This window comes from Lynx rufus, unplaced genomic scaffold (genome assembly GCF_022079265.1).
Source record: "Lynx rufus isolate CCGP_SWC_20201006 ecotype Redwood Valley unplaced genomic scaffold, mLynRuf1.p SCAF_21, whole genome shotgun sequence".
Lineage (NCBI taxonomy): Eukaryota > Metazoa > Chordata > Mammalia > Carnivora > Felidae > Lynx > Lynx rufus.
This window is the reverse complement of record NW_025814836.1, coordinates 8,588,837-8,660,925: the sequence shown is the minus strand read 5'-3', so window position 1 is coordinate 8,660,925 and position 72,089 is coordinate 8,588,837. Positions and strand designations below refer to the sequence as shown.

At 38.0% G+C, this 72,089-nt stretch overlaps 1 pseudogene; it reads left to right on the top strand.

Annotated features, from left to right (window-relative positions):
- Positions 1-43,865: 43,865 nt before the first annotated feature.
- LOC124517429 (cAMP-regulated phosphoprotein 19-like) lies at positions 43,866-44,197 on the top strand (annotated as a pseudogene).
- The last annotated feature ends 27,892 nt before the right edge of the window (positions 44,198-72,089 follow it).

Below are 72,089 nucleotides of genomic sequence, written 5' to 3'. Positions count from 1 at the left end.
TCAAATGAAAATGAGTTTAAATATTAGGACTTTCTAGACTTTTAGAATGCTATCTGTCCCTGTTCTCAGAGTTAGTTTGAATAATAAGAACCATGTGCTCCTCAAAAGGCCAAAAGAATTCCCCCAAAACACTGCCTAAATCTGGGGCCTGATTTAGGATGAGACTCTGACTACATCTTCAATTTTTGCAATGGAACCATCAAGGATTTAGGTCTTCTGACTCTGTAGTTAATTTTAACGTGTTTTTTTTAAACATTTATTTTTGAGAGACAGAGCAAGACAGAGAATGAGTGAAGAAGGGGAAGGGGGGGTGTGGGGGGACACAGAATCCAAAGCAGGCTCCAGGCTCTGAGCTGTCAGCACAGAGCCTGATGCAGGGCTTGAACTCATGGACTTCAAGATGATGACCTGAGCCAAAGTTGGACACCTAACCGACTGAGCCACCCAGGTGCCCCCTCTGTAGTTAATTTTAATAATTAATTCTTGAAAGCCTCTTCTCCATTGGTAGTGATTTTTCTCATTCTTTTTTTTTTTTTTGGATCAAGGCTGCTAATGTTTGCCATTGTATTTCTTATTAGTATTAGTTTTCAAAGAATTTAATTTTGGTCTTATCAAAGTTCATTGTTTGCCCATTTCACGAATTTCTGCTTTTATCTGTTAAATTTTCTTTTTCTTTTTTCTTTCTTTCTTTCTTTCTTTCTTTCTTCTTTCTTTCTTTCTTTTTTTTTTAATTTGAAGCATTTGCTAGCTTTTGGACTTCATTTCCTTTCCCCTTGTTTTCTCAGTAACACAAAGTCCTTGTCCAAGTAGAAACTACTGGCAGGTGCCAAGCATGACTTTCCACTTTACCCAAGAGTGACAGAATGCCACTCTGTTTTGCTTTGATCTCCAAGGCCATATAACTTTTTCTTCTTTTTTTTTTTGAGTGGGATATTATTCTCTGTGTTACTTAAAGTTTTTATGTCAATTGCAGTCAGTTAACATACAGTGTAATATTAGTCTCAGGTGTATAACATGGTGATTCAATGCTTCCATACATTCTGTGTCATTCCTAATCTCTGGTTTTATTACACTGTCATTAGAAAATTAGCCTGAGTGCCTACTACTTTTTGAAATTGATTGAGACTTTTTTGTTTAAGATGATATCAATTTTTGTAGATATTCCATGTGTGCTTACAAAAATGTGTATTTGCTATTGGGTTCAAAATTCTGTAGGTTACTATTGAAATCAAGCTTGTGATTTCAATACTTAAAAGCCTATGTCATTTATTTTTGTCTATTTAATCAATTATCTTAGAAATTTGCCAGATTCTCTCATTTTGACTATTCTCACTTTGATTCAATACATTTTTCTTTATATATTTTGGTAACATTTGATACCGTGTTGTTCAGGCATAAAGGCTCATTGCTGTTGTTTTCAGTTTTTTTTTTTAATTTTTTTTTTCAACGTTTATTTATTTTTGGGACAGAGAGAGACAGAGCATGAACGGGGGAGGGGCAGAGAGAGAGGGAGACACAGAATCGGAAACAGGCTCCAGGCTCTGAGCCATCAGCCCAGAGCCTGACACGGGGCTCGAACTCACGGACCGCGAGATCGTGACCTGGCTGAAGTCGGACGCTTAACCGACTGCGCCACCCAGGTGCCCCACAGTTTTTTATTATAAATATAAACTGTGTCCTATTTAATTCTTTTTGACATAGAATTCTATTTTTATGATTTCATGTTTTTTTGTCTTCTGTTGTTTTGGAAGCATACAACTACCTTTGTCATCATTACTTTTGAACATTTCTGCATTTTTAAATTTTAGACATATCTTCGTACACGGCATGTGGTAGCATATTTATTTTTCATGTATCTGATGGTCTATTAATATTAATAATGATAGAAACTTAACTAAGAATTGAGTCCTACTCTTTTCAGGCCCTTTTTGAGCACATTACCTGTTATTTTATATAATGCTCAAACCTATTATATACTGTAGTTCCTCTGGTTTTCCCTTATTCACAGCTGAGAAAACTGAGAGATTGAATGCTGATGTGACTTATCCAAGATCAGAGAGCTAATAAAAGATTGGGCAGGATTTGAACTCAATTACTGTGTGAGCCACTACACATGAATAGCATTCATAATACTTGCCTTCAGTTTTATCCCTGACATCTTGATTTGCAGTGCATTCTGGGAGAATTCCTCTGTTGAGTCTTTCACCTCCTGATTAGACCTTGAATCAGGCCCATTGTATATGAAGCACATCTGCTCAGGTTTTCACTTAAAGTTTATTTATTTATTTTGAGAGAGATAGAGATAGAGCAGGAGTGAGGAGGGGCAGAGAGAGAGGGAGAGATAGGATCCAAGCAGGCTCCATGGTGTCAGCACAGAGCCCAATGTGGGTCTTGAACTCACCAACAGTGAGATCATGACCTGAACTGAAACCAAGAGTCGGACACTTAATCAACTGAGCCACCCAGGCGCCCTGCTCAGGTTTTCACTTAAGAACTTACTTCTAATTTTCCAGAACTGATTACTTTTGGACATAACAACTTGCTGATTTTAGCAGGACATGTGACTAGACAGGCTGACATTTAGGTTCTGAGGGTCACTTGACTTGTTAGCATGGGTTCTTCTTGTCCCTCAAAGCAGCTGACAGCTCAGGGCACTGAGCCTTTATTTCTGCCCCAATATCCACTCTGGACACTACCTGTAGCACAATTTCTTCTTTTACTCAAGAGTAATGTTAGAATATTGATCTGGAGACAAATTCTAGAGTTGCCACCAAACTGATTCCATTTGCTTCAGATCTTTGAGAAAATTTTTGTGTGTCTTCTCATCTCTTAAAAGCGTCCTTCCCAGATTTCTGATGCTACTATAGACTTACTCTTTTGTGTTTCTTTGGTTGTTGCAATCAGACTCTCAGGGAGAAAAGGGGTAAATTCATGTGTTTGGTGGGTCATCTTCAACTAGAAAATCTTTCCATTTTTATTATTCACTAGTTAGAACCATTGTTACCTAAGACATCAAAAGGGAATTGTTTTGTTTCCCCAGCCATTCCTCGGGACTATATCAGGCAAATATTACCTCAGCCTAGGAAGCCAAAACCCACAGTCTTGTCACATGATGGACAGAGCCATGACACTTGCCCACAGTACAAGTGGTACTGATCTCCAAAAGAGATCGGACTGCAGGTGGAGTCTCTCATACATGTGTGAGCTATGAGCTGACTCTGCTCCAGGTAAGATGCTTGTCCGTGAAGGGGTTACATGACCATTGATGCTGAAAGGTAGGTTGTAAGTGCCCAAACTCTAAATGTTAACTATTTTTCATTTTTTACACATATATATTCACTTGGTTCAAAATTCAAGGGGTTCAAAGTGACATATGGTGAAAATTCTCGCCTCCCCCACCCCCATCCAGTTCCCTTTCCGTGAACAGCCATGATGACCAGATTTTTAGACTTCATTCCAGAGATATTCTGTGCATGTAAAAGCTACATACATACATTTTACTCTTTAAAATAAAAACATACAAATAGTAGTACAGTCTAGTGCACACGTGTTCTACAACTTGCCTTTTTCACTCAACAAGATACATGGGCGATAAATCCATGTCTGTTCTTGAACTTCTTCATTCTTTGGTACAGTTATGGTATATTTTATTGTGTGGCTGTACTGTTATTTAGGCAATCCCTTATTGGCTGATGTTGGGGAGGAAGACCTTCTGCTGCCCTTTGAGGTCCTTCCAGCTGGACTTAGAATCAAACTGACATGAGACAGAATAACAGGAAAAAATAAAATTTAATTACGTATGTAGGAGGAATCCATGTGGACGTGGAAGTTCCATAGACAGTGAGGCACATGAAGCTTATATGAACTAAGAAGAGTGGTAAGGCCTGAGGTTATGAATGGAGGTTATGAATGCTTCCATTAGCGAGAAGGTGGAAAGAGATGTTTTGAAAAACAGAGTTGCCCTATTATTCAGATACGTTTCTTAGGTAAAAAGGGACTCTCTGCTAATTGTCTCTTTCTAGTACACACTCTCCTTTCCAATATAAACTTAGGCAGTTGAGGACCAGGAAGAGAGTTTACCTCCATCTGCTGTGTTTTGATTACTTTTAACTCAAAATACTATTCATGCCAAAGTGGCCCATCTTGACCTCTACACTGACACCTAGCTCATCTCGTCTCTACTGTTACAGTGTTGCCAGGCTGTGCTCATATCCTTTCACTTACCTGCAAATATGGAGAAATTCCTAAAGGAGAGATTGCTGGTTCAAAGGGCATTTGCATAGATGTTGTCAAATCGTGCTCTCTAAGGATTGTAGTAATTTACACAGCCACGAGTAATTTATGACAGTGCTCATTTCCTGTATCCTCAATAATACAGTGTGCTATCAAGCTCTGGGAACTTTGCCAGTGTCTGGTAGGTGAAAAGTGATGTCACCTTGTAGTTTAAATGTGAAATGACTTACTGTGAGTGAGATTGAACATCATTTTATCTTTTAAGGTCTATATATGCTTCCTTTTCTTTCATTTCATATCATTTGCATGTATTCTTGTGAAGTTATTTGCTCTTTTTCTTGCAGAGGAAAATTATTCCTTAGACACGAATTGAGTTGAAATACTTTTGTAGTTTATTATTTGTTCTCTGACTTTGCTTATGGGAGATTTTCATGCGTAGATTTTTCCTCTTTACCTTTATTTTTTTATTTTATTTTTTTCAATGAACTAAGGTCAATTTACTTGGATGATATAACAGTTTTAAAAATGTATGCACACAATAACATACATTTAAAACAAAGTAAACAATGAAAAGTGAAACAAAAAGATCCACAATCATAGGAAAAAACATGAATAAACCACTCAATAATTGACAAGCAGAAATAATAGACCGATTTTATGAAAAACACAATAAAGCAATCTACTAGAACTTATAGAACATTGTATTGAACAATGATACAAGATTTTTTCAGAAAAATGCAAAACTCAAAAAAAAATGTCCCATAGAGTGAGTCATAAATCTCATCTTAACCCTTTACCTTTAAATAATGGAATGTACCAATATCTGTTTTGATGGCTGCTAGGTTTTACATCATATCCAGAAAAGGCCTCCCTAGTATTTAATTCTAAACAATTATCAGTATTTATTCTAGTGTTATGGTATCATGTTTGCATTTAATTATTTGATCAACTAGAATTTATCCTGGAGTCATGTGCAAGATCTGAATTTAACTTTATTTTTCTTTAGAATTTTCCTTTCCATAGTCACTTTGGAATGAGATTTTTTAATTCTCTCCTCAAAAAATAATATCCTGTTGGTATATCTATGGGGATGGCATCACCTTCATAATTAATACGCTCTCCACTGCGGATACTGTTCTGACCATGAATCTTCTTTTCCAAGAATATAGATTTCCATTTGTTCTTTGTGTCCCTAGGAGTGCTCTAAATGTTTCTTCAGATGAATTGTGCACCTAAGAAATGTTTACTCCACTGAGGGCTGATGCAATTTAAAAAGAAGAAAGAAACTAAAGGAAGGAAGGAAGGAAGGAAGGAAGGAAGGAAGGAAGGAAGGGAGGAAGGGAAGAAGGAAGGAAGGAAGGAAGGAAGGAAGGAAGGAAGGAAGGAAGGAAGGAAGGGAGAAACCCTGACAACTTAGATTAGCTCAACAATGTTTGCTTCCTACTCTTATAAAGGCAGGTTAGCAGGTGCCTCTCCATTCTGTGATGCAGGCATCCAGGTTCTCTCCATCCTGAGGTGGTGCTTTTAAACATATGTCCTCCAAAGCTCCTGTGGCAAGGAGACAGCACAGAGGAGTCCCCAAACTCTCAATTCCCTGCACCTGGAAGTGATATACTTCTTCCATCACATTTCACTGGCTGAATTCATCACACACCACCTAACTGCAAAGGATCTAGAAGAGTAGTTCCCTTGTGTACCTAGGAGATGGAGGAGGACATTGGGAGTCTCTCTCTCCTTCCAGCAAAACTACTAAGCAGGCATGAAGGTAAACTAAAGAAATACTCTGGTAATACAAAGGCTCAGAACAGAACATTTAATTCCAATACATCTTCTCCCAGGAAGCTACCAGAGGGGATGCGCTACCAAAATGAAGAAGTAAACCGAGGAAGATGGTAACATAGGATGAGGAAACAAAGACTCTAACCCATGGCTGAGTCAAAGGGTATTGCCAGGAAGATGGTGAACATCCCAGGTGAGCAGCTGGCCTTTATCTGAAAGTGTGTAACCTAAAGCTACCACTCTGAGGGAAGACTCATCAGAGAAGGAACCAGCACAGAGGAAGCTATCCACGAGGCAGGGTGGCACCTGGGCCTGGGGATGTGGGCAAACAGCCTGCATCCACCTCTGCCTGAAGCTGTACCTGTTCTTAGAGAATTCAGTCACACGAACCAACTTTTCCTTGTGCTCTAGCTGGTTAGGGTCCGATTTTCTGTCACTTGTAATAAAAACAAAAAACAAAACAAAACAAAAAATCTTCAGACTGAGGCCAGGAAACAACAAAAACAGAAGAAATAAATCTTGTCCTCAAGGAATTTTAAATATTTTGGGGGAAATTTTTATCCAGCATCAACTATTAGGTATTGCCTCTGCCTCTAGACTCTAATCTGCAAGGACTATGTACTTTTAGCTAATTTCCTTGCATTCAGTGGGTCTTAGGAACTGGACTGTTTCAGAAATGAGAACTTCCTTGTCTTGATGTTGGTACTCTTTTACAAAAGAATTCGCTATTTAAACATTGTAACATTTATTCACTTTTATGAAAAATTTTTCTATTTCTTTATCCAAAGAAAAGAAACACAGATGTTTCCAAAGGTTTATTACAGGTACAAATACTGGGAACAACATTGCAGAGATCATTAAGAAAACTGTTATATACCTATACAATAGAACCCTAAATTATTTTAAATAATTTCATTAAAAATGTGTTTCTGGCACTTACTTAACTTATTTAACTTATGAAATTGATTCATAATTTACTATTAGGTGAAAGAAGTCAGGTGACCAACCAGTTTCCTAGTTTTTAAAAATGGGCAAAACATTTTAAGTTGTTTTCTGAGTGTTGAGATTTCAAGGGAAGTTTCTTTTTTTTTCTTTTTTTAATATGAAATTTATTGTCAAATTGGTTTCCATACAACACCTAGTGCTCATCCCAACAGGTGTCCTCCTCAATATCCATCACCCACCTACCCCTCCCTCCCACCCCCCATCAACCCTCAGATTGTTTTCAGTTTGTAAGAGTCTCTTATGGTTTGGCTCCCTCCCTCTCTAACTTTTTTTTTGATTCCTTGTTTTCTTAATTTTCTGCAATCAATATGGATTAGTTTTACAACAAGAAAAAGGTATTTATAAGATTGTGAGTTCAAACAAAGGTATTTTGTCAGCATTAAACAGGAGAGTAAACTGCAGAAATATTTTTAGCTGGATCTCGCTACTCTTTTACAAAAGCATGTACTATTTAGACACTGTAACATGTCCTCAACTTTTCAAAGAAGTTACAATTGAATGTAAGAAATTTTCTCACATTCTATAAAACATATCACGATGTGGCATAAAACATATCACCATCATATGCAGGAAGGTGTTCTTCAAAGAACTGTTAATTCAGTAAGCTAAATAAAATAGATATGTTATGAATTTTTAAAAATAATTCTAGGCCTAGATGTTAACATTTATTCTTCAGGCCCTTTGTTGTTGAGATACGACTGCCAGGAGATTAAATTATGTGGGTTCCCCATGCCAAACAAATCAATGCCACTTTAATAAAGCAACATTTGAAGTAAGAAAAAAAAATGACAGGCTCATACTGAATCTTACCTGTCTGTGTTTAAATTAGAATTAGACCTATAAGTCTGAAAATGTACTGATAATTACAAATATTGTTAAGATGAGTATAAATGCCTTTTTATATCTGAATTTGATCTAAAACTACCTGTAATTTGATCCAAATTACCCGTAATGGTTTTCATTATGACCTCAGGTCTTCATAAGAGAAAATATCCCTTAAAAAATTATTTTCTCCATCCTCCATAAATCTCATGAAATAAAGATAACTGTGTTCCAGCAACATCTACCATATTCAAAGTGTTTGCTTTCAGGATCGTTTTTACCAGAAGACATGTACAACCTATGGCTGTTCAGAGTAAGAAAATACAAAGCAGCACTTAGTATCCTACGGTATAACCCCAAATTTCCCTAATTATCGTAAAAAAAAAAAGTAACCACAGTACCTTTTCAGTATCCTAAAACACAATTTAGTGAGAATTCATATCAAACATATCTGAGATCTAGGAACATCTTTAAATGTACCTTTAATTAATTAATTAACTAATTAATTAATTTATATCTTTACCTCTAACATGGGGCTCGAACTGACGACCTTGAGATCAAGTGTTGCATGCTCTTCCAACTGAGCCTGCCAGGTACTCCAGAACATCTTTAAATTAAATAACATGGCATATGAGTTGCTAATACTTTGCTTACTTTATATTAATTCATTTTACCCTCTTAAATACATTTTGATGATAAAAGATACCTTTTTCCTTGCACACTTTTAATAGTTTACAGTCATCAAGTGTGTAATTGACTATTGACCTGGAGTTGCTAGTTTCAGGCTAGGATAAACTACAATCCTCATTTAACACGAGGATGGAGATATATCACCACTAGATGGTAGTATGAAGTAGTCATTAACTTCCATGTTGTTTAAACTTGGTGTTGACAGCGATATTTCTCTTCAAGGAATAAATCACTCCGAAGGCATCCTTGTCACTCCCATTAGCTCTATCTACTCCTCTCCTAACTTTAATTTGCTAAATCACTCCCCCCTCCCCGGGATGAAGGAATGACAGCCTCTGATTCATAATGAAATCTGTTACGTAAAGTTCTCTGGGTTAAACAAAATGAGGGCTTCTGAGGAGTGATATTAATTCCCTGTGTTCTTTCACAGTTACTTTAAAGCTCTAAAAGATATTGAAAAAGAATGCAAATAATAGTTTTCATAGCCAACTAAGCAGAAAAACCAAAATAGCATTAACAACAAACAAAACTTCACCATTCTCCATGATATATGTAGTTGACAAGCTAAAGCTTTTGTTTATTTTCATTGCTAAGTCTTGCATGGAAAGAATGTTTCTGGTAGATAGGGTGAATTTTGTTTTTATCAGTGTGGTTCAAGCAATCAGGCTCTGGTTAATACCCTATTTAATCAAAGCATTGCAGTTCCCGGCAGTTCTCTGATGGACATTACTAGTGGGCTCAGTCTCCCAGGAGAACACAATGGTTTCACTCCAGACAGCATTTGCCAACTTCACTCTGTGCTGCTGAATTTTTCCATTATTGATTGAAAAAAAAAAGAATTCTACATTATTTACGCGTGAAGGTCACTCTGGTGCTAATATGTAATATGTAGATATAGCTCCTCTCTCATTTGGGGTCAACTGGTAAGAATGACTCCATTCTTAGGGTGCCTAGCTGGCTCAGTTGGTGGAGTTCTTGATCTCAGGGTTGTAGGTTCAAGCCCCATGTTCAGTGTAGAGATTACTTAAAAATAAAATCTAAAAAAAAAAAAAAGGATGATTCCATTCTCCAAGGCCTGAATCATTTCAGTTCAATTCTTAGTAACTCCGTTAGAACCAATGTTTCAATTCTATCCCCCCCCAAAAAAACCCAAAAATCAAACTCACACACACACACACACACACACACACACACACACAACAAATGTTTCCCCTACAACCAACTCAGCACTGGAATGATTTGCATGAGTTCGGATAGGAAAGATAGTATAGATAGAAATCTGTTAAATAAGAAATAACACTGAATTGGTAAATACCAAAATTAAATAACTAAAAAGTTATGTCTACATTTATACTTATTTTTATACTTCCTTCATGAAAGAACACATCCCAGTAATGATCTTTTAGTTCAGTACCTTGAGAAAAAATTCTTAGTATATTTATAAATGTATAAATAAGTCTTATTCCTTTTGGGTTGTTATAACAAAATGCCACAGTCTGTGTGGCTTATAACAAGAAACCTTTATTTCTCACAGTCCTGGAGGCTGAGAAGTCCAAGTTAAGGGTGTCAACAGATATGATGTTTACTGAGGGCTTCCTGGTTCATAGATGGTCATCTTTATCTCTTCACATGGCAGAAGGGGCAAGGAGCTCTCTGGGGTCTCTTTTATAAAGGCATTTAGGCTCCACCCTCATGACGTAATCACCTCCTAAAGGTCCCACTTCCAAATACCCTCACATTGGGAGTTAGGATTTCAGCATATGAATTTAGGGGGGGGATATGAACATTGAGACCATAAGACTATATATATGTGTGTGTGTGTGTGTATGTGTGTGTGTGTGTGAATATATGACAGAGAGAGAGAGAGAGAGAGATAAAGAATACAGCCAATTTTTAATAAGAAAATATTCCATTATTTTCTCAATAACAATCTGAAAAATTGTTTACTGACCACCATAGTTCTAAGTGTTGTGAGGAAAGCAAAGAAGCAGAAGATGGAACCTACCCTCAAGAATACATATCCACACATTCTTATTGAAGAAACTAAGCATGAATTCTTTAAAACAGTACAAGGCCTCATGTAACTAGATGGCAGATTGAAAGCCACACTGAGGGATCAGAGAAAAGAAAGTCCTCTTGAGCCAGCACAGAGAGATATGCCTCCCTGGAAGGGAAGTGACTTAAGCACTTCATGTGCTTCACATAATGTCTTGTGAGGTTCATCCATTCAATGAATATGTTTTAGAGCAAAGCATTCTGGTATAGAAAGTGGTGGGTGCAGGGGCGCCTGGGTGGCTCAGTGGGTTGAGTGGCCAACTTCGGCTCAGGTCATGATCTCACGGTCAGTGAGTTGAAGCCCCGCGTCGGGCTCTGTGCTGACAGCTCAGAGTCTGGAGCCTGTTTCACATTCTGTGTCTCCCTCTCTCTCTGCCCCTCCCCCATTCATGCTCTGTCTCTCTCTGTCTCAAAAATAAATAAACGTTAAAAAAATTAAAAAAAAAAAAGAAAGTGGTGGGTGCAGAGGGTTCACGATGAGGAACAGATTGGGCAACCAGGTTGGCATCAGCCAATGGCAGACAGTTCTTGAAAGCCAGGAAAAGGAACTTTTACTCAATTTTCCTGGCTCCAAGTCAACAGACTGCTTCATAATTGCTGGGAGGGCCTGGGAGCTGATTCTGTGCCTCCACATTCCACTCCCCACTGTTTTCATGAGTCACCACTGTGCCACTGAGTGGCGGGGCCCATTGCCAAACTCTATGTGGGACTGGTACATCCATATCTCCCCTGAAGAGCTGGTACATTGACAAGTCCCATCCCACACCCCCTGGAAAGATAGCAAACTCAGAAGTTGGCACACGCCTTAGTTCACGCCTCTTTAAGGTGGTGGAGCTGAGAAGGTCAGAGTTACAGAAAGCTTAAGAAGAACATTCAGGTGGCTAGGGACCAGGGCTGAGCAGTGGGAGCTAGACAGTCTTGATTTGGTAACTCAGGACCTGGTCTTCTATAGTTGGGGGAGAGGATTGAACCCACAGAGCTGCCAGGTGGTTTTGATTTGTGTGGGTGCAATACAAGGTCAGGAATGACAGAAACCAACTACCAAATGCAGCAGCAATAAAAGATCTGCTGACCAAGCAAGGCTCAGAAACACAGCAATCAGGCTGTGGAATTGGTGAGGGATGCAGAAAAATACAGTCTGGTCCCAAGCCAAGTTTTTGGACATAGAAAGTCCAAGGAAGAAGAGGGAGGAAATTGTTTTTTCGTTTGTTCGTTTTTTGTTTTTTGTTTTTTCCCAGTGAACAGCTGGGGAAGGGTTAGACTGGAGAAACAATAGTCCAAACCGAGGAAAAAGTGCTTGGAGACACCATTTATTGAGTGATCTCTTCCTACCTAAGAAGTACATTACTTACATCAAATGCCAAAAAAAGTATAAATTTAGGCGTCTTAGAAAGGGCAGGAGAACTGTTGGTGGAATGAAAACTCATACAGCCACTCTGGAAAGCAGTGTGGATGTTCCTCCACGGTTAAAAATAGAACTACCCTACAACCCAGCAATTGCACTACTAGGTACTTACCCAAAGGATATAAAAATACTGATTTGAAGGGGCACATGCTCCTCAATGTTTATAGCAGCACCATCAATAATTGTCAAATTATGGAAAAAGCCCAAATGTCCATCGACTGATGAATGCATAAAGAACATGTGGTATAGGTATATGTACATATAATGTAATATTACTCAGCCATCAAAAAGAACAAAACCTTGCCATTTGCAACAATGTGGATGGAACTAGAGTGTATTATATAATAAGTGAAATAAGTCAGAGGAAGACAAATATCATATGATTTCACTCATATGTGGAATTTAAGAAACAAAAGAGATAAACATAGGGGAAAGGAAGGAAAAATAAAATAAGATAAAAATAAAATCTGTTTTTACAGAGATGGAGGCAAACCATAAGAGACTCTTAACTATAGAGAACAAACTGATGGTTGTTGGAGGGGAGATCAGTGGGAGGATGGGCTAAATAAGTAATAGGTATTAAGGAGGGCATTCATTGGGATGAACACTGGGTGTTATATGGAAGTGATGAACCACTAAATTCTTTTTTAAAGATTATTTCTTTATTTTGAGAGAGATGGAGAGAGAGAGAAACAGAGAGTGTTTGTGGGTGGAAGGGTAGAGAGAGAGGGAGTGAGAGAGAATCCCAAGCAGCCTCCATACTGCCAGCACAGAGCCTGATGTGCTGCTTGAACTCACAAACCATGAGATCATGGCCTGAGCCAAAATCAAGAGTCAGATGGTTAACTGACTCAGCCACCCAGGTGCTCTTGAATCACTAAATTCTACTCTTGAAAACAATACTACACTATATCTTAACTAACATAAATTTAAATTAAAAAAAAAGAAAGAAGGGGCAGGAGAACATCTAGGTGCCATATTGTAATTGATAGGAGCAAAGATAACTCTAAGTATTGGAATGTAATACTAATGTATTACTAATTGTATATACTAATGTAATACTAATGTATTACTAATTGTATATACTAATGTAATACTAATGTATTAGTTATCTATTGCTGCATAACAAATTACTCTCAAAACTTAGTGCCTTAAAAAACACATTTATTTTCTCAGCATGTGTGGGTCAGAAATCTGGGCATAGTTTAGTTGAATTACCCAGCTCAGCATTTCTTTTTTTTCTTTTTTTAGGATATAATTTATTGTCAAATTGGTTTCCATACAACACCCAGTGTTCATCCCAACAAGTGCCCTCCTCAATGCCCATCACCCACTTTCCCTTCTCCCCCACCCCCTATCAACCCTCAGTTTGTTCTCAGTATCCAAGAGTCTCTTATGGTTTGCCTCCGTCCCTCTCTGTAACTGTTTTTTCCCCCTTCTCCTCCCACATGGTCTACTGTTAAGTTTCTCAAGATCTACATATGAGTGAAAACATGGTATCTATCTTTCTCTGACTGACTTATTTCACTTCAGCTCAGCGTTTCTTACAAGATTGCAATCAAACTGTCAGGCAGGGCGATGGTCTCATCTGAAGGTTCAGTTGGAGAGGATCCACTTCCAAGGTCACTCACATGGTTGTTGGCAGGATTCCTTGTGAGCTGGTAGGATAAGGTCTTGATTTCTCACTGGCAGGTGGTCAGAGCTGCCCTCAGTTTCTTGCCATGTGAGCTTCAGCAGCTTGCTTTATCAGATTAAACATGCAAAGAGTCAGAAAGAGACAATGTACAAAAAAGATGGAAAATAACCTAATCTAAAAAGTGGCATCCCGTCACCTTTGTTGTATTTTATTCATTAAAATCACATCACTAGGTTCAGCTTGTATACAAAAGGGTAGGGAACTATGAGGAGTGAATACCAGGAGGCAGGGATCATTGGGAGCCCCATGGAAGTGGTCTACTACTAGGGGATTGGGAGAGTAGAAATATCATGGACCACATTTGGATAGTCAGGATGAAAGTTATTTAGGGACTCAGAAAATGAGCTGAGTTGTGTTCCTAGTGCATCACCCAGAATCACAACACACTGCCATTTGAGCCATGGAGAGCTCAAGAAGGGAGGCAAGCTGGAGACCTAGATTATGAAGCATCCCATTTTGACCATGTGCAGGACATATATACTTAATTTCATTGCACACATCTGCACAGTAAATTGGTCTTCTATCTGAACAATTAAGTCTTTTCTTGAGAACTCCAAAGGACCCCTCCTGGAATGTGCATTTTTCATCAATTTATTCCTGATTCTCAGAGAACTGACTGATGAAACTGACCTTGGTCGCAGTGTTGAACCACACGGCAAAAGAAGCCACTTAGATTTTTTTTTTTTTGAGACAGAATAAGGCCTAAAAATTGTTTTGCCTTGATTGCTGTTGTTACTTTTCTAGAAATGGTCTCTTCCTATTTTAGACAGGGATGTAACATCTGCCTGTTCTCTCAAAGCTCTTGTGGGAGCCAAATGCAATAATGTTCATAAACGCATTTTGAAAAAAAAATTTTAAGGACAAATGTCATATATTCAAACCACATACTGCTATTGTCATTGTTGTTGCTTCAAAATAAAAAAGGAACTGTTGGGGCACCTGGGTGGCACAGTTGGTTAAGCGTCTGACTCTTGATCTTGGCTCAGGTCACGATCTCACAGTTCATGAGTTCAAGCCCTGCATCAGGCTCTGCACTGATGATACAGAGCCTGCTTGGGATTCTGTCTCTCCCTCTCTCTGCCCCTCCCCTGCTTGTGCTCTGTCTCTTAAAATAAATGAATAAACTTAAAAAATTAAAAATAAATAAAAAATTTAAAAAAGAACTGTTTATCAGAAAAGATTGAAGCTTTCAAGACAGGTTTTGACTTCTTCAATTCCTTCTGTTCCTAGGATAGCTAATCCCTCCATCCCAACAGGAGACCTCTTCTTTATGACTTTGAGATCTGTACCTTCATCTCACCCTCCTGATGTCTGAATTCAAGACCTTATCTTAGGCCAAGTTCACAGACAGTCCTCATGCTTGTCTCCATGTGCTACTTACTTTTGCCAGATCTTTCTGAAACACTTCTTATCACCATGTCACTCTCTGTGTGAGGCACAGAACTCTCAACCCGCACTTGGGGTCTCTTGTCACCATGCCATTGTCCCTCACTGACTGATCCCCATCCCACCAGTCCCATGCCCCCTCTTCCCAGATCAATGGCCCTACTGAGGTCTTGCCCCTGTGTGCCATCTCACTCTGTGCATGGAAGCAGAGGACATGGGTGTATTCTCTGATGCCTTGCACCTACCATGACTGCTCACCCTCAACTTTCCTCACCACTTTTGTGCTGGATACATTGCAGCCCTCTTCCTGTCTTAAATATTGACTTGAAATCATTATTTGTCATTTAAAAAAAATCCTAGATGTCGGGGCACCTGGATGGCTCAGTCAGTTGAGTGTCCAACTTCAGCTTGGGTCATGATCTTGGGGTTCATGGTTCAAGCCCTGCATCAGGCTCTGTGCTGAGCATGGAGCCTGCTTGGTATTTTCTGTCTCTGTCTCTCTCTGCCCCTTCCCTGCTTGCATGTGCTCTCTCTTTCAAAATAAGTAAATAATCTTAAAAAAAAGCTTAAAAAAAATCCTTGATGTCACTAACTGAAGATACATTTAATCACCACAATTGCTCAACAAAGTAAATATAATAACCTTTATTTTATGATTGAGGAAACTGAGCCTGAAGGCTACACAGTTAGTAGAGGCCAGAGCCAATACCCAAACCCAGGCCCATGTGTTCTTTCTACCCAGGGTGCCCAGTGATATCTCCCCTATTAGATTGTGAGACACCCTGTTCTCTGAGTCTTTTGACTCCCCACAAGAACTGGGGATTTTGTCCCAGGGTAGAAAACAAAGTGATATGTACAAACTCCTGACAGACACAGACATTTCTGCCACGATTTATTAAATGCTGATAAATTTTAATGGATAAAAAAGGTTAACTTGTATTTTGTGGAAAAAAAAGAAATTTTAATGAAATTTTTATAATTCTGGTAACAATGCATGTCCATATGAAATATAAAGGCTGAAAATGTTCCATTTCTTGTAGGTTAAGTCTGACGTTGTCTATTAAATACCTACATTAAATGAAGTATCATACTGTCTTAAGATTTCTTCATTTACATGAAGAGACTCCAGGGTGTAACACTTTAATCTATAAAAAGTACTAACTAAAAGTAACCGTTACCATGGCAACACACTGCATGCATTAGTAGCCTTCAAAGGCAAAGCACTTTGGAAATGAGCATTTAAAGACACCCCAGACTAATCGAAACTCCAGGGAATGAATTTGAAATCACTTTTAATGCTTGGAGTTTCATTATTAGGTTCAGAAGTAGATCACAGAGCTTGCCCCATACATACACTATTTTTAAATTAAAGGGCAGTATTTCATCAGTGAGCAACTGCTGATTTTCTATATATATATTTTTTGAGGAGCACAAAAATGAATTTTAAAATGTGTCGAGATGCATAAGGTCCACAATTAGCTGTGACAATTTGTCAAGAGAAGACCTAGGGGTTGTAGGGCACTCCTCCTATGTGAAGTCATACCAATAGTCAGAGCAATAAGACAATCTCATTCTGATAGAGGAAACACAAAGAGATAAATACGGCCTACAGAAGAGCCCACAAACTACCACACATAGATCTGGGATGGGCACAGGAGAGCAGTACCACCCAGACCAGAGGGGAAAGACTGATGTCTTAGCAGCAATGATTGGGAAAACCACCTCAATAAATGGACAGGACAGAGTTTGATCCCTACCTCACACTATACAAAAAAGGCAAAGTCCTATTGGATTCAATACCTACATATAAAAAGTAAAACCATAAAACTTTACAAAAAGGTGACAAGCAATGTCTTGGACACTTTGGAGAGGAGATTATTTGGACAAGATCTTTTTAAGTTTTATTTATTTAACTAATCTCTACACCCAATGTGGGGATCAAACTTATGACCCCAAGGCAAGAGTTGCAAAATCTTCCTACTGAGTCAGCCAGGTGCCCCTTTATTTATTTATTTATTTTATTATTTTTTAATTTAATTTATTTTTTTAATTTACATCCAAATTAGTTAGCATATAGTGCAATAATTATTTCAGGAGTAGATTCCTTAATGCCCCTTACCTGTTTAGCCCATCCCCCCTCCCACAACCCCTCCAGTAACCCTCAGTTTTGTTCTCCATATTTATGAGTCTCTTATGTTTTTATCCCCTTCCTGATTTATATTACTTTTGCTTCCCTTCCCTTATGTTCATCTGTTTTGTCTCTTAATGTCCTCATATTGAGTGAAGTCATAAGATATTTGTCTTTCTCTGACTATTTCACTTAGCATAATACCCTCCAGTTCCATCCATGTAGTTGTAAATGACAAGATTTCATTCTTTTTTTTTATTGCCAAGTAATACTCCACTGTATATATATATACCACATCTTCTTTATCCATTCATCCATCGATGGACATTTGGGCTCTTTCCATATTTTGGCTATTGTTGATGGTGCTGCTATGAACATTGGGGTGCATGTGCCCCTTTGAAACAGCATACCTGTATCACTTGGATAAATACCTAGTAGTGCAATTGCTGAGTCATAGGGTAGTTCTATTTTTAGTTTTTTGAGGCACCTCCATACTGTTTTCCAGAGTGGCTGCCCCAGCTTGCATTGCCACCAACAATGCAAAAGAGATCCTCTTTCTCCGCATCCTCGCCAACATCTGTTGCTGCCTGAGTTGTTAATGTTAGCCATTCTGACAGGTGTAAGGTGGTATCTCATTGTGGTTTTGATTTGTATTTCCCTGATGATGAGTGATGTTGAGCATTTTTTCATGTGTCAGTTGGCCATCTGGATGTCTTCTTTGAAGAAGTGTCTATTCATGTCCTTTGCCCATTTCTTCACTGGATTGTTTTTTGGGTGTTGAGTTTGATAAGTTCTTTATAGATTTTGGATACTAACCCTTTATCTGATATGTCATTTGCAAATATCTTTTCCCATTCCATCAGTTGCCTTTTAGTTTTGCTGATTGTTTCCTTCATTGTGCAGAAACTTTTTATTTTGATGAGGTCCCAATAGTTCATTTTTGCTTTTGTTTCCCTTGCCTCTAGAGACATGTTGAGTAAGAAGTTGCTGCAGCCAATGTCAAAGAGGTTTTTGCCTGCTTTCTCCTCGAGGATTTTGATGACTTCCTGTCTTAAGTCTCTCATTCATTTTGAGTTTATTTTTGTGCATAGTGTAAGAAAGTCGTCCAGGTTCATTCTTCTGCATGTGGCTGTCCAGTTTTCCCAGCACCACTTGCTGAAAAGATTGTCTTTATTCCATTGGATGTTCTTTCCTGCTTTGTCAAAGTTGGCCATACATCTGTGGGTCCATTTCTGGGTTCTCTATTCTGCTCCATTGATCTGAGTGTCTGTTTTTGTGCCAGTACCATACTGTCTTGATGATTACAGCTTTGTAATACAGCTTGAAGTCCGGGATTGTGATTCCTCCTGCTTTGGTTTTCTTTTTCACAATTTCTTTGGCTATTCGGGGTCTTTTCTGCTTCCATACAAATTTTAGAATTGTTTGTTCTAGCTCTGTGAAGAATGCTGGTGTTATTTTGATAGGAATTGCATTGAATGTGTATATTGCTTTGGGTAGTATTGACATTTTAACAACATTTGTTCATATCCAGGAGCATGGAATATTTTTCCATTTTTTTGTGCCTTCTTCAATTTCTTTCATAAGATTTCTATAGTTTCACTGTATAGATTTTTCACTTCTTTGTTTAGATTTATTCCTAGGTATTTTATGTTTTTTGGTGCAAATGTAAATGGGATTGATTCCTTGATTGCTTCATTGTTGGTGTATAGGAATGCAACCAATTTCTGTGCATTGATTTTATATCCTGCCACTTTGCTGAATTCATGGATAAGTTCTAGCAGTTGTTTTGGTGGAATCTTTTGGGTTTCCATATAGAGTATCATGTCATCTGTGAAGAGTGAAAGTTTGACCTCCTTCTGGCCAATTTGGATCAGGTGCCTCTTTAAATAAGAAATTTAATGCTGAATATGATGGATAAGATCGCATAAAAACTAAACATTTCTGTTCAGTGAGGTCATCTTAGTGAAAGTTAGCAGAAACAATAACCTAGGAAAGGATATATAAAATGAATAAAATTGGCAAGGGATTAATAATAGAACAACTCTGTCTGAGAGAATCCACTGCAATGATGGAAATGTTCTAGGTCTATGCTGGCTACTAGCTACTTGTGGCTACTGAGCATGTGAAATGTGATTCACATAGCTGACTAGTGTAACTGAGCTGCTGAATTCTTAATTTTACTTAACTGTAATTAATTATAATTCTAATAGCTGCATGGGACTAATGGCTATCCTATTGGGTGGCACAGATATAGAATATACCAAGGAACCCTACCAATCAATAAGACAGAAAACTCAAAATTTAAATAAACAAAAAGAAAAAAATGACCTTACCTAAACTTTTTACCTTAATTCTCCTCCATTTACATTTCCTTGCTTATCTTATTTTCCTTTTGTTTTATGTATTTCTACAATGTGCCCCAAATCCCTTTCTGGCAATGAAATGGAACCTACATACCTAGGAACAACCCCCTTCCAGGGACCAGATACTCTGGCTGAGGCTGGGCTTACAGGGTCTTTGAGTTTCTCCGAGTTGGGCCATCACTGGCCAGTGATGAAGCTCCACACTCTCTTGTGATGTACACAGGCCCAGGTTTTGTGGAACTTGTTTATTCGAGTTCACTTTAAAGAAGAAATGAAAATATATTTATCAACTGCTTAATGAGAATCTAAGACAGTAAACAAAAGGCTCAGTGATGTTTCCAACTCCAAACAAGCTAACTTTTAAGGTGCGTGTTACATTCTTTTACTTTTTGTCATGATAAATGTACTGTTTAATCCCCTTCACCTAGTCTTTAAAAAATGTTTATTTATTTATTTTGAGAGAGATAGAGACAGTGCAAGCAGTTGAGGGGCAGAGAGAGCAGGAAAGAGAATCCCAAGCAGGCTCCGTGCTGTCAGGGCAGAGCCCAATGTTGGGCTTGATCTCATGAACTATGAGACCATGACCTGAGCTGAAAACAAAAGTCAGCCACTTAACCAATGGATCCGCCCTGGCACCCCAATCCCCTTCACCTGTTTGACCAATCCCCCCGCCCACCTCCCCTTTGGTAACCATCAGTTTGTTCTCTATATTTACAAGTCTGTTTCTTGCCTTGCCTCTCTCTCTCCTTTTTTCCCTCTTTGTTCATTTGTTTTGTTTCTTAAATTCCACATATGAGTGAAATTATATAGTATTTGTCTTTCTCTGACTGACTTATTTCACTTAGCTTTTACTTAGACTTATACTCTCTAGCTCCATCCATGTTGTTGAAATAGTAAGATTTCGGGGCGCCTGGGTGGCGCAGTCGGTTAAGCGTCCGACTTCAGCCAGGTCACGATCTCGCGGTCCGTGAGTTCGAGCCCCGCGTCGGGCTCTGGGCTGATGGCTCGGAGCCTGGAGCCTGTTTCCGATTCTGTGTCTCCCTCTCTCTCTGCCCCTCCCCTGTTCATGCTCTGTCTCTCTCTGTCCCAAAAATAAATAAACGTTGAAAAAAAAATTAAAAAAAAAAAAAGAAATAGTAAGATTTCATTCTTTTTTAATGGCTGAATTATATTCTGTGATATAACTCAACATCCAAAAAAACAAATAATCCATGTGTTGCATTATTTTTGCTGTTTACATAATTAAGAAGAAATTTTAACTTTGTGTAAAGCTTTTAGCCAAAGAGAAAAATGAAGAAAGTGTAATTTATTTCTTCAACTGAATAGGAACAATATTTCAGATTATTCTTGTTCTTTCACCATTAGAGATATATAATCCAGGTAGAATGGTCCAGAGGAAGGGAACTAGTTGCAAAAAGGATGAGGGGCTCTCCATGGGAAGCCAGGAAAGAATTTAGTCTTCCATGCTGGGAAGGTGGCATTGAAGCCATGTGGCTGTGCCATACACGTCACCCAAGAGGAAATATGGATACAACAAACATTGTTTTGCTCAGAAAAACGCTTTGAGAGAGGAACTATTTCTTCCCTGTATTATGTCACAAAAGCAGGTAGTTTACCAAGCCAGAGGTATTAAAATGAAAGATATGAAATTGTCCTTTACCCAGGACAAAAATGGCCAACAAAAATGACAACTTAAGATGGTCCAACCATTCGGCTCTCAACCGGAAAATGTATCTGAACCTCCCTGAGAGATGAAAGGAGAGGTCGCATGTTTAAGTGTTTGAGTTTCAGGGATGAACAGGACAGGCAAGCTTCAGGTCCAAAAGGGTGTGAATGGAGAGGCAAGAACCAGAGCTACAGCCAAGAGTCTGCAGAGCAATTTAGCAACGTGGAGTGAGCTGTCCTGCACAAACAGCCCTCAGGCATCAGTACTACCAAAATAAAATAAAATAAAGTAAATAAAAAGAAGCTGGAAAGTCCCAAATCTATGCTCACAATAGATACCATTGATCTTCAAAACCCCAAGCCAAGCACTGTGGCTTCAACATATTTTTCTTGAGTTGATGAACCTTTAGAGTAAGCAAAGCTGCTATGGGAACAAGCCCTAGTGTTTTTCACAGAGCCTGGAAAACGATGCTTCTCCCTGAATGTTCTCTGGGCTGAGCACACAGGCAACACCCATTGGTGGTCGTGGGTGCTCAGGGGTGAGGGGAACCCTGTAGAAGGGGGCTGCTTTGACCCAAGCATGGGAGAACTGCAGAGGCATCCAATTCTAAACTCTGGTTTGTCTGCAAAATCTTCTGTTTCATATTTTATGATGAATAAAAATGGTTCATGTTTTCTTGCATTAAAATGCATCATGAAGTTTGGGGGAAGAATAAGACAAATATACTGGGTGATTTCAAAACTAAAGCTCAGTGTCTATGGAGTTTAAAAAAATGCATCATAAAGATACATCCCATTCAGGGGCACCTGGGTGACTCGGTTAAGCATTCAACTTGGGCTCAGGGTTTGTGAGTTTGAGCCCCACATCAGGCTCTGTGCTGATAGTGCACAACCTGCTTAATATTCTGTCTCCCTCTGTCTGCCCCTCCTCTGCACTCTTTCTGTCTCTCTCTCAAAAATAAATAAACATTAAAAAAAAAGAACTATCCCATTCAGTTCTGAAATATCATGAAGTGATTTAATAACTGTAGTAAAAATGATTTAAGTGTTCAAAATAAGACTGCCTATATAAAACCTTTTGTGCAGTCATTTGACTGAACTTCCCAAACACGTTGGCCAGCCAACTGGTTAATATATATATATATTTTTTTGGAACTGTAAGGATCAAACCTTTGACTTAGAAATGATCTTAGTGTAATTTAAAGCTTTGAGTCAGACAAAGCTGGGTTCACATTGGCTTTAGCCAGTCAGTGAAGTGTGGGCTTCAAGCTTCTTCACTTCTACACACCTCGGTTTCCTCATGCTTTGAAAATGAAGAAAGTGGAAATATCCATGTCTCTTCTCTTCTCCTTGCAAGGGATTGGCATCCACTTGCTGTCACTTTCTTATGCTGGTCCAGAAGAGCGGGTTCTATGATGTGACCTTCAAGGACAGAGGAAGAATTCAGTCCAGAGTTGTCACCCCAGGCCCATTCCTGGGAACAAAGATCAGTCCTGATAGACTCTTCTAGGAGAGGAGCAAGGAAGGGAGGCCATAGCGCAGGCAGGCAAGGCAGTATTTCCCCTGGCCCTGCCTCACCCTGCAGCCCTCCAAAGTCCCAGCCAACTACTTCCAGGGTGTTCTTTTCCTGGAAACCCACTTTCCTCCAGAGCCCAGCTGTGATCTTCATTTTCAGGGCCTGAGTTCTAAGGCCCTGGAGAATGTGGGAGATGGGAGAATTTTGCCCCCTCTCTCTTCTGAAATACAAAAAGAGAATTATGTATTAAAGTTATTTCAGAGCAGTGTGTTTTTTGTTTTGTTTTCATTTTTTTATTGTGGTAAAATAATTTAATATAGAATTTATCATTGTAACCATTTTTCAGTGTATAGCTCAGTGGTGTTAAATACATTCATGATGTGCAGCCATCACCACCATCCACTTCCAGAACTTTTACATCTTGCAGAATTGAAATTCTGCACCCGTTAAACAGTAACTCCTCATTCCTCTCTTCTCCCATTACTTGGACCCCCATTATACTTTCTGTGTCTCTGAATTTGACTACTCTAGGAAACTCATATAAGTGGAATCATACAGTATTTGATTTTTTATGACTGGCTTATTTCACATAACACAATGTCCTCCATAAACGATAAGGTTCACCCACGTGGTAGCAGGTGTCAGGATTTCTTTCCTTTTTAAGGCTGAATAAATACATCATTGTATATATAGACCACAAATTTGCAGAGCAATGCTTTTAATATGCTCAATTTTTCTTTGCCTGTATGAAGAAAAGTTATTTTCTAAAACATCTTAGGATTTTTGCTTAGTTTGTTTACAGTAATGTCTTCTGATAAATTATTTTCTTTAGCAGACAGTACAAATAATGTCAAGGAATTTGTTGATGCTTAGATTCAATCATCCACTCATAATGTAGTAACTCCCTTCTGGTCTCTTATTTGCTTCGGGATAAAAATAGATATTTCAACCTCAGAGCAAAGAGCAGGTTATTGTATTTATTTGGTGTGTTATAATTAAAACTGTTGTGAATTCTGCAGCTTCGTTTTGCAGAGGCTGAGAAAACCTTTTTTCAGTTTGGCTCAAGTAAATTCACACTTCCTTAATTCCAGTTTGTGTCTTAAGATCTAAAAATGAACCTAGGATTGAAAACAAAATGCAACCACACCATTGTGGCATGTCTGGGCTCATGCAGGAACAAAAGTGTGTATGCAACCCCTCACACGTGCCCAAATGACACATTCATAAACCCAGCTGAAGCTCTGTGACTAAATTTGAGACCAAGGACATTATTGCTCACACATGTTTTTTTCCCCCACTTTTTTTTTTCAACGTTTATTTATTTTTGGGACAGAGAGAGACAGAGCATGAACGTTTTTCCCCCACTTTTGATTGAGGTCGGCTCTCTGACCCAATAGTCAACTGTATTCTTACCCATGGCATTGGATTCTTGTTAGATTAATTGAAGCATTATAAGAAAGAAGAAAAAAAATTTGCCAGCAAGAGGTCACTGAAGTATAATTGTATTTATCAACCGAGTTTTGGAGATGGCAAGAGCCTTAGAGTCTATGGGAACACTTGTCATTGGGGTCTCTATAACATAGCACTCCAATGTCCATGGGAATCTTCCAACAGATAAGGGGCACCAGATCCTTCTCTCCTGCCCCAGTGTAGCCTGGAGACTGGCACGTTGAGTTCTGGGATATTGAATCTTGATTGTCATGATGCAAGGAACTGGGCAGGGTCGGAGATCAGAGGTCATATTGTCATGGTGGCAGCAGCTTCAGTGACCATAATTGTATCCCATCAGGGCTCTTCCTGCCTACTTCCTACTTCACAACCTTCCAGAGCTTCCTAGTCCTGCTGCTCCAGAGGGTAGTGTGGGACCTAGTATGTATTTGCGAGCACACATACCTTGAGCCAAATCGGCGTGGAGTTCAGAGGAAAATCAGGGAAAGTAACCTTGATATGGAAATAAAGTTGGGTCAGATTCCAGATCTGCTTCTTCTAGAGCATGTGGCCTTGAACAAGCACATGGCCCTGCTATGTTTTCTTTTCTTCATTTGTGCAATGAAACAGGTGTTGCCTTGCATGGTTACTCTCAAATGAGACCTGAATGTCTCTTTAAACTGTAACACACTATACATCAGAGAGGATTTTACTATTATAAACCAAAAGCCTGCCAGCCACACAAGACTTGGATTTGAAATGGCTTTGCATTTAATATTATAGCTCCCACATCACTGCCCCTTGACCCCACCCAGGACTGCTAAAAGTGACATCACCCTTCCATTCTATGCCTGGATGGACAGCAATAGATCCAGCTTCAGGATTAGCTTAATCCAGGCATTCCAGAACTGCATTCCGGACTCGCCCGCGATGGCTACATTGCATGGGCTGCTTCCAGGCAATTCTAGTCAAGGAAGTTGACAAAGGGGACTGAAACTGCCATCTCAGATTCACAGCTTCTCTGGAGCCTGAATGTCAAAGTCCACTTGACAACATCCAGGTGCTGGTATCAGCAAAGCCATGCTTCTGTGATTAGTGTGTGAACTTTTGATAAAGGAGGCTGGGGAGATGGTGGCGTAGGAGGACACTGGGCTCACCATGTCCTGCTGATCACTTAGATTCCACCCACATCTGCCTAAATAACCCAGAAAACCGAGAGAAGACTAGCAGAATGGACACTCCGGAGCCAAGCATAGACAAGAGGCCCACAGAAGAGGGTAGGAAGGGTGGAGAGGCAATGTGCGCTACACGGACTGGCAAGAGGGAGCTGGGGCGGTGGAGTGGTACCCCCTCCACCGTAAGGCAGAGCCCCCAAGTCTGGCTTGGAAAAACGGAGGGCTGGACTGCGTGAGTTCTGACAGCCAGTGGGACTTAATATCTGGAATGTTATAAGTCAACAGCTCTGGTCTGAGGGCAGGAGGGCTAGAGGACAACGGGAGGGAGAGTTGTTGAGCCCCAGAGGACACAGCTCAGCTTGGTGGGGAGCAAAGGCGCTTGCCAGCGCCATCTCCCTTGCCCATCCCCCAGCCAAAATCCCAAAGGGAACTGGTTCCCATCAGGGAACTTGCTTGCACTGTGCAAACACCCAACGCTGTGCTTCTGTGGATCCATCCCTCCGTCGGGTCTGCCTGCCTCTCTCCTGGCGCTGCAGGGCCCCTCACAAAGCGGACCACCAAGGGCAAAGTGAGCTGAGCCTGCCCCCCCCACCCCTGTGCACCTTGTGGATACACCCCAGCTAATAAGCCAGATCCCATAGGAGCAGCACCACAAGCCTGGCAGTGTGCAAGTAGCCCGACAGGGGCCACACCACTCCACAGTGAGTCCTGCCCCTGGGAGAGGGGAAGATAAGGGCCACACCAGCCTGACTGTGGCCCCAGCGGTGGGCTGGGGGCAGACATTAGGTCTGACTGAGGCCCCACCCACCAACACAAGTTACTCCAGACAACACAGGGAAAGAGCCCTGCAATTCCGCACCACTCCAGGGACTATCCAAAATGACCAAACGGAAGAATTCTCCTCAAAAGAAACTCCAGGCAGTAGTGACAGCTAACAAATTGATCAAAAATGATTTAAACAGTATAACTGAACATGAATTTAAAATAATAGTCATAAAATTAATCGCTGGGCTTGAAAAAAGGATAGAGGACAGAAGAGAATCTATTACTACAGAGATCAAGGGACGAAGAAACAGTCAGGAGGAGCTAAAAAATGCTATAAATGACCTGCAAAATAAAATGGAGGTGACCACAGCTCAGATTGAAGAGGCAGAGGAGAGAATAGGTGAATTAGAAGATAAAATTATGGAAAAAAGGGAAGCTGAGAAAAAGAGAGATAAAAAAATCCAGGAGTATGAGGGGAGAATTAGAGAACTAAGTGATGCGATGAAACACAATAATATCCATATAATAGGGATTCCAGAGGAGGAAGAGAGAGAGAAAGGGGCTGAAGGTGTACTTGAACAAATCATAGCTGAGAACTTCCCTGATCTGGGGAAGGAAAAAGGCATTGAAATCCAAGAGGCACAGAGAACTCCCTTCAGACATAACTTGAAACAATCTTCTGCATGATACATCATAGTGAAACTGACAAAATACAAGGATAAAGAGAAAATTTTGAGAGCAGTTAGGGATAAACACGCTCTAACATATAAAGGGAGACTGATAAGACTAGTGACAGATCTATCTACTGAAACTTGGCAGGCCAGAAAGGAATGGCAGGAGATCTTCAATGTGATGAACAGAAAAACTATGCAGCCGAGAATCCTTTATCCAGCAAGTCTGTCATTTAGAATAGAAGGAGAGTTAAAGGTCTTCTCAAACAAAAACTGAAGGAATTCATCACCACTAAACCAGCCCTACAAGAGATCCTAAGGGGGATCCTGTGAGACAAAGAATCAGAGACATCGCTACAAGCATGAAACCTACAGACATCACAATGACTCTAAACCCATATCTTTCTATAATAACACTGAATGTAAATGGACTAAATCCTCCAACCAAAAGACATAGGATATCAGAATGGATAAAAAAAAAACAAGACCCATCTATTTGCTCTCTACAAGAGACTCATTTTAGACCTGATGACACCTTCAGATTGAAAGTGAGGGGATGGAGAATTATCTATCATGCTACTGGAAGTCAAAAGAAAGCTGGAGTAGCCATACTTATACCATACAAACTAGACTTTAAATTAAAGGCTATAACAAGAGATGAAGAAGGACATTATATAATAATTACAGGGTCCATCCATCAGGAAGAGCTAACAATTATAAATGTCTATGCACCAAATACGGGAGCCCCTAAATATATAAAACAATTAATCACAAACATAAGCAACCTTATTGATAAGAATGTGGTAATTGCAGGGGACTTTAATACTCCACTTACAGTAATGGGATAGATCATCTAGACACAGGATCAATAAAGAAACAAAGGCCCTGAATGATACATTGGATCAGATGGACTTGACAGATATATTTAGAACTCTGCATCCCAGAGCAACAGAATATACTTTCTTCTTGAGTGCACATGGAACATTCTCCAAGATAGATCACATACTGGGTCACAAAACAGCCCTTCATAAGTATACAAGAATTGAGATCATACCATGCATACTTTCAGACCACAATGCTATGAAGCTTGAAATCACCACAGGAAAAAGTCTGCAAAGCCTCCAAAACCATGGAGGTTAAAGAAAACCCTACTAAAGAATGAATGGGTCAACCAGGCAATTAGAGAAGAAATTAAAAAATATATGGAAACAAACAAAAATGAAAATACAATGATCCAAATGCTTTGGGATGGAGCGAAGGCAGTCCTGAGAGGAAAATACATTGCAATCCAGGCCTATCTCAAGAAACAAGAAAGATCCCAAATACAAAATCTAACAGCACACCTAAAGGAAATAGAAGCAGAACAGCAAAGACACCCCAAACCCAGCAGAAGAAGAGAAATAATAAAGATCAGAGCTGAAATAAACAATATAGAATCTAAAACATTTGCAGAGCAGATCAATGAAACAAAGAGTTGGTTTTTTGAAAAAAAAAATTCATAAACCTCTAGCCAGGCTTCTCAAAAAGAAAAGGGAGATGACCCAAATAGATAAAATCATGAATGAAAATGGAATTATTACACCCAATCCCTCAGAAATACATGCAATTATCAGGGAATACTATGAAAAATTATATGCCAACAAACTGGGCAACCTGGAAGAAATGGACAAATTCCTAAGCACCCACGCACTTCCAAAACTCAAACACGAAGAAATACAAAACTTGAACAGACCCATAACCGGTGAAGAAATGAATCAGTTATCAAAACTCTCCCAACAAATAAGAGTCCAAGACCAGATGACTTCCCAGGGTAATTCAACCAGACATTTAAAGCACAGATAATACCTATCCTTCTGAAGCTATTCAAAAAAATAGAAAGGGAAGTAAAACTTCCAGACAAATTCTATGAAGCCAGCATTACTTTGATTCTTAAACCAGACATAAACCCAGTAAAAAAGAGAAATACAGGCCAATATCCCTGATGAATATGGATGCAAAAATTCTCAATAAGATACTAGCAAATCGAATTCAACACATATAAAAAGAATTATACACCATGATCAAGTGGGATTCATTCCTGGGCTGAAGAGCTGGTTCAACATTCACAAATCAATCAATGTGATACATCACATTAATAAAACAAAAGATAAGAACCATATGATCCCGTCAATCGATGCAGAAAAAGCATTTGACAAAATTCAGCATCCTTTCTTAATAAAAACCCTCGAGAAAGTAGGGATAGAAGGAACATACTTCAATACTATAAAAGCCATTTATGAAAAGCCCACAGCTAATATCATCCTCAATGGGGAAAAACTGAGAGCTTTCTCCCTGAGATCAGGAACACGACAGGGATGCCCACTCTCACCGCTGTTGTTTAACATAGTGTTGGAAGTTCTAGCGTCAGCAATCAGACAACAAAAGGAAATCAAAGGCATCAAAATTGGCAAAGATGAAGTCAAGCTTTCACTTTTTGCAGATGACATGATATTATACATGGAAAATCCGATAGACTCCACCAAAAGTCTGCTAGAACTGATACATGAATTCAGCAAAGTTGCAGGATACAAAATCAATGTACAGAAATCGGTTGCATTCTTATAACTAACAATGAAGCAACAGAAAGACAAATAAAGAAACTGATCCCATTCACAATTGCACCAAGAAGCATAAAATACCTAGGAATAAATCTAACCAAAGATGTAAAAGATCTGTATGCTGAAAACAATAGAAAGCTTATGCAGGAAATTGAAGAAGATATAAAGAAATAGAAAAAAATTCCATGCTCGTGGATTGGAAGAATAAATATTGTTAAAATGTCAATACTACCCAAAGATATCTACACATTCAATGCAATCCCAATCAAAATTGCACCAGCATTCTTCTCGAAGCTAGAACAAGCAATCCTAAAATTTGTATGGAACCACAAAAGACCCCTAATAGCCAAAGTAATTTTGAAGAAGACCAAAGCAGGAGGCATCACAATCCCATACTTCAGCCTCTACTACAAAGCTGTAATCATCAAGACAGCATGGTATTGGCACAAAAACAGACACATAGACCAATGGAATAGAATAGAGACTCCAGAAGTGGACCCACAAAAGTATGGCCAACTAATCTTTGACAAAGCAGGAAAGAATATCCAATGGAAAAAAGACAGTCTCTTTAACAAATGGTGCTGGGAGAACTGGACAGCAACATGCAGAAGGATGAAACTAGACCACTTTCTCACACCATTCACAAAAACAAACTCAAAATGGATGAAGGACCTGAATGTGAGACAGGAAACCATGAAGACCCTAGAGGAGAAAGCAGGAAAAAAACCTCTCTGACCTCAGCCGCAGCAATTTCTTACTTGACACATCTCCAAAGGCAAGGGAATTAAAAGCAAAAATGAGCTATTGGGACCTCATCAAGATAAAAAGCTTCTGCACTGCAAAGGAAACAATCGACAAAACTAAAAGGCAACCAATGGAATGGGAAAAGATATTTGCAAATGACATATCGGACAAAGCGCTAGTATCCAAAACCTATAAAGAGCTCATCAAAGTCCACACCTGAAAAACAAATAATCCAATGAAGAAATGGGCAGAAAACATGAATAGACACTTCTCTAAGGAAGACATCCAGATGGCCAACAGACACATGAAAAGATGCTCAACATCACTCCTCATCAGGGAAATACAAATCAAAATCACACTCAGATACCACCTCATGCCAGTCAGAGTGGCTAAAATGAACAAATCAGGAGACTATAGATGCTGGAGAGGATGTGGAGAAACGGGAACCCTCTTGCACTGTTGGGAATGCAAACTGGTGCAGCCATTCTGGAAAATAGTGTGGAGGTTCCTCAAAAAATTAAAAATAGATCTACCCTATGACCCAGCAATAGCACTGCTAGGAATTTACCCAAGGGATACAGGAGTGCTGATGCATAGGGGCACTTGTACCCCAATGTTTATAGCAGCACTTTCAACAATAGCCAAATTATGGAAAGCGCCTAAATGTCCATCAATTGACAAGTGGATAAAGAAATTGTGGTTTATATACACAATGGAATACTACGTGGCAATGAGAAAGAATGAAATATGGCCATTTGTAGCCACGTGGATGGTACTGGAGAGTGTTATGCTAAGTGAAGTTACTCATACAGAGAGAGACAGATACCATATGTTTTCACTCCTATGTGGATCCTGAGAAACTTAACAGAAGTCCATGGGGTAGGGGAAGAAAAAAAAAAGAGGTTAGAGAGGGAAGAAGCCAAAGCATAAGAGACTCTTAAAAACTGAGAACAAACTGAGGGTTGATGGGGGGTGGGAGGGAGGGGAGAGTGGGTGATGGGTATTGAGGAGGGCACCTGTTGGGATCAGCACTGGGTGTTGTATGGAAATCAATTTGACAATAAATTTCGTATTAAAAAAAAAATCCAGGCACTCCTGTTCCTCCAGTGCCATGCCTAAAGTGTCTGCCTCATCTTCACTTCCTAGACAGCAGTATCCAGAGGAAGTGAGAAAGAGTCCCTTCCATAGCACTCTCAAAAGAAAAAGATCTTTTCTGGATTGCCGAACAAATTTTTCAGCTTGCTCACTAGCCTGAATTGGATCTTATGCCAATTTGTGAACTGATCTAGGGCAAGGAGAATGGGTCACTCCTTGACCAACCATATCCCAAGATTGGGGTTGGAATCCACTTGCCCTAAGGTACATGAGACTTCCGTAGGTGGAGTTTTGGGGGAAAACTGCACAAAGCTAGAGCTCTGTTAGGAAGCAGGGAGTGGTGAATGTATGCTATGTGTGCATAAAAGAGTCTGGATGAAAGTGCAGAACAGTATATCCAGTATGTTGACATTTTTTTCTTAAAAAATAGAGATAAAATTATATATATATACATATATATATATATTTCTATATACACAAAATATATTTAGAGGGATAAATAAGAAACTGTTCATGTGGCTACCTCATGGGAAGGATCTAGGTGTCCAGAGACATGGATGGGGAAAAGACTTTTCATTCTATACTCATTTATACCTTTTTAGTTTTGAGCCATATAATATATTACTGATTCAAAAAATTAATGAATTAAAAATTATTAGAAAAGTGGACTTTCAGAAGCATGAAAGTCTGATGAGACATAGGCACTTCACATGTGGACACTTTCAAGGACTTTACTCCAGATTAAGTAGGAGCTGTACCTACTTATTCATCCAAGAGCCCAGTGGATAACTGTTGGGTCAAATACACACACACACACATACACACACACACACACACACACACACATGCACACAGACACCATGAACATTAATTTTCAGAGGCAGTACAATCTGAGGTCAGATTGTTATCTGAACCTTGGCAGTTTGGTTCCAGAGCCTGAGTGCATAATAGCACCCTGTCCTGCCTGCATACACTCAAACCATCATACACTTCTACGTGCTCTTATGGGTACCATAAATTGCCAAGAGATAATGCAAAATTGTCTCCAAAAAGATTATTCTGATATATTTTCCAGTGAATAATACATGAGAGTGAGTGTTTCCCTGCATTCTCACCAACACTGGGTATAATGAATTTTTAAAATCCTATAGTCAACTCTTATTATTTCTATTTTTCATCTCTTACCTAAGAATGAGGGTATGCATCTTTTCATGTTTATATTTGCTTTTTGTATTTCTTTTCCTGTAAGAAGCTTACCTATTTTTTCTATTGGGTCATTTATTCTCTTCTTTCAGACTTATAACAGTTCTTTTTTTTACTGTGAACATTTAACCATTGCTCATATATATCAGAAATATTTTGTCCAAGTTTATCTTTTGTAGGTTTATTGTACTTTTCTTTTTCTCTGCAAAGGAACTGAATTTTTATGTTCTGAGATTTATCAGTGTTTTCCTACTTAGCTTCTTTAATCTGGTGTCATCCGTAGAAGGTTCTCCCTATTAAAGATTATAAAAAACATTTACCGCTATTTCCCTCTTGTAGATTCTCATGGTAAAACTCTAATCTTTAGTGCTTTTGAAATCTGTACACTAAATTTGCATGTGTTTGTGTATCTTAACATGGTAAGAATCAAAAATAGATCATGTATATTCTTAACATAATGCAGATTTCAGTTGAAGTCATTCTGTCTTTGGATATTTACCAAAAAGTTGACTTGAATCCCCACTGCACACCTGAAAGGAAACCTAACACCCTTTCCAAGATTTCTGTGGGCTCCAGAGGGCCAGCCTGATTCTCTGCTCTGGCTGAAGTCTCGCAATCCCATATATCCTACAACTCTCACCATATTCTGCTCTGTGATTTATCAGCCAGATGAGCAACTCAACCTCTCTTTTTCTTTGGGTTTCTTCAAAGCGACTCACACAAAGAAGAGCTTTGTATAGGGTTGGAGTGAGAGGTGAAACTTTCCTGCTGCAGCACCAACTATAAATTGGACATTAGACATATCTGTTCATAAAGTCCTTTGGTCAACTCACCAGTTGGGAATCGCTCGTTTGCAAATTTCTCCAATAGTCTTATGCTTCTACCAAGTTTGCTCAACCACACAACCCTCTTCTGCTTCCCTCCCATCTTTTTTCCCCTTCCCTGAAGTTCTGTTTCCTTTTCATGCCAAGCATTGTCACTCTTTCCTCGTTGGTCATTCCAGAACAAAGCACTCTTTCAGGGCTTTGCCTTCTAATCAAAGTGTTGTCAAAAACAGAGAGACCATTCCATCATTAAACACACCCTAGTACTACCTATTAAAATACTAAATCATTCTGCTATACTAAGGTTTGAAAGTCTTTACAGTAATGCAAATTGAATTTATTTCAAATGACTTCATAGAATTGATCAAGAGATCATAAGACTTCTATTCTTTATTAGTAATGAATGGAGTTTCTAAGTCAAAGGATTCTTTCTATTCTTAAATTCAGCCTTGCTTAGCCATATTGTATGTTTATTGTGATACACTTTATTTAAGTATATATTGGGATTTTTTCAAGTTTGTTTATTATTATTATTATTATTATTTTTTAGTAATCTCTACACCCAATGGGGGGCTCACACTCACTGCCCTGAGATCAAGAGTCACATGCTCTTCCAACTGAGCCAGTCAGGCACACTTACACAGGATATTTTCAGCTAAATCCATATGTAAGATTTAAAAATAGGGTGCTTTGTGAGTGCGCATGTGTGTGTGAGGGCCATCTGAATCAGGTTTTAGATGCCAAAATGCATTAGCTCAGGCAAATAAATTAGTAAGTTTTCTTTACTCCTTTCTTCTTTAGAACAGCTTATCAAATGGCATTGGAATAATCTTTTCTTAGAGAGGCTGTATTATATCACTAGACAGAACAAGGAAAATTACAAGAAACAAAGAAGGAAAACAAACCTTACCTATAAAGGAGCAAAGATAAGAATTACATCAAACTTCTCAGAAACCATGTAAATGAGGAAAACATGGAGTGAAATATTTAAATAGAAAGAAAACAATCTAGGATTTTGTATCAAGTGACATTACCCTTCAAAAGTAAAGTAGAAATAAAGACCACACCAAAAAAAGAAAAAAGAAAGAAAGAAAAGAAAAGAAAAAGAGGAATTTTGTTGCCAGGAAACATGCTTTGCAAGAAATGTTTTTAAAAAGATCTTTGGAGACAAGGAAATTAATATAGTCCAGAAACCTGGATCTATATAAAGAAAAGAAAGGCATTAGAGAATTAATAAATGAGAGTAAAAGAAAATTTTTTTTATTTTTCTTATTGTTAATTTAGCTCAGAGATAAGTTTGTACAAAATAATAACATGCATTATACAATAATTATATAATAATATAATCAACAATATATTTGTTGAATAGATGAAATATATAACATATTTAATAATATAATAATATATATCAATAATATATTAGATGATTAGAGTTTATGTATAAGTGAAATGAATGACAGAATGTTGTAAGGAATGGGAGGGAGGAGTTGGAAAGACTCTGTTATAAGGTACCTGCACTACCCATGAAGAAGTACAGTGCTAACTGAAAGTGGACTTAGACTAATAGTAAATGTGTATGATGAACTCTAGAATAGCCATTGAAAAATGTTTTTAAAGTATAATTGATATGCTAAGGGAGGAAAGAGAATGGAATTTATAAAATGCTTGATTAAACCAGAGAAGACAGAAAATGTGAATACAAAACACACACATTTGGGGCGCCTGGGTGGCACAGTCGGTTAAGCGTCCGACTTCAGCCAGGTCACGATCTCGCGGTCCGGGAGTTCGAGCCCCGCGTCGGGCTCTGGGCTGATGGCTCAGAGCCTGGAGCCTGTTTCCGATTCTGTGTCTCCCTCTCTCTCTGCCCCTCCCCGTTCATGCTCTGTCTCTCTCTGTCCCAAAAATAAGTAAAAACGTTGAAAAAAATTAAAAAAAAAAAAACACACACATGCACACACACACACACACACACAAAACAAAACAAAATGAAAAACAAAGAACAAAGGCAATGAATAGAAAGCAGTTATAAGTATGGTGGATATGAATCCAACTGTAATGATAATCACTTTAAATGTGAATGATCTAAATATAACAATTAAAAGAGAGTATCAGAGTAGGTAAAAAAAAACTCAGCTATATGTTGTCTATAAGACAATCACTTCAAATATAAAGATACAGATGGATTAAAAGAAAAGGGATGGGTCAACAAATGGTGCTGAAATATTGTTAATCCACAGTTAATGCACACACAAAACAATGAAGTTGCACCGTTACCACAAACTCTTAGAAGAAAACAGGAGAAAAGTTTCAGGAAATTGAATTTGACAAAAGATTTCTTGGTATGGCACCAAAGCCATAAGCAACAACAACAAAAATGAATAGACTACATCAAAATATAAAACTTGTGCATCGGGGTCCCTGAGTGGCTCAGTCAGTTAAGCGTACAATTCTTGGTTTTGGCTCAGGTCATGATCTCACAGTTTCATTGGTTCAAGCCCTGCTATTAGCACAGAGCCTGCTTGGGATTCTCTGTCTCTCTTTCTCTGCCACTCCCCCATTTGCATGTCTCTGTCTCTCTCAAAATAGATAAATAAAAAAAAATTGTGCACCAAATGATGCTATCAGAAGACTTGAAAGACAACACTCAGACTGGGAGAAAATATCTGCAAATCACATATCTGATAAGAGAATAATATCCAGAATATATGGAAAACTTTTAAAACTCAACAAAAAACCATCCAATTTAAAAGTGGGCAAAGGATTTGAATAGATATTTCTCCAAAGATGATATACAAATAGCCTACCAGAACATAAAAAGATGCTCAAATCACTGGTCACTAAAGGAATGTAAATCAAAACCACAATAAGATACTATTTCATACATATTAGAATGGCTATTATTAAAAAAAAAACCAGGAAAATGTGTGGAGACATTAGAACCCTTGTACATGGCTGGTAGGCATGTTCAGTGGTGCTGCCACTGTGGAAAACAGTATGGAGTTCCTCAAAAAATTAAGCACAATTATCATTTGATCCAGCAATTCCACTTCTAGGTATATACCTAAAAGAATTGAAAGCAAGATTCAAACAGATATTTGTATACGAATATTCATAGCATTATTCACAATAGACAAAAGATAGAAACAACCCAAACATCTATCAACAGATGAATGGATTTTTAAGAATGTGATATATACATATAATTAAATATTATTAATCCTTAAAAAGGAATGGAATTCTGATACATGGCACAACATGGAAAACTCCCAAAGTGACATAAGTCAGACAGAAGACAAATATTGTATGATTTTGCTTACATAAGTGTTTTAGTTAGGTATGACTGCTATAACAAAATACCATAATCTAGGTGGCTTGTAAACAACAGAAATGCATTTTTCATAATTTTGAAGGCTGGAAAGTCTGAGATCAGGGTGCCAGCAAGGTCAGTTTCTGGCAAGAGCCATCTTCCAGGTTGCAGGCTGCTGACTTCGCATTGTATCTTCATGTGAGAGAGAGCAGAGCAGAAGAAAGCTCTCTCACGATTCTTATAAAGGGCATTAATCTCATTCATGTGGGCTCCTCTCAAAGTCTCCACCTCCTAATACCATCACACTGGGAGGTAAGGTTTAATGTAAATTTTGAGGGAACATAAAAATTGAATCCATAACATTGAGACACCTAGAATAGGCAAATTCACAAAGACAGAAAGTATAATAAAGATTATTACAGGTTGATGGGAGGGAATAATGAGGTGTTATTGTTTAACGAGTATAGTTTCTGTGATCAATGTTTCCATGATGAAATACTTCTGGAAACAGTGGTGATAGTTGTACATTGTGAATGTATTCAATACCACTGGATTTTACATTTAAAATGGTTAAAGGTAAATTTTATGTTATGTATATTTTACCATAATAAAAAAAATTTAAATGAATGTAGAAAAACATACCATGCTAACACTAAGAAAGTTGGAGTAGCCACATTAATTTCACACAAAGCAGGTTAGAAATCAAGGAAATTTTTCAGCGATAAAAGGGATCATAATGATAAAGGGATCAATTCTCCAAAAGACCTAACAATTCTTAATGTAAATGTACCCAAAAAGAGAGCATCAAAATATATGAGGAATGATAACTAAAAGAGAGCAGGGGTGGGTATACTAATATGAAGTTAGGCCTCAAAACTAGTCTTAACAAATTCAAGAAGATTGAAATTATACCAGGTATCTTTTCCAATCACAATGGAATGGAACTAGAAACAAATAGCACAGGAAAAACTGGAAAATCCACAAATATGTGGAAGTTAAATAGCACAGTCTTCAACAACTAGTGAGTCAAAGTCACAAGGGAAATTAGAAAATATCTTGACACAAATGTTGGGGTGCCTAGGTGACTCAGTTAGTTAAATGTCCAACTCTTGATTTCGGCTCAGGCCATGATCTTACTGTCCTGAGAGCAAGCCCTGTATCAATCTCCATGCTGAGCATGGAGCCTGCTTGGGAATTCTCTCTCCCTCTCCCCCAACACTCCCCCAATCCCTTTCTCTCTTTCTCTCTCTCCTTTCTCAAAATAAATAAATGAACATCTTTTCAAAAAAGAAAAAGAAAATATCTTGAGACAAATGAAAATGAAAATACAATATACCAAAACTTAGGGGATGCAACAAAAGCAATACAAACAAGGAAATGGATAGCTAAAATGTCTATATTAAAAAAGAAGAAAGATCTCAGATAAATAACCTAACTTCACACCCAAAGAAACTATAAAAGGACAAAGTAAGCTCAAAGGTAGCAGTAGGAAAAATCAGAATGGAGATAAACAAAATAGAGAATAGAAAAGCAATAGCAAAAAAATCAATGAAACTAAGAGTTATTCTTTTTATCAGCAAAACTGACAAACCCTTAACTAGATTAACTAAGGAAAAAAATACTAAAAAACTTAAATCAGAAATGAAAGAAGAGACATTACAATTGATGTCACAGAAATTAAGTGGATTATAAGAGAATACTATGAAAAATCTATGCCAACAAATTGGATAACCTAGAAGAAATGGGTAAATTCCTAAAATCACACAACTGACAAGAATGAATCATGAAAAAATAGGAAATTTGAAAAGTATATAGTCAAGAGTTAAATCAGTAACCAAAAACTTCACAACAAAGAAAAAGCCCTTGACTGGATAAGTTCACTGAAGAATTCCACTAAACATTTAATAAAGAATTAACACAGGGGCACATGCATGGCTCAGTCAGTTAGGTGTCCAAGTCTTGGTTTTGGCTTAGGTCATGTTCTCACGGTTCATGAGTTTGAGTCCTGCATCTGGCTCCTCACTAACAGTGCAGAGTCGACTTGGGATTCTCTCTCTCCTTCTCTCTCTCTACCCCTCCCCCACTCATACTTGCTCGCTTATTCTCCCTCTCTCTCAAAATAAATGAATAAACATTAAAAATATCTTAGACACAAAATGGAATGGACATAAATAGAAAGGCATCCTATGATCATGGATTGGAAGACTTAATATTGTTAAGATGTCCACACCATACAAAATGATCTACAGATTTAATGCAATCTCCATCAAAATTCCTATGACATTTTTTGTCAGAAATAGACGTTTTTGTCTTAAAATTCATATGGAATCTTGAGGGACCCTGAATAGCCAAAACTATTTTGAAAAAGAGGAATGAAGGTGGAGGAGTCATACTTCCTGATTTCCAAATATAGTACAAAGATATTGTAATCACAACCGTGTGGTATTTGCATGAAGGCAGACAAATAGACCACTAAAATAGAATAGAAACCCCAGAAAAATATGGTCGACAAGATCTTCAACAAGAGTGCTGAGATGACTTGATGGGGAAAGGATAATATCTTCAACAAATGGTGTTGGAAAACTGGATATCCACATGCAACAGAATGGAATTTTATCTTACACCATTAAAACACTCCTTTTTTTTTTCTCAACCACTCTGTCTCCCACACACTTCTGGCCACCCAATGTATTGATTTGTCTACACCAGCCAATTCTCTAGTTCTTGGTAGATGCTGATTGATTGGTGTCCTACAACTTAACTCAGTTTTCACACTAACCTTCCTGTAGTTAGTGCAGACCCCATAAACTAAGGGCTCAGTCTCACAACTCATATGCCAGTCACAGCTCCCAAGTTTTCACCTATACTTCTGACTAATTGGCTATAAATTGGAGTTTCCCCTCCCCTCCCACAAACTAGAGTGGCTCACAGAACTCAAGAAAACACTTACTTACATTTACCATTTTATTATAAAGGATATAACTCAGAAACAGCCAGATAGAATAGAAGCATAGGATGAGTATGTGGAAAGGGTTGTGGAGCTTCAGTGCTCTCTCCAGGCACACTACTCTTCTAGTAACTCCATGTGCTCACCAAACTGAAAGCTCTCCAAACCCCTTCAGTTAGACTTTTTTATGGAAGCTTTCTTACACAGGTATGATTGATTAAGTCATTTGCCCATTGTTGATTACATTGATCTCTAGCCCCCTTCCCTTCCTTGGAGGTCAGGAGGTAGGGCTGACATTTCTATCTAATTACATGGTTGGTTCCCCTGGAAAACATCACCCTTCCCATTCCTGTGGGGTTTCTAAAAGTCATCTCATTAACAGAAGCTCAGGGTGTGGTTCAAAGGGGCTTTTTATAAAAAAACAAAAGTGAATCTTTCACCTTTATCACTCTTACCATTTGGGAAATTCCAAGGATCTTAGTAGCTAAGATCAGGAAAAGGGATGGAAACGAAATAAATATATATACAAATCACATTATTACACCATCTACAAAAGTTAACTTTAAATGGATTAAAGACCTAAAACTATAAAATTTCTAGAAGAAAACATAGGGAAAACTTCATGACACTGGGTTTGGCAATGATTTCTTGGATATGACAACAAAAGTACAGGCAACCAAAACAAAAATAGACAAATGGGACTACATCAAACATCAAACATCAAACTTTTGTTCATCAAAGGATTCAGAATGAAATGAAAATTTCTGAATATTTGAATCATTATATTGTACACCTGAAACTAATATAGCATTGTATTTTAATTATTCTTGAATAAAAGAGGAATATTATGAAGAACTTTATGCTCACATATTTGACAACTTAGATGAAATGGATCAATTCCTTAAAGACACAATCTACCAAAACTCATACAAGGAGAAATAGATAACTGAATACACCTACATCTTTTAAAGAGGTTGAATTCTTAATTAATAATCTTCACAACAGAAAACATCTAACTCAGATGGTTTCATGTGTGAATTCTATTAATCGTTTGCATAAGATGTAATACCGATAATCTACAATCTATTCCAGAAAATCAAAGCAAAGAGAACACTTCCTAACTCCTTGTGTAAAGCCAGCATTACACTAATACCAAAACTAGACAAAGACTTTATAAGCATATAAAATTACATGAACAAATGGAGGGCTGATGGGGGTGGGAGGGAGGGGAGGGTGGGTGATGGGTATTGAGGAGGGCACCTTTTGGGATGAGCACTGGGTGTTGTATGGAAACCAATTTCACAATAAATTTCAAAAAAAAAATACAGACCAACATTTCTCATAAACATAGACATTTATAATTGTTAGCTCTTCCTGATGGATAGACCCTGTGATTATTATATAATGCCTTTCTTCATCTCTTGTTACAGCCTTTAAAGTCTAGTTTGTCTGATATAAGTATGGCTACTCCAGCTTTCTTTTGGCTTCCAGTAGCATGATAAATAGTTCTTCATCCCCTCACTCTCAATCTGAAGGTGTCCTCAGGTCTAAAATGAGTCTCTTGTAGACAGCAAATAGATGGGTCTTGTTTTTTATCCATTCTGATACCCTATGTCTTTTGGTTGGTGCATTTAGTCCATTTACATTCAGTGTTATAGAAAGATATGGGTTTAGAGTCATTGTGATGTCTGTATGTTTCATGCTTGTAGCGATGTCTCTGGTACTTTGTCTCACAGGATTCCCCTTAGGATCTCTTGTAGGGCTGGTTTAGTGGTGACAAATTCCTTCAGTTTTTGTTTGTTTGGGAAGACCTTTATCTCTCCTTCTATTCTAAATGACAGACTTGCTGGATAAAGGATTCTCGGCTGCATATTTTTTCTGTTCATCACATTGAAGATCTCCTGCCATGCCTTTCTGGCCTGCCAAGTTTCAGTAGAGAGATCGGTCACGAGTCTTATAGGTCTCCCTTTATATGTTAGGGCACATTTATCCCTTGCTGCTTTCAGAATTTTCTCTTTATCCTAGTATTTTGCCAGTTTCACTATGATATGTCATGCAGAAGATCGATTCAAGTTACGTCCGAAGGGAGTTCTCTGTGCCTCTTGGATTTCTTTTTTTTTTTTTTTTTAAATTTTTTTTTTCAACGTTTATTTATTTTTGGGACAGAGAGAGACAGAGCATGAACGGGGGAGGGACAGAGAGAGAGGGAGACACAGAATCGGAAACAGGCTCCAGGCTCCGAGCCATCAGCCCAGAGCCCGACGCGGGGCTCGAACTCACGGACCGCGAGATCGTGACCTGGCTGAAGTCGGACGCTTAACCGACTGCGCCACCCAGGCGCCCCTGTGCCTCTTGGATTTCAATGCCTTTTTCCTCCCCCAGTTCAGGGAAGTTCTCAGCTATTATTTCTTCAAGTACCCCTTCAGCACCTTTCCCTCTCTCTTCCTCCTCTGGGATACCAATTATGCGTATATTATTTCTTTTTAGTGTATCACTTAGTTCTCTAATTCTCCCCTCATACTCCTGGATTTTTTTTATCTTTTTCTCAGCTTCTTCTTTTTCCATAATTTTATTTTCTAGTTCACCTATTCTCTCCTCTGCCTCTTCAATCCGAGCTGTCGTCGTTTCCATTTTATTTTGTATCTCGTTTAAAGCGTTTTTCAGCTCCTCCTGACTGTTCCTTAGTCCCTTGATCTCTGTAGCAAGAGATTCTCTGCTGTCCTCTATACTGTTTTCAAGCCCAGTGATTAATTTTATGACTATTATTCTAAATTCACTTTCTGTTATATTATTTAAATCCTTTTTGATCAGTTCATTAACTGTTGTTATTTCCTGGAGATTCTTTTGAGGGGAATTCTTCCGTTTGGTCATTTTGGATAGTCCCTGGAGTGGTGCGCTGAAGGGCACTTCCCCTGTGCTGTGGTGTATAACTGGAGCTGGTGGGTGGGGCCGCAGTCAGACCTGATGTCTGCCCCCAGCCCACTGCTGGGGCCACAGTCAGACTGGTGTGTGCCTTCTCTTCCCCTCTCCTAGGGGCGGGATTCACTGTGGGGTGTCGTGGCCCATCTGGGCTACTTGCACACTGCCAGGCTTGTGGTGCTGGGGATATGGCATATTAGCTGGGGTGGGTAGGCAAGGTGCACGGGGGCAAGAGGGGCAGGCTTAGCTGGCTTCTCCTTAGGTGATCCACTTCAGGAGGGGCCCTGTGGCACCAGGAGGGAGTCAGAACCGCTGCCGGAGGGTTGGCTCTGCAGAAGCACAGCATTGGTTGTTTGCGCAGAGCAAGCAAGTTCCCTGGCAGGAACTGGTTCCCTTTGGGATTTTGGCTGGGGGGTGGGCGAAGGAGATGGCGCTGGCAAGCGCCTTTGTTCCCCGCCAAACTGAGCTCTGTCGTCCCTGGGCTCAGCAACTCTCCCTCCCTTTGTCCTCCAGCCTTCCTGCTTTCCGAGCAGAGCTATTAACTTATGACCTCCCAGATGCTAAGTCCCGCTTGCTGTCAGAACACACTCCGTCAGGCCCCTCCACTTTTGCCAGCCAGACTTGGGGGCTCTGCTTGGCCGGCGGGCCGCCCCTCCGCCCAGGCTCCCCCCCGCCAGTCCATGCAGCGCACACCACCTCTCAACCCTTCCTACCCTCTTCCGTGGGCCTCTCGTCTGCACTTGGCTCCGGAGACTCTGTTCTGCTAGTCTTCTGGTGGTTTTCTGGGTTAGTTAGGCAGGTGTAGGTGGAATCCAAGTGATCAGCAGGAAGCACAGTGAGCCCAGCGTCCTCCTATGCTGCCATCTTCTGAAAAGCCAATAAAGTTAAATTTAAAAAAAGAATTGGAATTTATTTTAATTGAGATATAATTGACATATAGCATTATGCTCATTTTCAGTGTCATATAATAATTCAATATTTGTATATGTTGCAAAATGGTCACCACAATAAGTTTAATTAACATCCATTATCACACATAGTTAGAATTTTTTTCTTTTGATGAGAACTTTTAAGATCTACTCTGCTAGCAACTTTCAAATATACAATATAGTATTATTAACTATAGTCACCATGCTGTACATTATATCCCTATGACTTATAACTGGGAGTTTGTATCTTTTGACTATTTTCACCCATTTTGCTCACCCCACACCACTGACCCCTGGCAACCACCAATCTATTCTCTGCATCTAGTAGTTTGGGTTTAGGTGTTTTTGTTTTTTGTTTTTTGTTTTTTTGGTTTGCTTTTGTTTTAGATTCCACATACAAGTGACATCATAGAGTACTTGTCTTTATCTGCCTGACTTATCTCATATGGCATAAAGGCCTCAAGATCCATCCACGTTGGCAGAGATGGAAAAGTGGGGTAAGAGGGAGCCATGTGTCCACAGAAGTCTCTGACAGAGCCTCCACAGAGGAGCAGAAGGCAATGGAAGACAAAGTAACTAGTCCAGAGAAAGCTGAAGAAGCAAAATTAAAAGCAAGGTATACTCATCTAGGACAAAAGCTTGGAGGTTAAAATTTCTTAAGGAAACGATAACATAAAAGGCAAAAATATTTTGATTCTGGGGTTACAATATGGCTAAAGCAAAAATCAATAAGCCACTTCCTACTGCAGCTCTGGATAAGACAGAAGTTACTGGTGACCACATTCCCATTGCACAGGACCTACCTCAATGGAAACCATCCCTTGTTACTAGCAAGCTGTTGACTGATTAAAAATGCTGAATTGGAAAAAAAAATCCATCCATGTTGTTGCAAATGACAATGTTTCATTCTTTTTTATGGCTGCATAATGTGTGTGTGTGTGTGTGTGTGTGTGTGTGTGTGTGATTTTCTTTATCCACTCAATCATCAAGGAATGTTAAGTTGCTTGCATATGTTGGCTATTGTAAATAATACTGCAGCTAACATGGGGGAAGGTGGCCCATAGATCTTTTTGAGTTAGTGTTTTTGTTTTCTTTGGCTAAATAACCAGAAGTGGAATTGCTGGGTCATATGATGTTTCTATTTTTTAATTTTTTGAGGAAACGCCATACTATTTTCCATATGTAAATATAGCATTTACATTCCCACCAACAATGCATGAGGGCTTCCTTTTCTCTACATCCTCACCAACACTTGTTATTTCTAGTCTTTTTGATAATAGCCATTTGGTGTGATATTTCATTGTCATTTTGATTTGCATTTCCCTGATGATTACAGATATTGAGCACCTTTTCATGTACCTGTTGGCCATCTGTGAATAATTAGAACTTGAAATTAAAAACACACGCCATTTAAATGGGCACCAAAAAATTGTAATGCTTAGGAATAAGTTTAACAAAATATATAAATTATTTATATGAAGAAATCTAAAAAATTTTGATGAAAGAAATCAAAGAAGATCTAAATAACAGGATAAATACTGTGCATGAATGGATGAGATATTTTTTAAATACCAGTTCTTCCCAATGTAATGTATAAATTCAATGCAACCCCAATCATAATCTTGGCAAAATATTTTGTGAGTATTGCAAATTCAATTATGAAGTTTCTACACAAAAGCAAAATATTTAGAATAACCAACACAGTATTACAGAAGAAAAACAAAGTCAGAGGAGTGACCATACTTAACTTCAAGACTTACTATAAGTGGAACTAGAGTGTATTATGCTAAGCAAAATAAGTCAGTCAGAGAAAGACAAATATCATATGATTTCACTCATATGTGGAATTTAAGATACAAAACAAATGAACATAAAGGTCTCTTCCTTAATAATATAGAAACAGAGAGGGAGACAAACCATAAGAGACACTTAAATACAGAGAACAAACTGAGGGTTCCTGATGGGGTGTTGGGTTGGGGGAAGGGCTAAAGGGGTGAGGGGCATTGAGGAGGATACTTGCGGTGAGCAATGGGTGTTATTTGGAAGTGATGAATCACTAAATTCTATTCCTGGAATTATTATTACATTATATGTTAACTAACTTGGAATTAAATTTGAAGAAAAAAAAAGACTTACTATAAAGTTTACTATAAAGTTACAGTGACCCAGGCAGAGTGGTATTTCTTAATAGATAAATAAGTCAATGAAACAAAACAAAGAGTCCAATAAAAGTTCATACAAACACAATAGATTGTCTTTGACAAAGAAGCAAAGGCAATTCAATGGAGAAAGGATAGACGCTTATTAAACAAATGGTGTTGGAAAAATTGTAAATTCACATGCAAAAAAAAAAAAGAAAAAGAGTGGCTGAGTGAATTAAAAAAAAGACACAGACCTAATATCCTTCACAAAAATTAACTTAAAATTAAACTTAAATGTAAAATGCAAAACTGTAAAACTCTTAATAGATAACAGGAAAAAATTTGAAGCAACCTTGGTTTGGCAATGACTTTTTAGATACAACACCAAAAACTCAATCCATGAAAGAAAAAAAAATTCAGTTATTCCAAAGGAAATAACAAGATAAAATCTCTGGGAAAAAAATCTTAGTAAAATAGAGACAATAATTTACCTGATAAGGAGTTAAAAGTAATGGTTACAAAGATGCTCACTAAACTGGGGGAAAGAATGGATAAACACAGTGAGAACATCAACAGAGATGGAAAATATAATAGAAATCATAGAACTTCTGAACTGAAAAATACACTAGAGGGGTTCAACAACAGACTAGATGCAACATAAGAAAGAATCTGTTAACTCAAAGATAAGGCAGTGGAACTTACCCAATCAGAGCAGGAAAAAGAATGAAAATGAAAAAAAAAGAGAAAGAAATAAAAAAGAAGATAGGTTAAGGGAAAAAATGGGACAACATCAATTGGACTGACATTCACAACATTGGGCTCCTAGAAGGAGAAGAGAGAGAGAAATGGGCAGAAATCTTATTTGAAGAAATAATGGCTGAAAATCTCCCTAACCTGGGGAAGGAAATGGCCATCCAAATCCAGGAAGTTCAGAGAGATCCAAATAAGAAGAACCCAGTAACTTTGCCATTAAAATGACAAAAGTTAGAAACAAGGAGAGAATATAAAAGCAGCAGGAGAGGGGCACCTGGGTGGCTCAGTTGGTTGAACGTCTGACCTCAGCTCAGGTCATGATCTCAGTTTGTGAGTTTGAGCTCTTCATCAGGCTCACTGCTGTCAGCCTGTCAGCACAGAGCCTGCTTTAAATCCTCTGTCCCCCTCTCTCTGCCCCTCCCCAACTAGTGCTCTCCCCAAAAATGAATAAATATTTAAAAATAAAAATTAAGGGGCGCCTGGGTGGCGCAGTCGGTTAAGCGTCCGACTTCAGCCAGGTCACAATCTCGCGGTCTGTGAGTTCGAGCCCCGCGTCAGGCTCTGGGCTGATGGCTCAGAGCCTGGAGCCTGTTTCCGATTCTGTGTCTCCCTCTCTCTCTGCCCCTCCCCCGTTCATGCTCTGCCTCTCTCTGTCCCAAAAATAAATAAACGTTGAAAAAAAAAAATTAAAAAAGCAGTAAGAGAAAAAAGACTTGTTACATACAAGGGAACCTCCACAAGACTATCACTAGATCTTTCAGCAGAAACTTTGCAAGCCAGAAGAAAGTAGTACAATATTTTCAAAATATTGTGGAAAAAGCTTCTAGGTTTTTAGGTTTGCAAATAAGTTCTTTTGAGTAATACATAAAAGATAAAGAGAAAGGAATATAAGCACACCACTAAAGAAAATTGTCAAACCACAAAAGTAAGGAAACAAGAGAAGAAAGGAACAGAGAAGAACTATGAAAACAGCCAGAAAACAATTAACAAAATGGCAGTAAGCACATTCCTATCAATCATTACTTTAAATGTAAGTGGACTAATTCTCCAATCAAAAGACATAGAGTAGCTGAATGGATTTCTTTTCAGAAATATCCATCTATATGTTGCCTGTAAGGGACTTGCTTCAGATATAAGGACACACAAAGACTGCAGGTAAAGGGGTAGAAAAAGATATCCCATGCAAGCAGAAACCAAAACAAAGCTGGAGTAGCTATACTTATATCAGACAAGTAGACTTTATTTTATTTTTTACAGGGTTTTTTTTTTTTTTTAATTTTTTTTTCAACGTTTATTTATTTTTGGGACAGAGAGAGACAGAGCATGAACGGGGGAGGGGCAGAGAGAGAAGGAGACACAGAATCGGAAACAGGCTCCAGGCTCCGAGCCATCAGCCCAGAGCCTGACGCGGGGCTCGAACTCACGGACCGCGAGATCGTGACCTGGCTGAAGTCGGACGCTTAACCGACTGCGCCACCCAGGCGCCCCTACAGGGTTTTTTTTTGAAGGAATCATCATCATCATCATCATCATCATTATTCCTACACAAAAACATAAAACTTGAATGGTTCTAGATTTTTCCTCCTGTTGGGTTGTGGCCACTTCCTCACTGGGAGGGAAAAAGTACATCCATATTGGTTTCTCTGAGGACCCCGTGCAATTCAAGCAACAAAACCACAACTTACCAATTTTAAAGCCATCCTAAAGATTCCTTTGTCCTCCTCATATTTTCAGGAATAGTGTAGCTATGTTCCAGAATATATTGGCAACAGTTCTGAATACCCTCCCAAGTCCACACCAAACAGGAAACCAAGAATGTTCTTGGATCTGTTCTCACTTTCGCCCCTCAAGAACTCAGGAGTTCAACAAGACAAATAGACTTTAAAACAAAGACTGTAATAAGAGACAAAGAAAGGTGTACATTATGATAAAGTGGTCAACCTAACAATAAGCTATAACATTTTCAAATATTTATGCATCCAATGTAGGAGTGCCTGAGTATATAAAGCACACATTAACAGAGTGAAAGGGAGAAATAGACAGCAACACAATACTAGCAGGATACTTTAACAACCCACTTACATCAATGGATAGATCCTCCAGACAGAAAATCAATAAGGAAACATTGGCTTTAAACAATACATTAGACCAGATGGACTTAACAGATATTCACAGACCATTCCAACCAAAGAATACAGATTCTTCTCAAGTATACATGGAGCATTTTCCAAGATAGATCATATGTTAGACCACAAAATAAGTCTTAATACATTGAAGAGAGCTGAAATCATATGCTGCATCTTTTCCAATCACAATGGTATGAAACTAGAAATTAATTACACAAGTAAAAGTGGAAAATTCACAAATATGTGGAGATTAGACCATGCTACTGACAACTAATGCTTCAAAGAATAAATCAAAGCAGAAGTCAAGACATGCTTTGAGACTAATGAAAATGGAAAAATAACATACCAAAATTTATGGGATGTACCAAAGGCAGTTCAAAGAGGGAAGTTAACAGCAATAAATGCTTATGTCAAGAAATAAGAAAAGACTCAGGGCACCTGGGTGGCTCAGAAGGTTAAACATCTGACTTCAAATCATGATCTGCCAGTTCATGAGTTTGAGCCCCATGTCAGACTCTCTGCTGACAGCTCAGAGCCTGGAGTCTGCTTCAGAGTCTTTGTCTCCCTCTCTCCACCCCTCCCCAGCTCGCACTCTGTCTCTCTCTCAAAAATAAATAAACATTTAAAAAAAGAAGAAAAGTCTCTGGGAATGCAAGCTGCTGCAGTCACTCTGGAAAACAGTATGGAGGTTCCTCAAAAAACTAAAAATAGAACTACCCTATGACCCAGCAATTGCACTACTAGGCATTTATCCACAGCATACAGGTGTGCTGTTTCAAAGGGACACATGTACCCCCATGTTTATAGCAGCACTATCAACAATAGCCAAAGTATGGAAAGAGCCCAAATGTCCATCGATGGATGAATGTATAAAGAAGATGTGGTATATATATACAATGGAGTATTACTTGGCAATGACAAAGAATGAAATCTTGCAATTTGCAACTATGTGGATGGAACTGGAGGGTATTATGCTAAGTGAAATTAGTCAGTCAGAGAAAGACAAAAATCATATGACTTCACTCATATGAGGACATTAAGAGACAAAACAGATGAACATAAGGGAAGGGAAACAAAAATAATATAAAAACAGAGAGGGGGACAAAACATAAGAGACTCTGGGGCGCCTGGGTGGCGCAGTCGGTTGGACGTCTGACTTCAGCCAGGTCACGATCTCACGGTCCGTGAGTTCGAGCCCCGCGTCAGGCTCTGGGCTGATGGCTCAGAGCCTGGAGCCTGTTTCCGATTCTGTGTCTCCCTCTCTCTCTGCCCCTCCTCCGTTCATGCTCTGTCTCTCTGTGTCCCCAAAAAATAAATAAACGTTGAAAAAAAAAGTTTTAAAATAAAAAAAATAAAAAAAAAAACATAAGAGACTCATAAATATGGAAAACAAACTGAGGGTTACGGGAGGGGTTGTGAAAGGGGGATGGGCTAAATGGGTAAGGGGCAGTAAGGAATCTACTCCTGAAATCATTGTTGCACTATATACTAAATAGTTTGGATGTAAATTTAAAAAAATAAAACAAGTTAATAAGAAAAAAAAAAGATTAGGTCGGCACAAAACCTGCTTCTTGACTAGGAATAATGGCTTCATAACAAAGTCATTTTCCATGTTAATCTGATTTTCCTCTATAACCTAATATTGTCTTTTTTTACTGCCTTAAAGTATTAAATATAAATAAAACATAAATTCTGATATGTTTCCATGAAAAAAGGAACCACAGATTTCAATGTTATCAAGTACCAATCTTCTCATTACATACCCAGGATTTCCAAAGGATCTCACATTCTAAAAAGTAAATTTTTCCTTTATTTCAGTGTAAAAATCCAAAATACTCTAAAATCAAATTTTACTGAAAGCATTTAATAAACTATTAACACAATAAAATAGAGACATGTAAGCTGGCAGAATCCAGGTTTCAAATAAGCAAATGAATTCAACATGGTCTAATTCATATTGTGTTAGAATCTATACAGACAGTGCTAAATAAAGCCATCTATTTAAAATCTTTTTGGGACTATCTAGTCTTCAAGATTTTGTTTCAGAGTAAAGGACCTTCTTGGAACTTCCCAGAAGCCTCTGGTTGACCAGAGAACCAAAGGTAGAAGGACATAGTGAAACTGCAGAAGATAAAGATGGTCCCTGTGCAGGCTGTGCTGCTCTGCCCTGCTTTCTCTGGAGAAAGGCCATGACAAAGGCCTCAGGGAGTCTATTAAGAAAGACTTTCCATGATGCTTACTGGGGTATCCTATTCTATCATTTATATAGGTAAATTACATGTATAATAATAAACTACTGCTTCTTTGAAGAATTTGATTAAAAAAAAAGAAAAGACCCAAATAAACAATCTAATTTATAGTACAAAGAACTAGAAAAAGAACAAGCAAAACCCAAAAGTAACAGAAAGAAGGAAATAAGAAAGATTACAGCAGAAATAAATTAAAAGACAATTTTAAAAGATCAATGAAAATAAGAGCTTGTTCTTTAAAAAGTAAACAAAATTGACAAACTTTTGGCTAGATCCACTGCGAAAGAGACAGAGATAGACACAGAAAGGGAGGAGACTCAAATAAATAAAATCAGAAATGAAAGATGAGATGTTGCAACTGATACCACAAAAATACAAAGGATCATAAAAGACTGATATGAACAATTATACACCAACAAATTGGGAAACCTAAAATAAAAAGATAAATTCCTGGAAACCCATAATCTACCAAGACTGAATCATGATGAAAAAGAAAAGCTGAATACTGATCACTAGTAAAGAAATTGAATCAGTAATCAAAAATCTCCCAACAAACAAAAGTCTAGGACCAGCGAGCTTCATTGGTGGATTCTTTCATATATCCAAAGAAGAAACATTCAAAGAACCTTCTCAAAGTCTTCTAAAAAACATAAGAGGAGGGAACTCTTCCAAACTCATTTTACAAGGCCAGCATTAGCCAAATACCAAAGCCAGACAAGGATGCCAGAAGAAAAGGAAATTATAGGCCAATTTCCCTGATAAACATAGATGTAAAAATCCTCAATAAAATATTAGCAAACTGGGTACAATATATTAAAAAGATCACATTTTATGATCAAGTGGCATTTATTCAAGCAATTCAAGGATGTTTCAACATCCACAAATCTGTTAATGTGATACACCACGTTAAGCAAATGAAGGATAAAAATCATATGATTATCTTAATAGATGCATAAAAAATATTTGTCAAAATTCAACATCCATTTATAATAAAAACTCTCAACAAAGTGGGTATAGAAGGAATGTACTAACATAATAAAGGCCGTATATGAGATATCCATAGCTAACATCATACTCAGTGGTGAAAGCTGAAAATTTCTGCTCTACACTCAGAAACAAAGTAAGGATGCCCCGTCTCACCACTTTTATTCAATATACTACTGGCAGTACTAGCCACAGCAATTATATAAGAAAAAGGAAAGGCATCCAAATTGAAAGATAGGTAAAAGTGTCACTATTTACAGATAACATGATGCTATATAGAGAAACCTGTAAAGACTTTAGCAAAAAACTATTAGAACTAGTAAGCAAATTGAGTGGGATACAAAATTAAATACATAAATCTGTTCCATTTCTACTCACTAAATATGAATTACCAGAAAGACAAATTAAGGAAAATCCCATTTACAATTATATCAAAAATAATAAAATACCTAGGAATACATTTAAACCAAGGAGGTGAAAGATTTTTACTCTGAAAAAATATAAGGCATTGATGAAAGAAATTGAAGAAGACTGAAATAAATGGAAAATATATCATGCTGGTAGATTGGAATAATTAATATTGTTAACATGTCCTTACTACCCAAAGCAATATCCAAATTCAATGCAGTCCCTAACAAAATACCAATGTCATCTTTCAGAGAACTAAAAAAGAATCCTAAAATTTGTAAGGAACCACGAAAGACCCCAAATAGCCAGCCAAAGCAATCTTGAGAAAGAAGAATAAAGCTGGTGGTATCACCCTCTCTGATCTCTAACTATCCTCCAAAGGTATATTAATAAAAATAGTGTATTGACACATAAATAGACACATAGGTCAATAGAACAGAATAGAAAGTCCAGATATAAGCCCATCCTTATACAGTCAATTAATCTTTGACAAAGAAAGCAAGAACATAAATGTTGTCAGGGAAAATGGACACCTACAAGCAAAACAGTGAAAGTGTACAACTTTTCACACCATTTATTTATTTATTTATTTAAATTATTACTTTATTAATTATTAATTGTTATTAATTATTAATTTAATATTAATTATTATTAAATTTATTTATTAAAATAAACTCAAAATGGATTTAAGGCTTAATTAGAAGACAAGAAACCATAACAATTCTGGAAGAAAACATAGGCAGTAAGCTCTTGAACATCAGTATGAGCAATAATTTTTTGGATCTGTCTCTTTAGGCAAAGGAAACAAAAGTAAATATAAACAAATGGGACTGCATCAAACTAAAAAGCTTTTGCACAGCAAAGGAAACCTTCAACAAAATGACAAGACAACCTACTGAATAGAAGATGTTTTCAAATGATATAACTGATAAGGAGTTAACATGCAAAATATATAAAGAGCTCACATAACTCAATATAAAAAAATCCAATTAAAAATGGGAGGAGGAAGTGAAAAGATATTTCTCCAAAGAAGACATACAGATGGCCAACAGACACATGAAAAGATGCTCACCATTACTAGACATCAGGGAAATGTAAGTCAAAGCCACAATGAGATATCACCTCACACCTGTCAAAATAGCTGTTGTCAAAAAGAGAATAATTCACAAGGATGTCCTTGGTGCACTGCTAGTGGGGATGCAAAATGGTACAGCCATTATGAAAAACAGTATAGAGTTTCCTAAAAAAATTAAAAATAGAATGACCATTGAATCTAGCAGTTCCCTTCTGGGTATTTATCTGAGGAAAAAGAATACATTAATTTGTAAAGATATAGGCACCCCATGTTCATTGCAGCATTATTTACAATAGCCAAGACATGGAAACAACCTAAGTGTCTATCAATATTACTCAGCTGCAAACAAAGAATGAAATCTTGCCATTTGCAACAACATGGATGAACCTAGGGGATATTATGCTAAGTTAAATAAGTCAGACAAAGACAAATACTGTATGATTTCACTTATGTGTGGAATCTAAAAACAAAACAGAAACCAACTCATATATACAGAGAACAATTTGGTGATTTTCAGAGTGGGGGGGGAGGAAGGAGCAAAATAAGGAAAGGGGATTAAAAGATATAAATTTCCACTTATAAAATAAATAAGACATGAAGATGCAATGTACAACATGGAGAATATTGTTAATAATATGTAACAACTTTGTAAGGTGACAAACAGTAGCTAGATTTGCCATTGTGATTGCTTTGTAAGATATATAAATGGTGACACACTATAGAATCATTGAAACTAATATATTATGCATCAACTACACTTCAAAGGAAAAAAAATGATCAAAAAAATGTCTGCTATGGAAGACAGTTTGGCAGCTTCTTACAAAGCTAAGCATACTCTTACCATATGATCCAGCAATCAAACTTTTGGTATTTATTTAAATGAGTTGAAAATTTAAGTGCATGCAAAAATATGCACAAAACAGTTTATTTATAATTGCCAAAACTTGGAAGCAATCAAGATGTCCTTTAATAGATGAATGGATAAATAAACTGTGGAACATACATACAAAGATTATTATTCAGCAATAAAAAGAAGTGAGCTATAGAGCTACAGAAAGATATGGAGGAAACTTAAGTGAATATTGCTAAGTGAAAGAAGCCAGTCTGAAAAGGCTATATAAAGTATGATACTTATGTGACATTCTGGAAAAGAAAAAATTTTGGAGACAGTGAAAACATCAGTGGTTGCCAACGGTTCATGGGGAGAGGGAGAGAGATTGACAGGTGGGACAGAGATCAATTTTTAGGGTGGTGACACTATTCTGTATGATACTGTAATGGTGCATATATGATATAAGGCAGTCGTTAAAATGCATAGTACTGTACAACACAAAGAATGAAGTCTAATGCAAACCATCAATTTTAGTTATTTTAAAATGTTAAGTTCCTATTTGCATTTCATAACTTTTTTGTCTTCAAGTGTATTTTATCTTTTATTAATGTAGCCACTTCAGCTCTCTTATTGTTACTGTTTGCACATTATATCTCTTTACTTTAATCCTCTGAATCTAAAGTGTATCTCTTATCAGCAGCATATTGCTGCATCTTGGATCTTAATTCTAATCTGACATCTCTGCCTTTTGGTTGGCGTGTTTAATCCATTCACGTTTATTTTTTTAATTTGTCTTGTTGAAACTATCCCTGCCATTTGGATATTTGTTTTGTTCTTTTATTCTTCCCCACTGCCTTCTTTTGTAGTAAGTAGATATTTTCTAGTGTATCATTTTCATTCTTTTGTTGATTTTTTTTACTATTTTGGTTTTAGTTGTCTTCAGTAATTGTTTCAAACCTGAAGCACTGAGGGAGGCAGAATGGGTGTCAGAAGACTTGTCAGAGTTACCAGGTATATGCAAACTACTGTCTATGCTTTCTCCTGCCTGCTGGAGCTACTGACTTCTGGAAGCCTATCTGCTTCAGTCTTTCTCTCTGGGGATTAATTTTGCCTCTAGGTCCCAATTTGGTCTGTTGCAATCTGAGCCTGATGTACTCAGACTTTTTGACCTGGGTTCTGTTTGCAGTCACCAACTGTGATCTCAAGGCTTTCTGATCTTTGAACAGCCCTACTTGCTCTAGTAGAAGTCAATAAGTAAACTTTTCTAGGTGCAGAAAGTGGGGATCTGAATCAGATAATCTTGAAGTTTCTTTCAAATTCCATTATTCTCTGATTGCCTTAAAATAGTATTGGAAAGATTTCTTAGCTTCTACTGTTCCCATGCATTATCTTCTTAAATCTCTGCAAAGTTTCAGGTGGGTGCTTTAAACACCTTTATGCCTGATAAACTGTTACTGAAATCATAACCCTTTATGATATGACTGTTCACTGTTAGACTTTTGTATTAGAAAACTACAGGATATCTTAAATATGTTTTCTGATAGATCTAGGGCAGCAAATCCCTTCTGGATATTTTTCTCAGAAATTACATTGAAAGAAATAAACAGCTGTCAGGAGTATGAAGGCTAAACCATTAGATTGCTGAGTCAGTGCTCTGGAAGTTACAATATGTCCTAGAATGCAAGTCACATGCCCTGACATTCAAGTACTCATTTTCTTTTTTGAGGGTCAACATAAATTAGTAGTGGGAGGTTGAAAAGAAGACAGGGGAATTACTGGCAAATACAAATGCATGTAGAAGTAGTGACCAACATTCTAATTGTGCAGGCATGGTCAAACATACAGATAATATTCAAAATATGATTAATACCTAATTTGTGGAAAGCCATTCTTAAGTAAATGGTTCTCTTTGTCCATTACAGCTATTGAATTATATATTTCTTTGTTGGCTTGGTCTTATTTTTCCCTGCAAGACCCTATAAAACAGTTGTAATGAAACATAGTATTGTAAATATATAAAACCAATGCACTTATCCTTAAAACATATTTCATTCTAATGAAGTAGAGTCAAAAGCCTTATTGCCAAGTATGTTCCCCCTTTGGCAAGATACTAGACTTGAAATCCAGGCTTTGAGGATTTGGTTGATTTTTTTTTTTTTGCCTGCTATTTAAATGGCCTACACTTGACTTACAGCTTAAACCACATGCTAACGAGAGAAGAGAGTCCTGTTATCTGTCTCTGCTGGCCCTTGAGGCCTTCTTCTGTCTGGTAGAAAAAAGGTCTCATAAAGGAGGTGTAAAAGAAAGACTTCTTCCTTCCCTCTGAAGGGTGGTTGGTAGAAGAAGAGCAAGAAGGGTCTGCCCCAGTGGTCAACCTGATGTAGGCGTTGAACATGCTTCATGGATTTCCAGCAGGAAGGGACGCAGAATGCCTGGGCTCCACAAGGAGCACCTGAGTGGGGTCCCTTGAGCCAACATGAGGTGACCCTGCCTACTTAAGAGCACTGAGTGGTCAGGCAGAGAGTTCTGAACCCAGCACGGAGCTGAGCTGAGATCCACTGGGCTGGCCCTGAGTCAATGGTAGTGTGGTGATGCCAGGCTGCAGAGGGTCCAACAGGGTGGCATGGAGGACACTAGATGGAGGAGAAACAGGGTCTCAGGGCCCATGCCCCATACAAATGGCTCCTGAGCTTACAGGTCCCACCACAAATCTACCAGCTCCAGGCCTCAGCTCAGAAGCCAGCAGGACCCCTCAACCAGGCAGCCAAGGGTATCACTAGGACCCAGAGGAAGACGATAGCAGATGAGTACCCCAGGCAAAAGGAAACTGGGAAGCTGATTAGTGTCCGCAGGGTAATTTAAAGTATTGTGTGCATCTGAGGTTTAAACTTGATGCGCCTTTTAGTTGGGTTCTGTTGGTTTGTTTGCTTTGTTTCCCTGCTAGAAATAGGAAGTATTTAAAGAAGGCAAGAAATTATATAAACAAAATAAGAAACGATGTTTTCTCTTCACATGCAAACTGTGGCTTATATCATTGCAAGTAGGTTACAGGTTGACAGGAAGTATACACATATATGTGCACGTGCACACACATACACACACACACACACCTGCTGTAACCCAGGTACAGAACTTAACAGAAATCAAAGTCAAAGCAGAGCTAGGCAGACACAGCCTTCTCTGCGTGGCTTTCTCCTGCCCTGAAATTCCTTCCAGGGCTCACAGTTGCCGGTGAAATCTTTTCCTGCAAAAGAAGTTCTGTCCAATTCTTGTTAAGTCTCGTACACTGGAGCTGGTGGCACCATTTCAGAAGAACTTCCACAAACCATTTTAAGAGAACATTCATCAACATAGAGAGCTACTAGTTTTTGAAGCTAAGTTGGCACCAGTGCAGCCAATACTCATCCAGCATTATTGTACACAATGTACATGTATACAGATGATTATGGGTGTTATGTACACATTATTTTACTTATGAAACTAATTTTTTATCAAGTCAACATTTTACCCATCTTAGAGTTTTTAGAATGTAGTGATCAGTGTCAGAGTATCTCCTTCAGGAAAAATAAGATAAAAACAGAGAAGGAGGCAAATCATAAGAGATTCTTAAATACAGAAAAACTGAGAATTGATGGAGGGGTGTTGGGTGGGGGGATGGCCTACATGGGTGATGGGCATTAAGGAGGGCACTTGTTGGGATGAGCACTGGGTGTTGTGTGTAAGTAATGAATCACTAAATTCTACTCCTGAAACCATTACTACACTATATGCTAACTAGCTCGGATTTAAATAAAATTTTTAAAAAGTTAAATTAAAAAAAATAGTATCTCCTTTGGGTCATTGCAGTGTGGTCAGGAGGGACTTGGAGTCTTGGCACAGAAACTGCTCCCCTGGGGTCCCTGAGACATTTCCCATCTATTTAGCAATACCCAAGACCAAGACCAGATGAAGAGAGCTTTCCCAGACAGAATCAGACTGACCCTGCCAAATCCTTTCAGGAGTTTCCCATCTCTTGAACTTAATGTGGAAGTTCAAAAAGCTATACAATTTTTTCCTTACATTGTACTGAATATACTTATTGCAATATGCTTATTGAAATACTATTTCATCTTTTTTAAAACTAGTCTCTGAAATAACAGCTGTCAAGGCCTCTTTCCTATCACACTAAGTTGATTTGGGTTTTCCTTTTCAATAATCTCTTCCTGCATCATCCTTCCTGAACACTGCCCTAAGTCACTTCTTCGTTTCCCTATTTTATTTCTCATATCTGTATTTATTTCTCATATCTGTTTTTTTTTACCACAACTAAGTTACCACAAGAATTTCCAATATACACATGGTAATATTTGACACTATCTGTTGGGACCAGAGGTCAGAATCTGTTTGACCTTGGGAAAGCTTTTATGACCCACAAATTGAGTACTGTGGGACTCTCCATTTTGTGGAAGAAGAATTTGGTGGGAATTTGATAGACCCAAAAGCATTGGAGGCATTTGTGTTTGGAGTTAGGCACCCTGGTCATGGCACCAGGTTTGGAGGAAGGTGAGCACCAGCAAGAGCATTTGAGAGTGTTGTCACCTCAAAGGGGACTCTGGAAGTTCCCTTTTCTGATTTTTCATGTGGAATATTGATCAATCCAGATTCTGTAGGACTTTCTGAAGTCCTTCCTGTTGGACTCATTCTCTGTTGTGGGAATGGCCATGACTTTATCAAGTTATGGTACCACGTAGACAGAAAGGCCTTGCTTCCCACTGGAAAATTCTAAAGTCTGCCAAAACTCTAAAAATATGAGCTAAAACACATGAGTAGGGTCTACTGTTCTAGGATATAAAAGTTTAAATATGTTGAAAAAACTAACTGGCCAAGGTTTCAGGAATGGATACATTTGTCTCCACTGGTGTTGGTCAGGTAGCTAGTGGGGGCTTTCTTAGCATTTGGATGGGACAATTCTTTGTTCGGAATTTTCCCATGTATTATCAGACAATGAGAGTCCTGGGCCTCCAGGTACCAAATGACAGTAGCACTTCTATGTTATCATGGCAAGCAATAACACCCTCTATACATTTCTGAATGCCCTGCTGGAAGTGGTACCTTCTTCCAGTTGAGATCAACTAGCTCTAGCCTAAGAAGTATGAATGATTTCAGAGCAATTTGTTAAAGTTAGAATTTCATGTTTGCAATCGATTTTTTAATGTTTTTATTTATTTTTGAGAGAAAGAGACAGAGCACAAGTGGGAAGGGACAGAGAAAGAGGGAGACACAGAATCTAAAGCAAGCTCCAGGTTTTGAACTGTCGTTACAGTGCCCAATACAGGGCTTGAACCCATAAACCGTGAGATCATGACCTGAACCGAAGTCAAGCGCTTAACCAACTGAGCCACCCAGGTGCCCCTGTAATCAATTCTTTAAATTTTTTTTTTTCCTCAACGTTTTTATTTATTTTTGGGACAGAGAGAGACAGAGCATGAACGGGGGAGGGGCAGAGAGAGAGGGAGACACAGAATCGGAAACAGGCTCCAGGCTCTGAGCCGTCAGCACAGAGTCCGACGCGGGGCTCGAACTCACGGACCGCGAGATCGTGACCTGGCTGAAGTCGGACGCTTAACCGATTGCGCCACCCAGGCGCCCCTGTAATCAATTCTTTAAATCAAAAGTTACATTTTTAAACTTTCAGTTAGTAGAACTACTAAGTCTAACTGGGATCATGCTAGTCTCCACTTAGTTGGCCCCAAGCTTTTTAGAGTCTTTCTACATGAAGTGTGGTCCTCAGACCAATAGCATCAGCATCACCTGGAAGGTTGTTAGAAATGTACAACCTACTGAATCAAAAACAATATTTTGACAGGTCCCTGCTTAATCCATACATATGTTAAAATTTGAGTGGGATGCAATGCTTTAGAGAATACCCTGGACAATCTTGTGACAGCTTCTTGTAGTTAGACTCCCCCATCCCCGCCCCAGTGGCACAACTGATTTGCATCCCAACCCCCAATGATATAAACCCTTTTGATTTGTACTTTTCCATTGTAGGTGAATGTAGAAACTTCTCTACCCAAGAATCATCAGGTTCTTCCCTAACCTGGGTTCCAACCACATCAGCTGAGCTATCTGGTAATTATGAGAAAGCCAGGATATCAGGCTTCTTAATTATTCCTATTACAGTCTGTGATGGTCTAATATAATCTGTCCCCAGGCCTGGACTTGTGCCAGATCAGCCTACATTTTAAGGTAAAATCTGGAATTATTTATTCAGGATATACACTGCCTGGTGGTGTCTGCCTTTCCCACTTGTTGCTTTTGTCATTTTATTTTTTTAAATGTTTATTTTTAAGAGAGAGAGAGCGCAAGCAGGTAAGGGGGAGAGAGAGAGACACACACAATCCAAAGCAGGCTCCAGGCTCCAAGCTACCAGCACAGAGCCCGATGTGGTGCTCAAACTCACAAACCGTGAGATCATGACCTGAGCTGAGCTCAGATGCTTAACGACTGAGCCACCCAGGTGCCCCTTGGTATTTTATTTTTAACCCAACCTTTTCCCTGGTCTAAGAAAACCCTACTATCAGATTCACCCACTCCTATTTTCTGTCATCTGCAGCAATAGATATCCAAAAGGCCCCAAGACCACAAACGTCCAAAGGAACAAATGAATGGGGGATTGTGCCTCTGTGTTACCAGCAGGGATCTCGCACAAAGGGCCACTTGTACCAGTCCCATTTACAATCAGCTGACTCTCTGGACACTCTGAGCATCTGTAACTCTTGAACTTGCCTGCTCCTGTCTGCAACTGGTTCAACAGTGAACTCAGACCGATTAAAATTTCCAAAGATAACCTGAGTATAAGTCTGCCTGGGCTCAAGAGCACATCACTTCTTTCTTACTTGTGCCAGTGAAACTCACACTTGCCCAGAAATTAGCAAACATTTTGCAGGTTGTTAACAAAGAAAAGAATGGACAATCCTGGCAAATTTACTTTGGGATTATCCTTTTTTTCCTTCTGCCTAAAATCTGATTTAGATTTTAGATTCCTACCCAAGAAGATTTTTAGGCACATTTAGATGTATTGTGGGTTTTATTTTGAAAGGGCATTTTAAAAATTACAGTAAAATAAATAAAACAAAACTTACCATTTTAACTATTTTAAAGTGTACAAGTCAGAGGCATTCAGTACATTCATATTGTTGTACAGCCATCACCATCATTTTCAGAATCAATTTTTAAAAAAGATTTCTGTAATTCTGACAATCTTCTATCCTCTTATTGACCCATAACAAAGGGTCATGTCTTATACGATGTATTTAGGAAAATTATGTTTTCTCACTTTTTTGTGTTCAACCAGGACAACTTTGGCTTATTTATTTTTAAAGATCTTCTCACATCACTTATGCACTAATGATGAAAGGTGAATGGAAAGAAATATCTGGAACGATCTTCAAACTAATTGTTTGCATAGTACTATTTTTGATTCTCTAATAGTCCCCATGAAGTCTTTATTATTACATATACACATTATTTTCCCCTATATATAGCCCTTCTACTAAGCCTGAAAAAAAATTTAAGCAAGTACAATACAAATAAAAGAGGAAAGTCATTAATTATATATGTGTTATTCTTCATAGATTCAAAGCAACTGTCCCACTTCCTTTAATGCTTTAAAAAACATTATACAACAATGAGTATTTTTAAAGTCCTTTACTGTGTGGTGAGATAAATACTTCTCTCCCTTGATATATTCTCAAATGTATTTCTATTTATAAAATAAACACATACACACATTTGAAAGCTTTCTGATTTTATTAGGGGGCTGGTACTCAGAGGCTAAAGACCAAAATATTGGCACCAAAAGTCGTTGTCAGGAAAATTTGGGGTTGTTGTCTTAATACGATAAGACATGACTAGGGCATATAAGACATGACCCCTTGTTGTGAGTTGATAAGGCTGTGATTAAGTTCTTGTTCTTCTTATTGGTTGTAGCTTTTCATTATTCTTATCTTTTTATAGCCATCTGCCCTGACTAGTAAAAGCTTCATCCTAATTTTGGGTCTAAGGCACCTTCTTACATAAGCACCATCCACACAGAGAAATGATTCTTCAGCCAGCCTTATATGCTGCTCCCTATTTTTCATTTTGGCACACAAGGCATCAAACCAACTTTTTTGTATCTGGGCAGTGTATTCATCAGTTATAACAGCAAACTTTGCCTTCAGCTTTTCTTAGAATTTGTGCATTACTGATCCCCACTTACACCACCTACTGAATACAAGCTATGGAAGATGCCACGATTAGATAATTATTTTGTAAACAGCAAATAAGTTATGAAAAAGTCTGGACACGACAAAATTCCCTGGATTTCCCCAAGATCAAACTGAAAGTTAAGCCAGGCAAATGTTTGGTACATTCCAGTAAACAGCTCATTTATTTGCACTGTCAGATACTTAAAAACTTTCTATAATCTCTTACATGCTCTTCTCAAACATAGCATACTGGGCAAAATTTGTTCACTGAGTTATATGTTAAATACACAAACACATGTTTCTGGAAATAGTAACTTGGGATAGACAAGTAAATAAGTTGGTGGATGTTGAGTCAAAAAAATATTTTATATTTGTAAATGATATATTGGATAAAGGGTTAGTATCCAAAATCTATAAAGAACTTACCAAATTCAACACCTGAAAAACAACTAATCCAGTGAAGAAATGGGCAGAAGATATGAACAGACACTTTTCCAAAGAAGACATCCAGATAGCTAACAGACACATGAAAAGATGCTCAACATCACTTATCATCAGGGGAATACAAATCAAAACTACATTGACATACCACCTCATACTGGTCAGAGTAACTAAAATTAACAACTCAGTAAACAACAGATGTTGGCAAGGATGCAGAGAAAAGGGAACCCTCTCGCACTGTTGGTGGAATGCAAACTGGTGCAGCCACTCTGGAAAACAGTGTGCAGCAGCTCTGGGAAACAGTGTGGAGGTTCCTCAAAAAATTAAAAATAGAACTACCCTATGACCCAGCAATAGCACTGCTAAGAATTTACCCAAGGGATACAGGAGTGCTGATGCAGAGGTGCACATGTACCCCAATATTTATAGCAGTGTTTTCAACAATAGCCAAATTATGGAAAGAGCCTAAATATCCATCAACTGATGAATGGATAAAGAAGATGTGGTTTATATATACAATGGAATACTACTTGGCAATGAGAAAGAATGAAATCTGGCCATTTGCAGCAATGTGCATGGAACTGGACGGTATTACGTTAAGTGAAATAAGTCAGGCAGAGAAAGACAGATACCATATGTTTTCACTCATATGTGGATCCTGAGGAACTTAACAGAAGACCATGGGGGAGGGGAAGGGGAAAAAATAGTTACAGAGAGGGAGGGAGGCAAACCATAAGAGACTCTTAAATACTGAGAAAAAACTGAGGGTTGATGGGGGATGGGAGGGAAAAGGGAAAGTGGGTGATGGTCATTGAGGAGGGCACCTGTTGGGATGAGCACTGGATGTTGTATAGAAACCAATTTGACAATAAATTATGCTTAGTAATAAAAAGAAATAGACACTAAAAAAAGGAAAAAGAAAAAAATCTTAAGACATCTAAATCTGAATATAGTCAGCCATACTTGTAAGGAGGTAGGTTTCCTGTGAGTGGCTCCAGAGGACATATATCTGATCATGGGAGGAGTCCAGAAAGGCAGCTACACCTTTGCAAATGGAAGACTTCTCCAGAATTTAGAGCCATTCATCAGGGAACAGGTCACTTCCGAGGTGTTTTGTCTCTCGAAATGGTTAAATAAGTACATACAGGAATATTGTAAAAGCAGTCTGTGTTAGCCACTTACTGCCTTACCTCTCTTCTGACCTTGTTTGGTTTAATTAGCTTGCTAAGGATAATTTGAACATCAGGCTTATTGTTGGATTGTAAAATACAGATGGCCTCAGAGAGTATTTGGATTCATGATCTTTTTGCTTCTACTTGTAAAGGTAGGTTGTTTCCACAGATGGTCATACCAATCTGTTCCATCCTGTATGCCATTTTGCAATGATACTTTGCCAACAAAGAGATAAAATCTCTTTCCTCTTTCTCTGAATCTGGACAGGCCCTGTGAATTTCTCTGACCAGTTGAATGCAGTGCAACAAACACTGTGATTTCTTGGTCTTATGAGGCCCTGAAGCTTCTGTTTCTGCCCTCTATGAAGCTAACTGCTATGTAGACAAGTCCAGGCTTGTTGGAGAGGCCATCTGGAAAGAAGATGCGTCTGGATGATAAAAGGCCGTACAGAGTTCCCAAGTTGATAGCCAGCACCAACTGGCAGACAGAATGGATTCTCCGAACATATCTGCCCCATCTGACCCCACGAAAGCTGAGATCAGCTGTTCCCATTTTTGATCCCATTTTGATCTGAGTTAATAATGAGGGTGGAGTCATCTTGAATCTCCAATCTTTTTCCTTAGAAAGTTCCTTGAACATATTTACCAGTTCAGGCTCCAGCCTTCTACCAAACTATTTAGCCCTCTCTTTCCCTTTCTTCTTCTCTGTCCTCCACCCCCAAATCTCTGCCCTTTCCTCTGGAGAACTCATCTCTGGGACTCCATTTGAACATTCAAAGGCTCTGTTAAACTGGAATCTTGAAAACTTCTCTCTCTTCCACTAGTGTATGTTAGGAGAAAAAGCCAGAGAGATTTCTTTTTCTTTTTTTCCCCGAGATTTTATTTAACTTCAAGTTAGTTAACACATAGTGTAGTATTAATTTCAGGAGTAGAATTTAGTGATTCATCAGTTACATATAATACCCAGTGCTCATCCCAACAAGCACCTTCCTTAATGCCCATCACCCATTTATCCCATCCCTCTGCCCACCTACCCTCCAACAACCCTCCGTTTGTTTTCTATAGTTAAGTATCTTTTATGGTTTGCCTCTCTCCCTGTTTTTATCTTATTTTATTTCTCCTCCCTTCCTCTATATTCATCTGTTTTGTTTCTTAAATTACACATATGAGCAAAATCATATATTTTTCTTTAACTTTTCTCGCTTAGCATAATACACTCTAGTTCCATCCACATCATTGCGGTTGGCAAGATTTCATTCTTTTTGATGGCTGAGTGTATACACAGACACACAGACACACACACACACACACACACACACACACACCACATCTTCTTTATCCATTCACCAGTAGATGGATATTTGGGCTCTTTCCGTGATTTGGCTATTGTTGATAGTGCTGTTATAAACATTGGGGTGCATGTGCCCCTTTGAATCAGTATTTTTGTGTCCTTTGAATAAATACCTAGTAATGCAATTGCTGAGTCATAAGGTATTTCTATCTTTACACTCTTATGAACCTCCACACTGTTTTCTAGAGTGGCTGCACAAATTTGCATTCCCACCAAGAATGCAAGAGGGTTCCTCTTTCTCTGCATCCTCACCAATATCTGTTGTTTCCTGTGTTCATTTTAGCAATTCTAACAGGTGTGAGGCAGTATCTCATTGTGGTTTTGATTTGTATTTCCTGATGATGAGTGATGTTGAGAATGTTGAACCTTTTTTCATGTGTCTGTTAGCCATTTGTATGTCTTCTTTGGAGGAGTGTCTATTCAAGTAGCTGCCCATTTCTTCACTGGAGTATTTGCTTTTTGGATGTTGAGTTTGGTAAATTCTTTATAGATTTTGGATACTAGCCCTTTATGTGATATGTCATTTACAAATATCTTCTCCCATTCTGTAAATTGCCTTTTAGTTTTGTTGATTGTTTTCCTTCACTGTGCAGAAGTTTTTATTTTGATGTAGTCCCAATACTTTTTTTGTTTGTTTGTTTTGCTTTGGTTTCACCCTAAAGCAGCAGGCTATACATTCTTTTCAAGTGCACATGGAACATTCTCCAGAATAGATCACATACTGGGTCACATATCAGGCTTCAACCAGTACAAAAAGATTGAGATGCATATTTTCAGACCACAATACTATGAAACTTGAATTCAACCACAAGAAAGAAATTTGGAAAGACCACAAATAATAGAGGTTAAAGAACACTAAACCACTAAAACACTAAAGAACTACTAAAGAGTGAATGGGTTAACCAGCAAATTAAAGAAGAAATGAAAAAATACATGGCAGCCAATAAAAATAAAACCACAACTGTCCAAAACCTTTGGGATGTAGTAAAGATGGTCATAAGAGGGAAGTATATAGCAATACAGGCCTTAATCATAAAGGAACAAAAGTTTCAGATATACAACCTAACCTTACACCTAAAGAAGCTGGAAAAGAACAACAAATAAAGCCTAAAGCCAGCAGAGGAAGGGACATAATAACAATTAGAGCAGAAATAAATGATATAGAAACAACAACAACAACAACAACAACAAAAACCCAGTAGAAACAAAACTAAAGCTGGTTCTTTGAAAGAATTAGCAAAATTGATAAACTTCTAGCTAGACTTAGCAAAAAGAAAAGAGAAAGGACCCAAATAAATAAAATCATGAGAGATTTCTTTTTTTGCTGATATGAAGTATGCTGCCTTCCTCAGAAAATAGAGGTAGTTATGGTTAATTTGGGCTCTGTATTTTCCCTTTCCTATTGCTTTTACATAGCACTAAATAAAAACAACAATTTAGTTAAGAGCTTATGCAATTATATTTAAGGCTAAAGTGGAAATCACTAAGAAAGAAAACATGCTGAGAATATGAAGTTTTATTCCACATGAAACATAGCACTATTTTAAGATTTTTAAGATTATGACTTTAAAGAAAATAATAAAATCTAAAATTGAGATAAATATCTGCTATTAAGGACTAAAATAGGGTGGGATGAAAGAGGCTGAGATTCTCCAAGGTCGCCACCCACAAGCATCAGATAATTGTTTCACTCTGGCCATTGATTTCAGTAGCTCAAAAGCTAAATAAATATCAAAGTGAAACTTTTTAAAAACCATTGGCCAGCATGCTTATTTTAATTGTACAGTTTTAATTACAATATTTAAAGCTGGTTACAGCTGTATAATTCAGTCATATTTGTTATTTTGACATATTTGTATATATGTATATAAAATGCATTGTGCCATATAGGCAAAGCAGTTGAAATATTGCCAAATGGCTCTTGATATTTCAAAAACTAAGCACAAACTATAAAGGAGGGAGGTTAATAGATTGAACTACATGAAAATATAAAACTTCTCATCAAAAAACACACTTAAAAAAGTAAAAAGTCAGTGTAAACTAGGAGAAAACCTTCACAACACATATAAACTTCAAGGGATTAATTCAGAATATATGTATATCAATAGGAAAAAACTAACACTATAGAAAAATTATTGAAAAAAATAAGTCATTCACAAAAGAGAAAATAAGAAAGGCTCGACTCTGTTTATAATCAGGAAAATGAAAGGTTTTGCTTGTTTATTTGCTTGTTGTTTTTGAGAGAGAAAGTGTGTGTGCACACACATGCATGTGCACGTGAGCTGGGGAGGGGCTTATGGGAGGGGGGAGAGAGAGAGAGAGAGAGAGAGAGAGAGAGAATCTTAAGCAGACTCCATGCCCAGTGTGGAGTCTGACACAGAGCTGGATGCTGGGCTCAATCCCAGGACCATGAGATCATGACCTAAACTGAAATCCTGAAATCAAGAGTCAGACATTCAACCGACTGAGCCACACAGGTGCCCCAAGAAAATGCAAGTTAAAACCATAGTGAGATATCATTTGAAAACCATCAGATCGGCAACAAGTACATAGCCTCACATTAACAAGTACCAGTTGACTGTAGAACCACGTGTAAGGTTCATTCTAGTGGGATGTAGGGAGAATAATTTGGAACTTTCTATCAAAGTCGGAGATGTGCACATCTAATGACTCAGCAACTATACTCTTAGGTCTGGATTTAAAGGTCTTTTTAAACTTTGCAAAATGTTTAATGAAAGAAAAAATGGTATAGTCATTAGCACATTTTTTGATTTAGAGAATTTTAAAAATAACCTATAATTCTGCTAGGGGCTCCATCTAGTCCTGATAAGGGTTTATCTACCCTCAGATTTATGCCTGCAACAGTCATTTCCTTTAAAAGTCTTTCAATCCAAAAATTCCACTTTTCTCTCCCTAGCAATTGAAATTTCCATCCACTTCCAAAAAAGAGGTGTAGCTCTTGGGTCCTCTCTGAGTCCTACAGTTTCAAGAGAAAGTCTACCTTTATGATATCTGTCATTGCCGTAGAGACTCAGTGTGCATTCTAGTATCATGATCTTCAATAAATGGGGATTCTGACCTTGAGTTTCCTTTTCAGTTTTCCCATCAACAAGAGCCCAGTCTTCTGGCTCCTTTACTAGACAATCTATTCCCCCCTTCAGGAATAGAATAGTCACCATCTGCAAACGCAAGTGCTTACAGAAGCCAGGTAGGCAATGTTAGACCATAAAGGAAGCCAAGTGTTTCAAAATAAGAAGGGATGCTAACTGGCAAATTGGAGCATGCAAGTCCTATCCAAGAAGAGCAACTTCTACCCAGCTCCAGTGATTGACATGAAGGAATGATTTGTGTTTGTCCAAAACATGCCAGATTTTTATATGAAATTTCACAATTTTTAAACTACTATACAGACCAAACAAAGATGTCTGTGACCCATTACAGACCTCAGGGCATGAATTTGCAAACTTTAACCTAAACTCATTAATGGAAAAAATTTTCTCTCTATTAGCAAGACTCTAAACTTATTTCTAAAGATGATGAGCCCCCAATTATCGTGCTGTGGAACTTTCAGTGCATTTCCCCTTCCTACAAGTTTGCAGGCACCACAAGATCACTTTGATGACTGGTATCCAAAAACAAACATCCCTTGTTAATTCTATTGCTATTTCTTCATTGGGTCATTTGTCTCATTAACAGTCAGTTCATCTCAACTACACTATTTTTTTACATTAACCATTTTTACATGTTTTTCTTATCAGCATAATTGTGTTGTAATACAACCCTAATTCTCCAAGTAGATCAATGGCTCAGAGCCACTCATAAAATCTTAAAAGTAATGTTCAGATAGAATACACACACACACACACATACATACACACACACACGTACTACATCTTCTTTTTCTGTTCATCTATCAGTGGGCACTTAGGTTGTTTTCACCTTTTGGCTATTGTAAATAATGCTGCGATGAACCCCGTGTCGGGCTCTGTGCTAACAGCTTGGAGCCTGGAGCCTACTTCAGATTCTGTCTCCTTCTCTGTCTCTCTGTCCTTCCCCTGTTCACGTTATATGTCTCTCTGTTTCTCTCTCTCAAATATAAATAAACATTAAAAAAATTAAGATAGTGCCTTCATTTCCTTCAAGTATATACCCAGAAGTGGAATTTATGGATAATATTATAGTTCCATTTTACATTTTCTAAGAATCTCCATACTAGTTTCCATAGTGGGTGAACCAATTTACATTCCCACCAACAGTGCACAAGAGTTCCCTTTTCTTCACATCCTCACTAACATTTGTAATCTTTTGTCTTTTTGATAATAACCATCCTAACAGGTGTGAGGTGATATTTTATTGTGGTTTTGATTTGCATTTCGCTAATGATTAGTGATGTTGAGTACCTTTTCTTTTCTTTTTCTTCTAGGTTTATTGAGATATAATTGACATACAACACTGTATTAAGTTTAAAGTATATAGCATAATGACTTACATATAATATGACATGATTACCACAATAAGTTTAGTTAACATCCACCATCTTATATAGATAAAAAAACATGGTTTCTTCCTTGTGATGAGAATTTTTAGGATCTAATCTCTTAACAACTTTCAAATATACCATATAGCAGTACTAGCTATAGTTATCATGTTGTACATTATCTCCCCAGTACTTATTTGTCTTATAACTGGAAATTTGTACCTTTGACCACCTTCATTCAATTCCTCCACATCCCCACCCCCACTTGTGGTAACCATAATTCTGACCTTTTTCTATGAGTTTGGTTTTTGTTTTGTTTTGTTTTGTTTTAGATTCCACAAGTAAGTGAGCTCATGCACTACTTGTCTTCCTCTGTCTGTTTTATTTCACTTAACATAATTCCCTCAAGGTCCATCCATGTTGCCACAAATAGTAGGATTTCCTCCTCTCCTCCTCCTCCTCTTCCTCCTTCTCTTTGGATGAATAATATTCCCTTGTATGTATATACAGTTGTTCATTGTCTCTATGTTTTAACTATTGTAGATAGTGCTGTAACAAACATGGAGGTGCAGGTATCTCTTCAACATAGTGTTTTAGTTTCCTTTGGATATATGCCCAGAAATAGAATTGCTGGATCATATGATAGTTTTACTTACAATTTTCTGAGAAAACTCCATACTGTTTTCAATAGTGGCTAAATCAATTTATGATCCTACCAACAGTGCACACAGGTTCCCTTTTCTTCACATCCTCACCAGCATTTGTTATTTCATGTCTTTTCCATAATAGCCATTCTAACAGGTGTAAGGTGATATTTCATTGTGGTTTTGATTTGTTATTTCCCTAATGATTAGTGATGTCGAGCACCTTTTCATATGCCTGTTGACCATTTGAACTTCTTCTTTGGAGAAATGTCTATTCAGGGCCTCCGCCCATTTTGTAATTGAATTGTTTGCTTCTTTGCTCTTGAATTGTAGGAGTTCCTTATATATTTTGGACACCAACCCTTCATCAGATATGTCATTTGCAAATATTTTCTGCCATTCCATTGGTTGCCTTTTCATTTTGTTGATTGTTTCTTTTGATGTGCAGATGCTTTTTAGTTTGGTGTAGTCCTATTTGTCTATTTTTGCTTTTGTTGTTTCTGCTTTAAGTGTCATACCCAAAAATTATTGCGAAGATCAACGTCAAGGATCATTTTCCCTATATTTTCTTCTAGGAGTTTTATGGCTTCAGGTCTTACATTTGAGTCTGTAATCAGTTTACTGGTATTTTGTTAAGAATTTTTACATCTACATTCATTAGGGATATTGGTGTATAGGTTTCTTTTCTTGTATCCTTATCTGGATTCAGTATCAGGATAATACTGGCCTTGTAAATGAATTTGGGAGTTTTCTCTCCTCTTCAATTTTTTAGAAGTGTTTGAGAAGTATCGGGTTAATTCTTCTTTAAATGTTTGGTAAAATTCACAGTAAAGTCATCTGGTCTTGGGATTTTTTTTTTTTTTTTTTTTTTTTAGTTTCTGATTCAATCTCCTTACTTGCTATTGGTCTGTTAAAATTTTGTGTTTCTTGGGGCGCCTGGGTGGTGCAGTCGGTTGAGCGTCCGACTTCAGCCAGGTCACGATCTCGCGGTCGGTGAGTTCGAGCCCCGCGTCGGGCTCTGGGATGATGGCTCGGAGCCTGGAGCCTGTTTCCGATTCTGTGTCTCCCTCTCTCTCTGCCCCTCGCCCGTTCATGCTCTGTCTCTCTCTGTCCCAAAAATAAATAAAAACGTTGAAAAAAAATTAAAAAAAAAAGATTTTGTATTTCTTCATGATTGGTAGGTTGTACGTTTCTGGGGATTTATCCATTTATTCTAGGTTATCCAATTTGTTAGTGTATAATTTCTGTGGTGTCAGTTGTAATGTCTGTGCTTTCATTTGTGATTTTGAGTTTTCCCCTTTTTTCCAATGTCTAACTAAATATTTGTCAGTTTTATTTTTTTTCAAAGAACTAGATTTTAGTTTTATTGATCTTTTCAATTGTCTTTTTAGTATCTATTTCATTTATTTCCTCTGTGATCTGTGTTATTTCCTTCCTTCTGCTAACTTTGAGCTTAATTTGTTTTTCTTTTTCTAGTTCCTTAAGGTGTAAAGTTATGTTGTTTATTTAAGAGTTTTTAAATGTGTTTATTCCTATGAACTTCCCTCTTTGGACTGCTTTCATTGCATCCTATAAGTGTTAGTATGTTGTACTTCCATTTTTGTTTTTCTCAAGATAGTTTTTCACTTCTTCTTTGATGCATTGACTGTTTAAGAGTGTTCGTGTAATTTCCATCTATTTGTGAGTTTTCCAGTTTTCTTCCTGCTATTAATTTCTAGTTTCATGCCACTTTGGTGAGAAAAGATACCTGGTATTATTTCAATCTCCTTAAACTTGCTAAGACTTTTTGTGACCTTTCGTATTATCTGTCCTGAATAATGTTCCATATATAGTTGAGAAGGTTGTGTATTCTGAGGTT